The sequence below is a fragment of the Thermobia domestica genome, chromosome 8, assembly GCF_964235325.1.
Source record: "Thermobia domestica chromosome 8, izTheDome1.hap1.1, whole genome shotgun sequence".
NCBI classification, from domain to species: Eukaryota; Metazoa; Arthropoda; class Insecta; order Zygentoma; family Lepismatidae; genus Thermobia; species Thermobia domestica.
Window position 1 is genome coordinate 40,392,416 of NC_137461.1, and position 72,089 is coordinate 40,464,504.

The following is a 72,089-nucleotide window of genomic DNA, read 5'->3' on the forward strand; positions in this document are numbered from 1 at the left end:
TGGCAGAATTCTGGCCTTTCAGTACATCCATGGGGCGATCGGGGTGATTGCTCTCCCTCAGGAAAGGAAACTTTCTTATTTTATATATTTAAATGAAGCCGATCCCAGAGTTTGGAGCTCTTAAAAGTAGATCTAAGTAGCAGTATTAAAACCCACCGCTCCCCCCAGAAGTCCGTCCTGGATCCGCCCCTGCCTTACAGAAACTACCATCTAGGCATTCACTTTGTTGGACTGAGTAAAACTTTAATAAGGAATGCCGGCCAGAGCCGGGTTCATGCCCACCTCGATCTACCTATTTTAGTGCCTTTTTTTGTGTGTTGGACAGTGTCTGGTAAGGGCACCCAAACAGGGCAAATGTGTACAGCTTTAAAATGTTTACATGTTAAAATTCGCTTTATACTGTACTTTGAACACGTAATTCAATGTGTATTATCTTCTTCTTACAGCAGCATGCTTTATTTCCTAATACATTAAGTCCATGGTTGTTAGTTGAGTTGAGTTGATTTTAGTTTAGCGTCCCGTTCAGCAGCGAGGCTATATGAGACGTGGACCTACTGATTAACGTGGAATCCGAACCACATGGGCTCCCGCCGGGAATCGAACCCGGGATGGTTGTTAGTATTTATAATTATTGCATCATACTAATCCTTCTCAATGCTCGTTTAATTAGTATGAAATTCTAGACTTGGCAGTTTGCAACATTGCAAACCTTCACCAACAGGCAATAATGTAGCGAGAATATTTCCACCTATACTCGCATCGAAATTCCCAGCCCCTGTTTACAATCAGTACAATATGTTTCTGTCTCCTTAACATGAAGACAATGCTGTCCAGCGAACCTAACGGTCTTCGCTCTCTCTGTTTATTGTTTACAATACAAACTGCAACCTTCCAATATTGCCAGGCGTACAAGGTTTTCGCACACTTTCGAACAAGAACACTTGTAAAAAATTGAGTGTGCATTATATGTAAGATTGTATTACATAATAACTAACTCGATTTGTCATAACGTTAATATCTCAGTCATCTCAAAAGCAGCAATTTATGTAGTAATAGTAATTGGTCCATGACTGTGCAGAAGTAGGTACATTCGGTTCGGCGATTCATGTCCCTTTCAAACATAAATTAACCATGTAGGGGTGAGAAGCAAGGTTTTGACGCTCGCACTACAATTGTTGTTTGTACACAATTTTCCATCCTAGAGTGAACGGGCAATAATTGTTTTGAGACGTGGTATATATAAGTTTGAAAGGTAGCTGAATACGAATCTGACATCAAATGTTTACAAATCAAAATGGCGGATCCAACATGGCGGACACAAATTACAAAGAAACATGCTATGAATCTGAAATCAGGTGTATGGAGATATTCGACGTCGCTGTGTATGAATCGGATGCTAAAATTGTAAAATTCAATATGGGGGACAAAACGTAAAACACTGCTTCAACTGAGAGCATGTAGGTAGAGGTTTTCGTGGTCGCGGTATACGAATTCAATGTTAAAAGTGGAAAATGCAATATGGCGCATCTAATATGGTGGACAAAAGGTGCAAAAGTACAGAATGGAAGTATGAGTATCGAGACGAGCCTGGGCTCCGTATCGATCTCCTCTCGATTTGGAAAAGCACACAAGATCGAAATTACTCTCGGTATCAGTACCATCCCTACTACGGAGTGTGGACATTTGTCATACATATTGCTCACAAGTGTACACGACATAATGTGAAACCGGAAAGACAGCTATGGAAGCATAACGATATTTTAAACGCTTACTTTTCACTGTCATTGTTCGAATCTTCAGATGGTAGAATATATGAAATTAATTGCAACATACCCTACAGAGCCCATTCAATCGAGATATTACAGATGTGAAGAGTATGCCGATCCCTGTGTATCTCTCCGGCGGCGGGGGAGGAAGTTGTTAGTAAAATAATTATTGTCTATGATTGCAATCCTTCATATCATAAAACTTTGATGTGCACTACAAAACCTGCCCTGCATTCTGTGCCTCAATTTTGGCATGATTATATAGCAAAACACGTTCCCTGTTTATTGTAAAACATCATCTACTTGCCCCCTTATGCACTATATGTATTTTCTACTACATGTGTAAGAATAGCATATGCCCGTTCTGTATATATCTTTTTTGCACTTTTCGTCCGCCACATTCGATCTGTTATATTGCATTTTGTACGTTTAACATTGAATTCGTATTCAGCGACCACGAAAACCTCTACCTACCTGCTTTCGGTTCCATAGTAGTATTTTACATTTTGTCCGTCATCTTGGATCCGCCATTTTGAATTTTACACTTTTAGCATCTGATTCATGCACAGAGATGTCATACACAGCTATTCATTGAATCAAAACGGGGGTACTTACAGAATCTGCCGTAGAACTGACATTTCAGTTCGTGATGAATACCAATGTTGCCGGGTGCATGTGAGTAAATGTTTTATCATGATAATTTCAAAGTTTCTTTTTCATTGTTTTCAAGAATTGCATAATGTAGACAGATCCTTAACACGCCTTTTGATGCACTGAAACATCAGCACTGTTGCCATTTCAGAATGTTAATTTATGAAAACCACTTTCTCCCTAGTAACCACTTACAGATTCCTCATCCTATTAGTTATCGGTGGAAATGAAAAATTATTTTTTTCCATTCCATAGTTTCCAAGCTATTCCAACTACACAAACTGATAATTAACGACAGAACATCTATACGTATGCGTTATGAGTCAATTTACGTGTGTTTGTAAAAACATTGATTTACACCTTTGATTACATCTGGCAACAGTGCGTGGTTCCTAGTGCACTTCGGTCGTTGCTTCCTAGTTTAAAAATATATGCATGAACAAGGCTTCAGTAGTAGGGGTCGACGTATGGCTCGCCGAGTCAGCAAAAATTTCTCGATTCTGATTGGCTGAGAGAGGTCACGTGACGTTAGGCCCCGCCCACGCGGGAAATTCAAATTTTCAGGTCACGTGGTATGATGACCCGCGGGGAAATCCCTCATTCTCTTTTATGACCGGGATTTTTGAAATTTGTTCCCTTTTACGGGTAAGATGTGTGATTCTGATTGGTTGATAGCTGTCACGTGATTTTAGACCCTGCGATATTTGAAATTCGTTCCCTTTTACGGGTAAGATGAGTGTTTATGATTGGCTGATAGAAGTCACGTGATCTTAGGCCCTGGGATTTTTAAAATTCGTTCCCTTTTATGGGTAAGATGAGTGGTTTGGTACCTTGAATTTGATTGGTTGATAGCGGTCACATGATCTTGGACCCTGGGTTTTGAAATTTGGGTATCCTCTTTGATGAGTGCTTTGGTACCTCGATTCTGATTGGCCGACAGAGGTTACATGATCTTAGACCCGCCACACGGTGAACAGGTCACATGGTATGACGTCATGTTTTACCCTTGCGGGGAAATCCATCACTAATTCGTTTCCTTTTACGGGTAAGATAAGTGCTTTGGTACCTTGATTCTGATTGGATGATAGAGATCACGTGATTTTAGGTCCTAGGATTTTTGAAATTAGGGTGTCCTTTCTGATGTATACTTTGGTACCTCGATTCTGATTGGCCGACAGAGGTCACATGATTTTAGACCCGCCACACCGTGAACAGGTTACATGGGAAAACCCCTTACTTATTTGTTTTATTTTATGTGTAAGATGCGTGTTTTGGTACCTCAATTTTGATTGGTGGATAGAAGTCACATGATCTTACCCCCCCCCCACCCAGTTCATGCGGGAAATACAGAGCGATATGACAGCGATCCATCCTAGACCGGGATTTTTTTTTTTAATGGTTATGCGTAAAGTTCCCATGAAGGGTTCAACCTCCTCCTTAAATAACCCTTTTTTGGTATCATGATATTGTACTGAAGTTTACATTAAATATTATCGTTCTCTTTGACAGATAAGATGATTCTTACCTTGATGGAGATTCTGTCCTTGAATTAGTAGTCTATGTCTCTGGAAGTAACAATGGTGAAAGAGAGGTGTCGCTTGTAGATTTCTTATAACACATTGTTGTGAGTTTAAGCGATTTTTTAAACGCTCAGTAAGCGCTTCATTAATGGAAACAGTGTTGCCAGATTTGTCTTACCTAAACTGCTCCGATTCTTTTCGAAACGGTTCCGCAGAGTACAAGAAATTTTAAACTAAAAAATTTTTCGAACTAAAAAAATTTCAAAACTAAAAAAATTTTAAACAAAAATTTTCAAACAAAAAAAATTTTCGAACTAAAAAATTTGAAACAAAAATTTCAAAAAAAATTCGAACTAAAAAATTTAAACTAAAAACTTTCGAACTAAATTTTCAAATCAAAAAATTTTCGAACAAAAAATTTTCGAACCCCAAAAAAAAAATTAAATTTTTTTCGAAAAATATTTTAAACTAAAAACTTTCGAACTAAATTTTCAAATCAAAATTTTTCGAACTAAAAATTTTAAAAAAATTTCGAACCAATTTTAAAAACAAGTTTCGAACTAAAGATGTAAATCACATCTAAAAATTTTCAAATCAAACTTTTTATCGAACTAAACTTTTAAAATTTTCGAACTAGAAATTTAAACCAAGTTTTAGAAAAATCCTAAGAAATGTTTCTCCAGGAATCGAACTCAGGTCTTTCAAACCAAAGATGTGTATGCTAACCGCTTAAATGAATTCGGTTTTAATCGATCTTGGTGGGTTTCGAACCATGGTCCTTGAAAAGGATACACATATACTTTAAGAAAATAAATCTGACAGTGTAACGCTTCTCAAATCAAACTTTTTATCGAACTAAACTTTTAAAATTTTCGAACTAGAAATTTAAACCAAGTTTTAGAAAAATCCTAAGAAATGTTTCTCCAGGAATCGAACTCAGGTCTTTCAAACCAAAGATGTGTATCCTAACCGCTTAGCTATGAATGAATTCGGATTTAATCATGCTTGGTGGGTTTCGAACCATGGTCCTTGAAAAGGATACACATATACTTTAAGAAAATAAATCTGACAGTGTAACGCTTCTCAAATCAAACTTTTTATCGAACTAAACTTTTAAAATTTTCGAACTAGAAATTGAAACCAAGTTTAGAAAAATCCTAAGAAATGTTTCTCCAGGAATCGAACTCAGGTCTTTCAAACCAAAGATGTGTATCCTAACCGCTTAGCTATGAATGAATTCGGATTTAATTATGCTTGGTGGGTTTCGAACCATGGTCCTTGAAAAGGATACACATGCACTTTAAGAAAATAAATCTGACAGTGTAACGCTTTCGTTCGTGGATTAAAATAAAATGCTGATAGACTTCTTTGTGTGACGACATAGAAGCACATATGATTGAAAAAATGCAAACGTCAGCGGATCGCATTACTTTTTGTTTTACTACGAACGTGTCAGCATGATTCATGGAAAAAAAGCAAACATTGACATTCTCGTATGGAATATGAGGAAAATGAAATGTCGTCACAGTTACGACAAGTAGTGACATGATCCTGGCAGAAGGAATTGGCATCGGAATTGCGATACTAGATGTTGTAACTATTGAGAAACGTGAATGACGTCACGATCGATTGTTACACATCGTTTTGGTTCGTGATTCATGACAAAAGCAGCGAGCGTTTTGATTGGTTCGTTGTGATGTCATTTTATAAATTTCCTCGTTTCTGATTGGCTGACGGTGACATCGTTTTCGCAGCGACCTAAATAAAAATCTAAATTTCATTTTTCAAATCCTACATCGCTCTCAACTATCGTGTGAGAAGGTTTGTTCTTGAAAAGTGTCTTTATTTAAGAAGCTTTACTGCACCGACTTTGTGTTCATTGAATTTGAGGTAAGTTCAGTGAGATTTTATTTTTCACACAAGATTCGAAAATCATTTTTATTTTATATTTGTGGGCGAATCACGAATACACTGTTTTACTTTTAGTACGAAATATTTAGACTATGAAGAAATTAGTGGAATGGGAAAGTGGGAGTACGAATCAGGAACCTCCACACATTAAAAGTAAGCATGATAAACGATATGGTTTAGCGTCCCTTCAGCGAGCACCCGTCGGGAATTGAACCATGGCCAGAAAAATGTGTGCGCTTAGTTTTGAAAAGAATGCATTACAAAATTTCAGAAACTATGTCTGAGAATAATATGGTTCGATTCCCTTTAAAAGCATTAGCGGCCCCTTCAGCTTAACGTGATATTCGAGCAATCACCTGGGATTGAACCAAGGCCAGAGGCGTGTACGTCAACCATTTAGCTTAGTTTTGAAAAGAATGTATGATAACGCATGAGAATATTAAATTTCAGAAAAGACTTGACAGCGATCCGATGTGGAAAGCAAACCCACCGAGGATTGAACCAGGACCTTCCACGTTAGAAGCATGTACGCTAACCGCTTAAATAAAAAAGAGTGCATGAATATTTGGTTAAAAGATTTACGCTATACAGATTTTGTTTTGACAATTACGTATGTATAACGTTAATGGTTGGTGAATCTCTTCAACTTGCAAACGCATCATTTAAAGGTCGTTGTGAGTGGAAAAAAAATGCTTACGAGTGCTTTATCACATCTCAGTACTGTTGAAACATTCATTCATGCATTCTTTTTTTATCACTATAGAATGGTAGGTCAGTTACATGCTGATGTAATGGTTTCGAGTTTGACAGCAATAAAACACACATTTCAGTAACATAATTATTTTTTAAAAAACTTTGATTTTTAGTACACGTGCTTTCATAATGAGATTCTGAACGTCACCGCCAGGAATCAAACTCAGGACCTTTACATGAATTGCTTAGTTAAGAATTTATCATGAATGTTATGATTTCCCGAACTAAGCGGTTAGCATACGTACCTTTGGCGTGGGAGACCAGGGTTCGATTCCCGGCGGGGAGCTCATGTGGTTCGGATTCCACGTTAATCAGTAGGTCCACGTCTCATATAGCCTCGCTACTGAAAGGGACGCTAAACTAAAAATCAAAAAATCAACTCAAATTCACGCTGCTCAATTCCTTTTTTCCCATTACATATTTGTTTTACCGTACCTGTTTGTTTGTTTTCATTTTTAATCATGGTCCAATCGGGTTTTACTGTTCGCAATGAAATCACTCGTCATTATAGACGATTTATGTACGTTTATGTATTATGAGGTGTGCACGTCAACCATTTAGCTTAGTTTTGAAAAGAATATATGATAACGCGTGAGAATATTAAATTACAGAAAAGGCTTGACATGCCCCGACGTGGAAAGCAAACCCACCGAGGCTTGAACCAGGACCTTCCACGTCCGAACCATGTACGCTAACCGCTTAGTCACAATAATAATAAAAAAAATACGCTATACAGATTTTGTTTCGACAATTACGTATGTGTATCGTTAATGTTCGATGAGTCTCTTCAACTTGCAAACGCATCATTTAAAGGTCGTTGTGAGTAGAAAAAATGCTTACGCGTACTTTATCACATCTCAGCACTGATGAAACATTCATTCATGCATTCTTTTTATCACTATAGAATGGTAGGTCAGTTACATGCTGATGTAATGCTCTCGAGTTTGACAGCAATAAAACACTCATTTCAGTAACATAATTATTTTTAAAAAAAACTTTGATTTCTAGTACATATGCTTTCATAATGAGATTCTGAACGTCACCGCCAGGAATCAAACTCAGGACCTTTACATGAATTGCTTAGTTAAGAATTTATCATGAATGTTATGATTTCCTGTTTATCAGGTGATTAAGATTTTTCTTTCTTCTTTCTTTTGTAGTAAATTCACGCTGCTCAATTCCTTTTTTCCCATTACATATTTGTTTTACCGTACCTGTTTGTTTGTTTTCTCCTTTTATTAACCATGGCCGAATCGGGTTTTACTGTTCGCAATGAAATCACTCGTCATTATAGACGATTTAACATTGAGGGCAGAATGCTCGAAATTCAATTCAACGCACCGCCCGTAGGAACCGATATCATACAGTATGTACATAACAGTTTCCAAGCAATGCTGGACCATTTGTTAGCCAATGTCGACGATGAGGCGATGGTTGGTTTATCCGTAATATCACCACGCAACACAAATAAACCGTTTTGGGTGAGTTTTCGCCAAGCACGAAACCTAACACTGGAAACGATGTGGGCCTCCTTTGAAAGAGTGTTACAAAGTAACAATGCATTTCTCCTGCACGAACCATTCACCGTGCATTTTCATCGTGTGGATATTCCACGTGGCTATGGCGGTTTGCGGCAAGGAGTACTTCAAAACGAAGAATTATTACGTTGCAAGCGAGGGATTGTACGTGTAAGAAATCAAGATTCAAGGTGCCTGGCGTACGCCCTTGTTATTGCTATTGGCCTGAAAAAATACAAGAATGTAGATGTGAAACGACATAAGCAGTATAAAAATCAGAGAAAATGTGTTGTGGACGATGAAGTGGATGCGTTATGTGCAAATGCAGGAGTGAATTTGGATCATGGTGCCAGTGTAAATGAAATTCGACAATTCCAGGCATACCTCAAAGAATATAAAATTACAGTGTATACCAGTTTCACAGGTCATGACATCATGTACGAGGGGCCCAACGACGAAAATCGCACTCCCATAAATTTGATTTGTTTGGCTGGACATTTTGATATCATCCAATCTTTAACTGCTTGTTTTGCAACCAATTTCTACTGTGAAGCGTGCCATAAAAAATACAGTGAACGTAACAGACATGTGAAAAATTGTCCTGTAACATGCTCCAAATGTCTACAGAGACCTCTATGCGACAAGAATCAAACGCTAGTGCTGTGCAACGACTGCAATCGTCAATTTTACGGCGAAGAATGTTTTAACAATCATCGTAATATTGTATATCATCAAGGGGAACCTGTATGCAAAATGGTGCAGCAATGTACTAGATGTTACAGAGTATATTCCTTTGTACGAAGTGGAGAACGCATTCATGATTGCAATGAGAGCTTTTGCAATGTTTGTAAGAAGATTGTTCCAGGATCCCATCAATGTTTTATGCTTCCTGATCGCCAATGCTTGAAACCTGGTGTTCCTTCACTCATGCACGCAAAGAAAGCCTTGTTGATATTCTACGATATAGAATCTATGCAGGACACGAATATTGGCGATAATACGTATGTACACATTCCAAATTTATTGGTTGCACAACAAGTATGTTATGCATGTGTTGAAAACAATAATATCCAGCAGTCTTGCAGTACGTGTGGTCAGCGCCAGCATATTTTCCAAGGAGAGGATCCAGTTTATAATTTTCTCCAGTACTTGCGGGAACGTCGTCCCAATATAAATAGGATTTTCTGTGTCGCACACAACGTTAAGGGATACGATGGACATTTTATTTTAAAGGCTATGGTAGAACAATGCCAATGGAGACCTGACGTCATATTAAATGGGACCAAGATACTGAGTTTAACGTTGAATAATCTGACGTTCATTGACTCGTTGAACTTCCTACCTATGGCATTAAGTAAATTGTCAAAAGCGTTCAATTTACCCGCAACCAAAGGCTACTTCCCGCATTTCTTCAACACCAAGGAGAATCAATCGTATATTGGACCACTTCCAGAAACAAAGTATTATGGTGCAGATGAAATGGCCGTCGAAGACAGAAACAAGTTCATGCAGTGGTACAACGATCATCGTAATGACACGTTTGATTTCCAGAAAGAAATTCTCAAGTATTGTATTCAAGATGTCAATGTACTGCGACAAGCATGCGTTTCGTTTATGACGTCATTTGAAACAGAAACCAAAGTGAATCCCTTCTTGGAGACGATCACGATTGCCAGTGCTTCCAATTTAGTATTTCGCCGGAATTTCCTTAAACCCAACACCATTGGAATTCTACCCGCACATGGCTATCGATGGAGAAGTACCCAATCGATCGCTGCAATGCAATGGCTGGCCTACATTGAAAAAACCGAAGAAAAACAAATCTTACATGCGGCCCGACAAAAAGAAGTGTTTATTGCGGGATTCCATGTTGATGGTTACTACCAAGATCCTGAGACGTTAGAGGAGCACGTCTACGAGCATGCTGGCTGCTTTTACCACGGGTGTAAAGTATGTTTTACTACAGGCCGTAATCAGCCCATCTACAGCAATCCAGAAGACACCATGGAATTCCGTTATGAACGAACGCAAAGAAAAAATGCAAGACTGCGTGAATTGGGGTATATTGTACATGAAATGTGGGAGTGCGAATTTAATCAGTTCTTAAAACAAAATCCTGCAATGGCGACGTATCTGAAGAATCACCCGTACATGAACCGCAGACCATTAAATCCAAGAGATAGCTTTTTTGGAGGAAGGACCAATTGCGTGAAATTGTACCACCAAGTCGATGAAAAAGCGGGGGAAGTAATAAAATATTTCGATATTGTCTCGCTTTATCCTTATGTAAATAAGTGTGCTAAATACCCTGTAGGCCATCCACGAATTTATCTACAGGGTGATGAAAACATACCATCAATAAATAAAGTCAATGGTCTAATCAAAATGTCGATATTACCAAGTCGCCATCTTTATCATGGTCTCCTGCCTTACCGATGTAACAAGAAACTACTCTTTCCACTGTGTGCTGCGTGTGCCGAAGAAATGAACCCAGACCCTACAGCAACGTGTACACACAATGACCAGGAGCGATGCCTCACTGGAACATGGGTATCATATGAAATCCAGAAAGCAGTAGAATTAGGATATCAACCAGTGGAAATTTTTGAAATTTGGGATTATGACATTGAACAATATGATCCCATCACGAAAACAGGTGGCTTGTTCACGGAATATATCAATACATTTTTGAAATCAAAAATGGAAGCGTCTGGCTGGCCCAGTTCCTGTGTCAGCGAAGAAGACAAATCAAAATTCATACAAACCGTCCTGGAGCGTGAAGGTATTGCATTGGATCCGTCCAAAATTGAAAATAATCCTGCACGAAGAAGTTTATCTAAGCTTTGTGTGAACTCATTATGGGGAAAGCTTTGCCAAAGATCAAACTTTAGCCAGACCACAATTATTGATCGGCCGGAAGAATTTTATGAAAAACTCACTTCCCCCGACATTAAACTCCATCAAATTGTACCCATCAATGATACGATGTTGTATGCGTTCTGGGAGTACAATGAACATGTGCCTGTTCAAAACCGAAACACCAATGTCGTGTTAGGTGCATTTACAACATGTCAGGCACGTCTGGAACTGTACAAGTACCTGGAAATGTTGCAGGAACGTGTTTTATATTTCGACACGGATTCTGTAATATTTACAGAGAAGCCCGGGGAGCCAACCATTGAACCTTCTACGTACTTGGGATGCTTATCGAATGAGATGGAATCTTACGGACCACGAGCATACATCAAGACATTTGTCAGTGGAGGACCAAAAAATTACAGCCTAGAAATATACAATCCAGATACCAACGTCACCAGTTACATATGCAAAATTAGAGGATTTACATTAAATTACAATGCAGGACAACAATTAAATTTCAACACGCTAAAAGAAATGATTACAAATCAATGCCGTGGACAAGTCACCATCACTATCCCCCATAAGATATGCAGGACCAAAGACCATACCATCGTCACACGCAAAGAAGAAAAAATGTACAGTATCCAGTACACAAAACGTCGATTTAAAGAATTCAATTCCTACGATACGGTTCCGTACGGGTACGTTAAAAAACAGAAGATGGAACTGGAAAAAGAAGATGAAGAAGAAAAAACTGTAAATACCCAATAAGGCCGCCATTTCTTTTTTCCTTTTCCTTTTCTTCTTTCCCTTCCTTAACCACAAAGCAGCAACACCAAGAAGAAAATGAAGTACCCACAAGAGTTTATAAACCACCACCAACACCATCAGTGGAAGAAATGCAGTCATCTCGTACCGAAGGGGGGAACCTTGACCATAAAGGAGCAACACCAAGAAAAATGCAGTACCCAGAAGAGTTCATAAACATCCATCGGTGAAAAAAATGCAGTGATCCTGTACCCGAGGAGGAAGATGAACCTAAACAGATCCATCATTTACGAGTAAGTTTTATTTCTCTCTTATCAATATTGACTCATTTTTATTGTTTCAGAAAAAAAAGAAATTCTTAAAGTAATCCGTCGTTTCTTCTTTTTCTTTACAGGATACGTCTACAACATTCGAAGATGATGACACGTCCAACATATTCATTAAACTAGATCCTGTATTTATTATGTTAATAAAATTGTATGAGAAGAGCACATACCTTTCGTTAAAATACAACAAGTTGAAAAAAATATGTTTTATTATTTCTTGAAACCCTGAACACTTGTTTTCAAATCATGGTAATCTTGAAAATTTAAGGTGAAAAATATATTCAAGATTTGGTTTACACGATTTTGTTCGAAAAATAATTAAAGAATTTTTTAGTGTCCAAAATTTGATTTTTAATTTAGTTCGAAAAATTTTTAATTTGAAAATTTTCAAATGTGGTTTACATCTTTAGTTCGAAACTTGTTTTTAAAATTGGTTCGAAATTTTTTTAAAATTTTTAGTTCGAAAAATTTTGATTTGAAAATTTAGTTCGAAAGTTTTTAGTTTAAAATATTTTTCGAAAAAAATTTAATTTTTTTTTGGGGTTCGAAAATTTTTTGTTCGAAAATTTTTTGATTTGAAAATTTAGTTCGAAAGTTTTTAGTTTAAATTTTTTAGTTCGAATTTTTTTGAAATTTTTGTTTCAAATTTTTTAGTTCGAAAATTTTTTTGTTTGAAAATTTTTGTTTAAAATTTTTTTAGTTTTGAAATTTTTTTAGTTCGAAAAATTTTTTAGTTTAAAATTTCTTGTACTCTGCGGAACCGTTTCGAAAAGAATCGGAGCAGTTTAGGTAAGACAAATCTGGCAACACTGTTTCCATTAATGAAGCGCTTACTGAGCGTTTAAAAAATCGCTTAAACTCACAACAATGTGTTATAAGAAATCTACAAGAGACACCTCTCTTTCACCATTGTTACTTCCAGAGACATAGACTACTAATTCAAGGACAGAATCTCCATCAAGGTAAGAATCATCTTATCTGTCAAAGAGAACGATAATATTTAATGTAAACTTCAGTACAATATCATGATACCAAAAAAGGGTTATTTAAGGAGAAGGTTGAACCCTTCATGGGAACTTTACGCATAACCATTAAAAAAAAATCCCGGTCTAGGATGGATCGCTGTCATATCGCTCTGTATTTCCCTCATGAACTGGGTGGGGGTGGGGGGTAAGATCATGTGACTTCTATCCACCAATCAAAATTGAGGTACCAAAACACGCATCTTACACATAAAATAAAACAAATAAGTAAGGGGTTTTCCCATGTAACCTGTTCACTGTGTGGCGGGTCTAAAATCATGTGACCTCTGTCGGCCAATCAGAATCGAGGTACCAAAGTATACATCAGAAAGGACACCCTAATTTCAAAAATCCTAGGACCTAAAATCACGTGATCTCTATCATCCAATCAGAATCAAGGTACCAAAGCACTTATCTTACCCGTAAAAGGAAACGAATTAGTGATGGATTTCCCCGCAAGGGTAAAACATGACGTCATACCATGTGACCTGTTCACCGTGTGGCGGGTCTAAGATCATGTAACCTCTGTCGGCCAATCAGAATCGAGGTACCAAAGCACTCATCAAAGAGGATACCCAAATTTCAAAACCCAGGGTCCAAGATCATGTGACCGCTATCAACCAATCAAATTCAAGGTACCAAACCACTCATCTTACCCATAAAAGGGAACGAATTTTAAAAATCCCAGGGCCTAAGATCACGTGACTTCTATCAGCCAATCATAAACACTCATCTTACCCGTAAAAGGGAACGAATTTCAAATATCGCAGGGTCTAAAATCACGTGACAGCTATCAACCAATCAGAATCACACATCTTACCCGTAAAAGGGAACAAATTTCAAAAATCCCGGTCATAAAAGAGAATGAGGGATTTCCCCGCGGGTCATCATACCACGTGACCTGAAAATTTGAATTTCCCGCGTGGGCGGGGCCTAACGTCACGTGACCTCTCTCAGCCAATCAGAATCGAGAAATTTTTGCTGACTCGGCGAGCCATACGTCGACCCCTACTACTGCTTCATTTTGGTATAATCATTATTTGTGTACCGCTTAGTAGGAGAGCCTGAACTTCTACACAGCAAAGGACTTGCCGCCGCTGTGTATATTTTTATTATGTGGTTCTGTGATCTTTTGCGCTGGCGCCATTACTGTCTGGCCGTAGTGTGAGTTCCCTTTATACTTTTACCGCATGCTTTATATATTTTATTACGTATGTGTGATTTTTCCGCTGGCGCCATTATTGTTGGAATTAATTATGACTTCCTTTTATACTTTTACAGCTTGTTTGTATAGCTTATTACGTATGTGTGATTTTTCCGCTGGCGCCCTTACTGTCTGACCGTAGTGCGAGTTTCCTTTATATTTTTACCGCTTGTTTTGTATATTTTATTACATATGTGTAACTTTTACGCCGGCGCCATTACTGTTTGGTTATGTTGTGATATTTTTTTTTATACTTTTACTACCCGCTTTCTATATTGTTGCTTGGTAGCCGTGGATGCTAATGGTGTTTTTATTTATAGATACTGGCACAGTTTGTATATTTATTTATTATTGTGACTTAAGTAAGAAGAGAAAGTTTACGTACCTTTGATGACACGGCCGCTATTTTGTTGGCTATTTCCTGGTTGTTTGTTGTTGCAGTTGTATATAATTTATGTCCATATTCTAGTGTTATCTGTAACGAGAATAATTACACTGATTTTTCCATAAATAGGTAAATTTTACTTTTAGGGATGTTTGTAGTGTTGCAGCGAAAACTAATTAGATTGTTGTTGACTTTAGTCTAGCGTTCCTTTTAGCAGCGAGGTTATATGAGACGTGGACATACTGATTAACGTGGAATTCGAACTACATGAGCTTTCACCGGGAATAGAACCCGGGTTGACCACGCCAAAAGTTGCGTACGCTAACCGATTAGCCAGGGAGGAGCTCTATAGTGATTAGACTACGTATAGTTAACTATAATATAATTTTACGTAATGAGACCAAGCCCTAATTATGAATTATACTTTAATTTTTACTAGATTAATTATGAATTTACCTTGCACATTCTTTTATTTATATAATTGGAAATGATCAATATTAATTAACCTATAATACTTATTATATGTATATACTTACGTATGAAGAATTGAGCGTTGCCGATTGTGGTTTTGATGGACGGATTTGTTTTTCCAATATGGCGGCGTTGCGTGATTGTTGAACAGAGGTTCCTCCATAGTAGGACTCTGAAATGCGAATGCGCGCGTTTTGCTTGCATTGTCGTATAGATTGATGGTAATTAAAATTGTGAAGAATTTGGCTGGGCGAAGTTGCATAGTTTAACATATTATTGCATTATGTGATTAATTTATATTATTTTTTGTTTTAGCATGTACTTAATTATTATAAAATTGAAATAATAATAATAGATAACGAGACATTTTGATAAAGAAAGCGGAACCCCACAGTACTACGATATGTACAACTGTGCTGCCATCTATTGGCAATAATTACAACTTTATTTAACAGCCACGTTATATGGGAGACTGATACAGAATGAAGGGGGAGACTTAAGATGAATTACATGAGATTTAGATGTACAAGAAAGAGAAGAGAATAAAATAAATAGAGAAAGCTATTATTGTTTATTGAATTGAAGCACCATTTAAGCGTAATATATTAGTTTGTAATGAGGTTATTAAATTAGGTTTAACTGGATACGTATGCACTCTGTAGGGTTGTTTATTATTTATTTAGGATTTTTATTTAATAATATGGTTTGTAGAAGTATATTGAATTGCTATAAAATAGAACAAACTTATATTTTATTTGTATAGATGTATTTAAGATTATATTCGGGTGCAGTTTTAGTATTGGTCTGCGTTAACGTAGTGAATGTGCGGAACGGCACATGATGGATTTGGAATGGGTGGAGTATTACAATTTACACGTTGCTTGGGAATTGTTTAGTATTGGTTTGCATTGATGAATGTTGCACATATTGAGGAAATGCTGAAGATTGTTTTTTATGCTAATTGGCACTACGATTTCCATTTGAAAGAATTAGATAAATAATAGCTTGAAAATATTTTAAATTGGATTACGGTATGGAGCATAATATTTAAGTATATTGTATTTACTGCGAACTAGAGTATTTATGTAGCTGCTATTATAGAAATAACAAGTACCAGAGATAATTATATTGTTTTTATTTACCATGTATTGAATTATAAGAATATATATTCCTTATAATATTTGATAACAGTTGGGAAGCTTTATATGGTGATTGATTTTTACGTGTGGAACTGATTTAATTTGAAGCAACAGCAAATACATTTGATAGATAATTGACGTATTTGCAACTATTGAAATGGGTATAAAATGCTTTATGTATGTAAAAATATTTAATATTTTTTTGGTTGTAAAGTATGAGGTAATTTTAACTGCTAATGTATAACATTACAGATAGGGTTTTAAGCTATTTTAGAATGAGCTTAGGAGATAACAAAATTATTATGGAATGAGACTAGCATGATGCATAGGGAAGATGACATGTGGAATGTTTGGGAAAGTTTTATTATTTTAGGAAATAATATATTAATGAATACAACGGGTAATATTTTTAAGAGAAACCCATATTTTAGTACTGGTGTACTATTGAAAGCATGAATCAACAATTTTGAAGGCATAAGACATAGGCAAAGACTTGTATTTACTGGTGTTATTGTTTTACGTTTACCGGAGAGGACGTTGCTGCCATTATGTTAAAACAGTTTTGAATAGATTTGAATTATTGGAATATAGTATTTTTTATACTTAGGGACTTATTTATAAATACAACTTACGAAATTAGAATATTATCGATTGAATTATTTACAATGTATATAATTATTTATATTTTAATGTTATTGACTAGTTATTTAAAATTTAGACGAATTGTACTTTTAGTGCTGGAATGGTATATTTATATTGGTATAGATTATGTACTAATACGGAACACATTGATTAGCATACAACTCTGCAGATTATATATTTGCGTAGACGAAATTATGAAAACTGTTGATTTTTAGTATTCAACGCACTTACACGAAAATAATTGTACAATTAGAAATTGTTGAAAGTTTTGAATGGGCAATTATGTATATGCGTGATGTAGTACAAGTATTTGGAATATATGTATTGTATTGTGTTATCAACTATTGATACAAATAGGCTGAAGGATTTACGTAGTATCTGCGTTTGCGACAATATAAAATGTTATGAGAATGACATGATACCACGTGATTGTCAGACTTGCATTATATAGTAATTAGATTTATGTTTTATTAAGATATAGAGGTACATATTACGCATTAATATAGACACAGATTGATTTATTTTATTTTAGGCATGAAAGAGAAACTCCATATATTGGCGTTGACTGTGAAAAAACAGAGACGTGTGTACATTACAATTTGCCATTAGTATCTGAAAAGTTACACAGAATATAAACCTTCATCCAGCCTATGAGGTGGGTGCTCTTTGACTTGGCTATGGAGGCGATGCAATTTATGCTTAGAGCAGTTAAAATATGGGATTATATATGGGAACTTATATGCGAAAACTTGGTAGACAGAACATTTTTTTTTGTCACTTATTAAAAAAAACTATTGTATAGTTACAAGAGAATTTTTTGAATCGATTTTAATTTGTTTAGGAACTACCATATACAATATTATAATTATTTACGGTGAATGCGGTAGCAACACATGATTGCATGAAAATATGTGGAGCCATCTATTGTATAAATTGGAAACACAATTATGACTGTACTCGATAGAGGCAGACGATGATGAATTACACACTTGTAACATTTTGATAACTACATAAAATGTTATGAGAACGAGATGATACCACACGAATGTCAGACCTGCATTATATACTAACTAGATTTGTTTTATTAAGATATAGGTGTACATATTATGCGTTAAAACAGACACACAATGAATTATTTTATTTGTACATGAAAGAGAGATACCACATATATGCGTTGACTGTGGAAATGCAGAAGCATGTGAACATTGCAACCTAGCATTGTTATGTGAACTAATACACAAAATATAAACTTTAATGTACTTTATTGTAATATTTATCAAGAGTTTTATTCCCATTCAATGGATGGTAGGACCGTAGAAGGCAATACCTTTTTTTTTTTGTGGCCAGAATTCTAGTTTATATTTATGACACTTAAAATATGAGAGTATATATGAGAACGTATATGCGAAAAAATTTTGTAGACACAACTTTTTTTACTTATTTAAGAATGCTGTGTAGTTACAATAGAGAATTTTGAACCCGATTTTTAATTTATTTAGGAACTACCATATAAAATATTATAATTATTTACGGTGAATGCGGTAGCAATAACAGACTGCGTGAAAATATGTGGAGCCATCTATTGCATAATATGGAAAACACGATTATGGGTGTATTTGATAGAACTACCCGGTGATGAATTACACACTTGTAACATGTGTGATAACTACATAAAATGTTATGAGAACGAGATGATACCACACGAATGTCAGATTTGCATTATATACTAACTAGATTTGTTTTATTAAGATATAGGTGTACATATTATGCGTTAATACAGACACACAATGAATTATTTTATTTTGGCATGAAAGAGAGATACTACATATATGCGGTGGTTGTGGAAATGCAGAAGCATGTGAACATTGTAACCTAGCATTGTCATGTGAACAAATACACAAAATATAAACTTTATTGGAACTTATACGTTTGTTGTTCGTTTGTTTGTTTATAGCTAGTCATATTGACTTGTACCATTTTAGAGGGTTACGCAGTTTTTAGGGAAGAGTGATGTATAATTGGAGGATTTAAGGATTGTGTGATGTTTCATAGAAGTTTTTATTACATTATAATAATTGCTAAGGTCTTAAGGATCTTTCCAATCCTTAACATTTGCTATGAAATTAACGAGGAAATTGCAGTTAGTGTAGTATTGTATAGAACTGGAAGAGTAGAAATATGGAAAGAATAATGAATATGTACTGATAAAATATATTATACCTGTATATTGTGAATGATGAGCATGAGGGATGAGGCGAACTGTGCTAGTATATCACAGCACAGAAGTGTTAGGCAGATGAAGTTTTTTTTTTTGCCTAGGGGCTGCTTAAGCTTTAATGTAGACAATGGGAACCCTGGTAGTGGTAGATGGATTTAGTGTACAAATAATGGAAATATGAGTGGCAGATGATCATGAACTTGATAATTTGCGAGGCACTACTGATTAAAGGGGGTCAGGAGGTAGGTTGTAGCAATAGAGAGTATAGACCAATGATAGCGTTGGAGGATAATATTAACATGGAGAAGGATGGAGAGCTAAAAGGTACGTAGTATTTTAAAGTAAGGGGTAATGGGTTATAACGAGAGCATATGCATGCGAGACGCAAAGTTTTAAGATGAAAATGGAGTCTAGGAAAATGAATTTGGTTGCACAACGTTGCTGTAGGACTAATCAGTTTGACTCGATATGCAATGCGGAAAGCACATTGTTCCAGCATTAATAAGTTTTTGTAAACTGTGTGGATGGTTTTAATTCATGCAGCATTTTCGTAAGTTAGCACAGGACGTAAAAGACGCCTTGTATGTATTTAGAATTGTGTTTGCTTTCAGTATCCAGGACGTTTGCTGACATTTTTTTTTAAATAAGTTAACTCTATTGTATGTTTTTTGCGATTGTTTGAAGATGTTTTTAACTGAGATGTTTAGTGAATGTGAACATTAACTAAGTTACACTTGAATGTGCTTGGATGAGAGCTTGATTTAGTTTTAGGGAAAGGTAGTTAGTATTTTTATGGATTTTTGATGTTTTACGGAGGAATGAAGATGATAATTTGTGTTTTTTGTGGCGTTGATTGCTAGTTTCCATTTGCTGCACCACTGAAGAAAACTGTTAATTATTATTTGTAGAGCAGTGTTGATGGATTGGATACTAGATTCTAACGCAAGAAAAGACAGTGTTGGTGGTATATTGAAAGACCTGAAGTTATCAGGAAGTGGATACATATTGGGAACATAGAGAAGATAGAGATCTGGTGACAGAGCAGATTTTTTGAGGTACTCAATAGTGAAGGAAAATAGGATGGGAGAAGCAGTTATATATTGAAATATATGACAGGCGGTTGATTTAAAATCTTGTATATCAGTTTTATATACGAGATAGGAAATTGAAGATGAATTAATGTGTATGCAATTGTGCGGTGTTTTACTCTGTTAAATATTTTTGAGTTAAATAATACAAGACATGTTGGTTTGATCTAATTATAATGTTGTGTAACCATGGTAGTTAAGACCGGTAGTTGATTGTTGATCGAATATCTTGGGCGAAATTTTGCTTGATGTATGGGAAGTATTTTGTGTTGTTATGTATGCATGCAGACGTCTTACTATAATACGTTATACGGTTTTACTAAAAGCAAACGTTAATTGAATTGTGCAGTAGGATGATAAGATGGTATGAGTTTTTTTTTTTTTTTTGGTTGGAAACATTATCGTCTTAGAGGTTTTCCAGCTAACAGGAAAATATACAGTGTGCAGAATGAAAGTAAAAATTGTGGGTAACAAAGTAAGTAATATAAGAGGTTATAGTTTCATATGCCGATAGTTTATTGAATTAAAGACAGGTGCACTATTCCTTTTGTTACGAACAACAGTACTGATATTTTGAACTATGATTGGTTTTGTTTGAGATTTATTTTTGCGGAAGAGTATGAAGGAGAAGATGAAATGACTGTGTTGGATGGATGTCTATATGAATATGTGGGACGGAGTGGTGTGAAGAAGTCTTGAAGGAAATCAGCAAAAAACAACAGCTTTGGAAGAGTCTGTCTATATAGATAAAGCATCATTTAATAATGGATATGGTGTTTTACTGCTTTTGCAAAGAGCATTGAAATGTTTTTAGTAATTGTTAGGATGAGTGACATCAGAGAGAGTATTATAGATTTTATCCCGACACCATAGCTTGTAAGTACAGATATAATTTTTGATCAACCTTTGAACTTTTTTTTGGTGATGGCGAAATGTTTTTTGGATTTTTTTATACGTTGATATTTACGATAAAACTGTTGAGAGCGAGTGATAAATGTGAGATATTTGGTGGCAATGTTGCTCGATAAGTGAATAATATAGTTACTGGTATGTAAAGTGAATTAGTTTCTGGGATTGAAGTTGTGATGATATGAATGTTATGATACAGTTTTTTTTTTATGTAGGAGCGTGCAAAGGGTTTATTGTTGCCGATAGATATGTTTGTATTGATTTCAGATGAATTTATTAAAATGTTGTTTAGTTTTTCGAAATTTGTAGACTGAGACATATGTTGCGTACTAAACTGTAATTTGATTGGAACATGATCACATCAATTCCTATTGGATTGAGAACTTCAATATAGATTTGTGAAATGTGACTAGCAGAAGTAATGAGAATATTTGATATGTTTTGATATATAAACCTATTGGGTTTTTGGAAGATTATGAATGATATCAGTTATGTAACTTGTGACAAAGGTTTGAAAGCTAGATTTACCCACCCCTATTAGTTTTAGATAATATTTTTTATCCAAATTAGTTTGAATATTTCATCTTTGCATTAGTTTTACAATCGACAAAGTTACCCACACCGTTTACTGCGCGTGCTTGAATTTCTATATATTGACATTGAAAGCAATAATTAGAAATCACGATACCTGAACCCCAATAGCTCCGTTGTATTTACTTGTTTTTAATTAGCCTGTTGGATTCCAACGTATCGATAAATAATGCTTTTAAATCCTTTTAAAATATACTTTTGGTTATTTTACATTTAAGACATGGTGGATTACTTCCTTTTGTGACACCTTTTAGCAACGATTGGTGCTATCTTATTTACAGAATACTCCACACTTGAAAAATTTATTACAGTTGTTATCATGAGACAATAGTTATTGAACTTTCGCTAAATATGTTTACAGATAAAGTATCGCGTACAATAGGGAGGAACAAATGCTATCGAAAACTCGCCAAATGTTAAGGATTCTTGTAGACAATCCATGTAGTAAGTTGTAAATATATGTTAAAACTGAAGCCTACATTATGTATTTGATCAGTGCTAGAAATTCCTGTGAATTTTCATTAGGCAGGCTATATGTTAAAAGCTTAGGAAAGAAAAAAACACTAACACCAACTTTGCAATGGAAAAGGAGAATAAACTGTTTCACAAACTTTTTCTTCTTATGTCTGAAGTTTCATGAAACTAAAATTTATTTGTACAAGTAATCATTGATTTATTTCCTATTTATCTGTATTTTTTTTTCATGTCTATATGACATATATTCAAAGATCATTTACTTATTTAAACAGGTTTTTTTATGTCGATGCGTTAGGTTATATATCTCTATTGTATTGAATTAGATTCAATCTCCCAACATGACCCTCCTCCTCTTTGCTAAGCGGATAGCGTACATGTTATCGGTGGTGACAGACCACAGTCATGTAGAAAATCATCATCATTTTATTTACACTTTTTTTTTCACGTACAATAACTTTGTAAAATTATATAAAATACCCATTACTGTTCAAAGGGGAGGTTAACTAAACTTAATCTACCACCTTTTCCTATCACTTCATTTAACCACTTGTTTTTAAAAAAGAAGACCAGTAGAAACAATTTTCAGTTCAAGTTCTTGAAAACAAACATCTTTTAGTATGTATTAATCTTACTTATTTGACACACAGTTGTTCATTAATTTTACTTATGTACTGTTCAAAACAGAAAAGATTTGTTCAAAGATTTGATAATAAATCTATAAGTACGTTAGCCATAGTTCACTATTGTTTTTTATCGAGACCAAACTTTTTATTCTTTCATAACAGGTCCCTCCCATGAATCACATTTAATTTTAACACTTTTGAAAATACAATTTCCTTGAGCATCCAATAAAATAAAATAAAATTATATGGATTACTATGCTGACAAAGTTTCAATGTTTAGTTTTTCAGTGCTAGTTGGTTTCTACAGTTAGACTTTTCTTTATTAGGTATTCATTTATCAATATAAGATCATAATGGCTCAATGGTAAAGCAGTCATTTTCACTGCTTAGGATTCAGGGGTCAATTACCGTTTACATCAATTATTTCATTTGTCATAACGGAGCCATAAGGGCTCAGTGGTAAAGCGTTCATTTCCACTGTTTAGGGTCCCTGGTTCGATTACCGCTTGTATCAATTATTTCATTTGTCATAGCGGAGCCATAAGGGCTCACTGGTAAAGCGTTCATTTCCACTGTTTAGGGTTTTTGGTTCGATTACCGCTTGCATCAATTATTTCAACATTTATGACAAACATTAAGTTTGGATTTATTTCTTATAAATTGTGCTGAACAAACAATGTGTTCTCCCACTTCTTCTTCTTCATTCCACCAATTTCATAACCTTTTCTAAAATGATCCGACATAATCGTGGGACTCACAGATTTCATTTATTATTCAAAATAATTTCATAATTAAGCGTACACAGATACCATAGTAAGTAAGTAAGTAATTTTTATTTCTAAGAAACAATTTGCTATTTAATCTTTACAATTATTCAGAGTTCGATTCCATGCTGCACAAAGTATCTAAACTGAACTGAACTAAAGTTCTTTTGTCTTTGGGGATTGCGACGGGTTAGTGGTAAGGTGCTCACCTTTAGTGCTTGGGGGTCGATCCTAGGATACTCCAATTATTTGAACATTTTATGACAAGTATTTGTGTTTCTCAGGGCCGCTTTTTTTTATAAAGTGTCTAAGAGTTTTTTATACAACAAATCTTCATGACCTAAGTGTAGGGGACTGCATTTCATTTTTTCTTTCATCCAAGTAGATAATGGTATGCCAATTAACATACATGTCATTCTACACTGAAACCCTTTATCTATATTTACCTTAGATAGCTGGACATTATCGTGTTTTTGGACAAATTTCATGCCATAGGATTTTATATGAAATTTGTGCAAAAACACGATAATGTCCAGCTATCTAAGGTAAATATAGATAAAGGGTTTCAGTGTAGAATGACATGTATGTTAATTGGCATACCATTATCTACTTGGATGAAAGAAAAAATGAAATGCAGTCCCCTACACTTAGGTCATGAAGATTTGTTGTATAAAAAACTCTTAGACACTTTATAAAAAAAAGCGGCCCTGAGAAACACAAATACTTGTCATAAAATGTTCAAATAATTGGAGTATCCTAGGATCGACCCCCAAGCACTAAAGGTGAGCACCTTACCACTAACCCGCCGCAATCCCCAAAGACAAAAGAACTTTAGTTCAGTTCAGTTTAGATACTTTGTGCAGCATGGAATCGAACTCTGAATAATTGTAAAGATTAAATAGCAAATTGTTTCTTAGAAATAAAAATTACTTACTTACTTACTATGGTATCTGTGTACGCTTAATTATGAAATTATTTTGAATAATAAATGAAATCTGTGAGTCCCACGATTATGTCGGATCATTTTAGAAAAGGTTATGAAATTGGTGGAATGAAGAAGAAGAAGTGGGAGAACACATTGTTTGTTCAGCACAATTTATAAGAAATAAATCCAAACTTAATGTTTGTCATAAATGTTGAAATAATTGATGCAAGCGGTAATCCAACCAAAAACCCTAAACAGTGGAAATGAACGCTTTACCAGTGAGCCCTTATGGCTCCGCTATGACAAATGAAATAATTGATACAAGCGGTAATCGAACCAGGGACCCTAAACAGTGGAAATGAACGCTTTACCACTGAGCCCTTATGGCTCCGCTATGACAAATGAAATAATTGATGTAAACGGTAATTGACCCCTGAATCCTAAGCAGTGAAAATGACTGCTTTACCATTGAGCCATTATGATCTTATATTGATAAATGAATACCTAATAAAGAAAAGTCTAACTGTAGAAACCAACTAGCACTGAAAAACTAAACATTGAAACTTTGTCAGCATAGTAATCCATATAATTTTATTTTATTTTATTGGATGCTCAAGGAAATTGTATTTTCAAAAGTGCTAAAATTAAATGTGATTCATGGGAGGGACCTGTTATGAAAGAATAAAAAGTTTGGTCTCGATAAAAAACAATAGTGAACTATGGCTAACGTACTTATAGATTTATTATCAAATCTTTGAACAAATCTTTTCTGTTTTGAACAGTACATAAGTAAAATTAATGAGCAACTGTATGTCAAATAAGTAAGATTAATACATACTAAAAGATGTTTGTTTTCAAGAACTTGAACTGAAAATTGTTTCTACTGGTCTTTTTTAAAAACAAGTGGTTAAATGAAGTGATAGGAAAAGGTGGTAGATTAAGTTTAGTTAACCTCCCCTTTGAACAGTAATGGGTATTTTATATAATTTTACAAAGTTATTGTACGTGAAAAAAAAAAGTGTAAATAAAATGATGATGATTTTCTACATGACTGTGGTCTGTCACCACCGATAACATGTACGCTATCCGCTTAGCAAAGAGGAGGAGGGTCATGTTGGGAGATTGAATCTAATTCAATACAATAGAGATATATAACCTAACGCATCGACATAAAAAAACCTGTTTAAATAAGTAAATGATCTTTGAATATATGTCATATAGACATGAAAAAAAATACAGATAAATAGGAAATAAATCAATGATTACTTGTACAAATAAATTTTAGTTTCATGAAACTTCAGACATAAGAAGAAAAAGTTTGTGAAACAGTTTATTCTCCTTTTCCATTGCAAAGTTGGTGTTAGTGTTTTTTTCTTTCCTAAGCTTTTAACATATAGCCTGCCTAATGAAAATTCACAGGAATTTCTAGCACTGATCAAATACATAATGTAGGCTTCAGTTTTAACATATATTTACAACTTACTACATGGATTGTCTACAAGAATCCTTAACATTTGGCGAGTTTTCGATAGCATTTGTTCCTCCCTATTGTACGCGATACTTTATCTGTAAACATATTTAGCGAAAGTTCAATAACTATTGTCTCATGATAACAACTGTAATAAATTTTTCAAGTGTGGAGTATTCTGTAAATAAGATAGCACCAATCGTTGCTAAAAGGTGTCACAAAAGGAAGTAATCCACCATGTCTTAAATGTAAAATAACCAAAAGTATATTTTAAAAGGATTTAAAAGCATTATTTATCGATACGTTGGAATCCAACAGGCTAATTAAAAACAAGTAAATACAACGGAGCTATTGGGGTTCAGGTATCGTGATTTCTAATTATTGCTTTCAATGTCAATATATAGAAATTCAAGCACGCGCAGTAAACGGTGTGGGTAACTTTGTCGATTGTAAAACTAATGCAAAGATGAAATATTCAAACTAATTTGGATAAAAAATATTATCTAAAACTAATAGGGGTGGGTAAATCTAGCTTTCAAACCTTTGTCACAAGTTACATAACTGATATCATTCATAATCTTCCAAAAACCCAATAGGTTTATATATCAAAACATATCAAATATTCTCATTACTTCTGCTAGTCACATTTCACAAATCTATATTGATGTTCTCAATCCAATAGGAATTGATGTGATCATGTTCCAATCAAATTACAGTTTAGTACGCAACATATGTCTCAGTCTACAAATTTCGAAAAACTAAACAACATTTTAATAAATTCATCTGAAATCAATACAAACATATCTATCGGCAACAATAAACCCTTTGCACGCTCCTACATCAAAAAAAAAAAAACTGTATCATAACATTCATATCATCACAACTTCAATCCCAGAAACTAATTCACTTTACATACCAGTAACTATATTATTCACTTATCGAGCAACATTGCCACCAAATATCTCACATTTATCACTCGCTCTCAACAGTTTTATCGTAAATATCAACGTATAAAAAAATCCAAAAAACATTTCGCCATCACCAAAAAAAAGTTCAAAGGTTGATCAAAAATTATATCTGTACTTACAAGCTATGGTGTCGGGATAAAATCTATAATACTCTCTCTGATGTCACTCATCCTAACAATTACTAAAAACATTTCAATGCTCTTTGCAAAAGCAGTAAAACACCATATCCATTATTAAATGATGCCTTATCTATATAGACAGACTCTTCCAAAGCTGTTGTTTTTTGCTGATTTCCTTCAAGACTTCTTCACACCACTCCGTCCCACATATTCATATAGACATCCATCCAACACAGTCATTTCATCTTCTCCTTCATACTCTTCCGCAAAAATAAATCTCAAACAAAACCAATCATAGTTCAAAATATCAGTACTGTTGTTCGTAACAAAAGGAATAGTGCACCTGTCTTTAATTCAATAAACTATCGGCATATGAAACTATAACCTCTTATATTACTTACTTTGTTACCCACAATTTTTACTTTCATTCTGCACACTGTATATTTTCCTGTTAGCTGGAAAACCTCTAAGACGATAATGTTTCCAACCAAAAAAAAAAAAAAAAAAACTCATACCATCTTATCATCCTACTGCACAATTCAATTAACGTTTGCTTTTAGTAAAACCGTATAACGTATTATAGTAAGACGTCTGCATGCATACATAACAACACAAAATACTTCCCATACATCAAGCAAAATTTCGCCCAAGATATTCGATCAACAATCAACTACCGGTCTTAACTACCATGGTTACACAACATTATAATTAGATCAAACCAACATGTCTTGTATTATTTAACTCAAAAATATTTAACAGAGTAAAACACCGCACAATTGCATACACATTAATTCATCTTCAATTTCCTATCTCGTATATAAAACTGATATACAAGATTTTAAATCAACCGCCTGTCATATATTTCAATATATAACTGCTTCTCCCATCCTATTTTCCTTCACTATTGAGTACCTCAAAAAATCTGCTCTGTCACCAGATCTCTATCTTCTCTATGTTCCCAATATGTATCCACTTCCTGATAACTTCAGGTCTTTCAATATACCACCAACACTGTCTTTTCTTGCGTTAGAATCTAGTATCCAATCCATCAACACTGCTCTACAAATAATAATTAACAGTTTTCTTCAGTGGTGCAGCAAATGGAAACTAGCAATCAACGCCACAAAAAACACAAATTATCATCTTCATTCCTCCGTAAAACATCAAAAATCCATAAAAATCCTAACTACCTTTCCCTAAAACTAAATCAAGCTCTCATCCAAGCACATTCAAGTGTAACTTAGTTAATGTTCACATTCACTAAACATCTCAGTTAAAAACATCTTCAAACAATCGCAAAAAACATACAATAGAGTTAACTTATTTAAAAAAAAATGTCAGCAAACGTCCTGGATACTGAAAGCAAACACAATTCTAAATACATACAAGGCGTCTTTTACGTCCTGTGCTAACTTACGAAAATGCTGCATGAATTAAAACCATCCACACAGTTTACAAAAACTTATTAATGCTGGAACAATGTGCTTTCCGCATTGCATATCGAGTCAAACTGATTAGTCCTACAGCAACGTTGTGCAACCAAATTCATTTTCCTAGACTCCATTTTCATCTTAAAACTTTGCGTCTCGCATGCATATGCTCTCGTTATAACCCATTACCCCTTACTTTAAAATACTACGTACCTTTTAGCTCTCCATCCTTCTCCATGTTAATATTATCCTCCAACGCTATCATTGGTCTATACTCTCTATTGCTACAACCTACCTCCTGACCCCCTTTAATCAGTAGTGCCTCGCAAATTATCAAGTTCATGATCATCTGCCACTCATATTTCCATTATTTGTACACTAAATCCATCTACCACTACCAGGGTTCCCATTGTCTACATTAAAGCTTAAGCAGCCCCTAGGCAAAAAAAAAAACTTCATCTGCCTAACACTTCTGTGCTGTGATATACTAGCACAGTTCGCCTCATCCCTCATGCTCATCATTCACAATATACAGGTATAATATATTTTATCAGTACATATTCATTATTCTTTCCATATTTCTACTCTTCCAGTTCTATACAATACTACACTAACTGCAATTTCCTCGTTAATTTCATAGCAAATGTTAAGGATTGGAAAGATCCTTAAGACCTTAGCAATTATTATAATGTAATAAAAACTTCTATGAAACATCACACAATCCTTAAATCCTCCAATTATACATCACTCTTCCCTAAAAACTGCGTAACCCTCTAAAATGGTACAAGTCAATATGACTAGCTATAAACAAACAAACGAACAACAAACGTATAAGTTCCAATAAAGTTTATATTTTGTGTATTTGTTCACATGACAATGCTAGGTTACAATGTTCACATGCTTCTGCATTTCCACAACCACCGCATATATGTAGTATCTCTCTTTCATGCCAAAATAAAATAATTCATTGTGTGTCTGTATTAACGCATAATATGTACACCTATATCTTAATAAAACAAATCTAGTTAGTATATAATGCAAATCTGACATTCGTGTGGTATCATCTCGTTCTCATAACATTTTATGTAGTTATCACACATGTTACAAGTGTGTAATTCATCACCGGGTAGTTCTATCAAATACACCCATAATCGTGTTTTCCATATTATGCAATAGATGGCTCCTCATATTTTCACGCAGTCTGTTATTGCTACCGCATTCACCGTAAATAATTATAATATTGTATATGGTAGTTCCTAAATAAATTAAAAATCGGGTTCAAAATTCTCTATTGTAACTACACAGCATTCTTAAATAAGTAAAAAAAGTTGTGTCTACAAAAATTTTTCGCATATACGTTCTCATATATACTCTCATATTTTAAGTGTCATAAATATAAACTAGAATTCTGGCCACAAAAAAAAAGGTATTGCCTTCTACGGTCCTACCATCCATTGAATGGGAATAAAACTCTTGATAAATATTACAATAAAGTACATTAAAGTTTATATTTTGTGTATTAGTTCACATAACAATGCTAGGTTGCAATGTTCACATGCTTCTGCATTTCCACAGTCAACGCATATATGTGGTATCTCTCTTTCATGTACAAATAAAATAATTCATTGTGTGTCTGTATTAACGCATAATATGTACACCTATATCTTAATAAAACAAATCTAGTTAGTATATAATGCAGGTCTGACATTCGTGTGGTATCATCTCGTTCTCATAACATTTTATGTAGTTATCAAAATGTTACAAGTGTGTAATTCATCATCGTCTGCCTCTATCGAGTACAGTCATAATTGTGTTTCCAATTTATACAATAGATGGCTCCACATATTTTCATGCAATCATGTGTTGCTACCGCATTCACCGTAAATAATTATAATATTGTATATGGTAGTTCCTAAACAAATTAAAATCGATTCAAAAAATTCTCTTGTAACTATACAATAGTTTTTTTTAATAAGTGACAAAAAAAAATGTTCTGTCTACCAAGTTTTCGCATATAAGTTCCCATATATAATCCCATATTTTAACTGCTCTAAGCATAAATTGCATCGCCTCCATAGCCAAGTCAAAGAGCACCCACCTCATAGGCTGGATGAAGGTTTATATTCTGTGTAACTTTTCAGATACTAATGGCAAATTGTAATGTACACACGTCTCTGTTTTTTCACAGTCAACGCCAATATATGGAGTTTCTCTTTCATGCCTAAAATAAAATAAATCAATCTGTGTCTATATTAATGCGTAATATGTACCTCTATATCTTAATAAAACATAAATCTAATTACTATATAATGCAAGTCTGACAATCACGTGGTATCATGTCATTCTCATAACATTTTATATTGTCGCAAACGCAGATACTACGTAAATCCTTCAGCCTATTTGTATCAATAGTTGATAACACAATACAATACATATATTCCAAATACTTGTACTACATCACGCATATACATAATTGCCCATTCAAAACTTTCAACAATTTCTAATTGTACAATTATTTTCGTGTAAGTGCGTTGAATACTAAAAATCAACAGTTTTCATAATTTCGTCTACGCAAATATATAATCTGCAGAGTTGTATGCTAATCAATGTGTTCCGTATTAGTACATAATCTATACCAATATAAATATACCATTCCAGCACTAAAAGTACAATTCGTCTAAATTTTAAATAACTAGTCAATAACATTAAAATATAAATAATTATATACATTGTAAATAATTCAATCGATAATATTCTAATTTCGTAAGTTGTATTTATAAATAAGTCCCTAAGTATAAAAAATACTATATTCCAATAATTCAAATCTATTCAAAACTGTTTTAACATAATGGCAGCAACGTCCTCTCCGGTAAACGTAAAACAATAACACCAGTAAATACAAGTCTTTGCCTATGTCTTATGCCTTCAAAATTGTTGATTCATGCTTTCAATAGTACACCAGTACTAAAATATGGGTTTCTCTTAAAAATATTACCCGTTGTATTCATTAATATATTATTTCCTAAAATAATAAAACTTTCCCAAACATTCCACATGTCATCTTCCCTATGCATCATGCTAGTCTCATTCCATAATAATTTTGTTATCTCCTAAGCTCATTCTAAAATAGCTTAAAACCCTATCTGTAATGTTATACATTAGCAGTTAAAATTACCTCATACTTTACAACCAAAAAAATATTAAATATTTTTACATACATAAAGCATTTTATACCCATTTCAATAGTTGCAAATACGTCAATTATCTATCAAATGTATTTGCTGTTGCTTCAAATTAAATCAGTTCCACACGTAAAAATCAATCACCATATAAAGCTTCCCAACTGTTATCAAATATTATAAGGAATATATATTCTTATAATTCAATACATGGTAAATAAAAACAATATAATTATCTCTGGTACTTGTTATTTCTATAATAGCAGCTACATAAATACTCTAGTTCGCAGTAAATACAATATACTTAAATATTATGCTCCATACCGTAATCCAATTTAAAATATTTTCAAGCTATTATTTATCTAATTCTTTCAAATGGAAATCGTAGTGCCAATTAGCATAAAAAACAATCTTCAGCATTTCCTCAATATGTGCAACATTCATCAATGCAAACCAATACTAAACAATTCCCAAGCAACGTGTAAATTGTAATACTCCACCCATTCCAAATCCATCATGTGCCGTTCCGCACATTCACTACGTTAACGCAGACCAATACTAAAACTGCACCCGAATATAATCTTAAATACATCTATACAAATAAAATATAAGTTTGTTCTATTTTATAGCAATTCAATATACTTCTACAAACCATATTATTAAATAAAAATCCTAAATAAATAATAAACAACCCTACAGAGTGCATACGTATCCAGTTAAACCTAATTTAATAACCTCATTACAAACTAATATATTACGCTTAAATGGTGCTTCAATTCAATAAACAATAATAGCTTTCTCTATTTATTTTATTCTCTTCTCTTTCTTGTAAATCTAAATCTCATGTAATTCATCTTAAGTCTCCCCCTTCATTCTGTATCAGTCTCCCATATAACGTGGCTGTTAAATAAAGTTGTAATTATTGCCAATAGATGGCAGCACAGTTGTACATATCGTAGTACTGTGGGGTTCCGCTTTCTTTATCAAAATGTCTCGTTATCTATTATTATTATTTCAATTTTATAATAATTAAGTACATGCTAAAACAAAAAATAATATAAATTAATCACATAATGCAATAATATGTTAAACTATGCAACTTCGCCCAGCCAAATTCTTCACAATTTTAATTACCATCAATCTATACGACAATGCAAGCAAAACGCGCGCATTCGCATTTCAGAGTCCTACTATGGAGGAACCTCTGTTCAACAATCACGCAACGCCGCCATATTGGAAAAACAAATCCGTCCATCAAAACCACAATCGGCAACGCTCAATTCTTCATACGTAAGTATATACATATAATAAGTATTATAGGTTAATTAATATTGATCATTTCCAATTATATAAATAAAAGAATGTGCAAGGTAAATTCATAATTAATCTAGTAAAAATTAAAGTATAATTCATAATTAGGGCTTGGTCTCATTACGTAAAATTATATTATAGTTAACTATACGTAGTCTAATCACTATAGAGCTCCTCCCTGGCTAATCGGTTAGCGTACGCAACTTTTGGCGTGGTCAACCCGGGTTCTATTCCCGGTGAAAGCTCATGTAGTTCGAATTCCACGTTAATCAGTATGTCCACGTCTCATATAACCTCGCTGCTAAAAGGAACGCTAGACTAAAGTCAACAACAATCTAATTAGTTTTCGCTGCAACACTACAAACATCCCTAAAAGTAAAATTTACCTATTTATGGAAAAATCAGTGTAATTATTCTCGTTACAGATAACACTAGAATATGGACATAAATTATATACAACTGCAACAACAAACAACCAGGAAATAGCCAACAAAATAGCGGCCGTGTCATCAAAGGTACGTAAACTTTCTCTTCTTACTTAAGTCACAATAATAAATAAATATACAAACTGTGCCAGTATCTATAAATAAAAACACCATTAGCATCCACGGCTACCAAGCAACAATATAGAAAGCGGGTAGTAAAAGTATAAAAAAAAAATATCACAACATAACCAAACAGTAATGGCGCCGGCGTAAAAGTTACACATATGTAATAAAATATACAAAACAAGCGGTAAAAATATAAAGGAAACTCGCACTACGGTCAGACAGTAAGGGCGCCAGCGGAAAAATCACACATACGTAATAAGCTATACAAACAAGCTGTAAAAGTATAAAAGGAAGTCATAATTAATTCCAACAATAATGGCGCCAGCGGAAAAATCACACATACGTAATAAAATATATAAAGCATGCGGTAAAAGTATAAAGGGAACTCACACTACTGCCAGACAGTAATGGCGCCAGCGAAAAAGATCACAGAACCACATAATAAAAATATACACAGCGGCGGCAAGTCCTTTGCTGTGTAGAAGTTCAGGCTCTCCTACTCCGCTTCCGGTTCAAAGTTCTACTATCCCAAACTCCGGGTTGAATTGTATATTGGACACCCTGTAGTATCTATGGACATGTATTGCGAAGAAACGAACCCCTTACGAAAATCCAAAGGAAGCAACTGCATTACCTCACACCCAATGCGCGTGAACCCATGAGCATGGGTTAAAAGATCGAACATTTTCATTCGAGGACAACTATTCGCGTATTACTCCTTTTAGAATATTACGCTTTTTCCTTAAGTACCCGGCTATTTGAGGCGATCGCAAAGCGTATTTATTGCTCATGCGTACTGTTGGAATACGCTGACCATGTATGTAAATGTAGATGGCTAATCATAAACGCGAAAGCAATAAAATCGCTGAGAAAACGTCAGCTCGAGCGTATTTGGTGCGGGTCGGAACAATAGACCGCCTGCTGTTTAAAAGATTTCAAAAGGAAGGAAAAAAAAGGAAAGACGTGTTGCCAGGCAAAGGGATTGTAGCAAGAAACAGCTGCTTGGAAGATGGTTTGTGCAGAATATTGGAACTCTGCTATTACACACTTGGACCTGGCAAAAAGACCTGGAAACCCTGACTGGCTCACAGTATGATTTACACATCTGGTGAAAGTAAAAATACTGAATAGCCACTTTGGCCGCGTTCGCTACAGGAGGTAACGCTTTCTCGATTAGCCTAGGACTAAAAGGGTCATATTCTATGAAATTTAGAACATTATTATTTGTAATAATTATATTTTAAGTGGTATGATTATGGTACTTTTACAATGACAAATGTAATTTATTTTAAAGTACTTTGAGCCAGACAACTTTGTAGTGAAAGTTGAACATATGTTACCAAAGCTTTCATTGTGTCCAATGTTTGTGAAAAGTTTCGTATTTACGGAACAAGAGCTTAATATTGAATTCTCATAAATTAACCAGTAGATGACAAATTAGAATTGCAGATCAAGTTCACAGCTGCTGCAGGGATTTGAGGTTTCCTTGTTACCTCTTGGGAAGTTGTATACATAATACAAAATCCTACCAACAACCCAGCGTGTTAAGAACTCATTTGTAATTCAACGATGACCACTAGTCTCTAATAGCATAAGCGCCTTATTTCGGATTTTGTAGAAACGTTTCACTAACACAAAACTAACTCCTCAAGTAAACATTCTTGTTATTTACGATATAATTTCTAGGTTCTATGAAGAGCAATAATTTTGAAAGTAGGAATATACCGTCTTATTCTTATTTTTTTTTTTTAATTTAATGTAGCTTGAAACAGGTGCGGCTAATGTCTTAAGTTGTTTAGTTGTAATTTGACCTGGAATGTTAGAACTAGCGTTTGAGTAAAAATTTAACTTTGCTCTCCAGCCCAAGTTAACATACATAGCTATCCTGAAAGTCCATAAAACAAACTGAAAGAGATATAGCAGTTTACATTTATTTGTTCATGATAACTGCGAAAACATCTAGTAAAACTGAGCGTACGTCAGGGACATTCTAAATTTTAACACAAAAAAATTCACATTCGTACCTGCATGCTACCTATCTTATCTTTTGTCCACAAATAGTTGCACTTACGTGAGAATCTTTAATCTCCACTTAGTTACGAATACCTCCACTTAGGAGCGCTTGATCAACTTTTTTTACAATCCCTTCAGGAGGAGTAGGAAAAAAAAAGAGAGTGAATGTCTAACGCAAACACGTCTCATAATCCAAACACAAAGTTCTTCAAAAGAATACCGACAACGTTTGGAAAGTGATTCCTGACACCAATAAGACAAAAAATAAGTGTAGACCAACCTGTTTGCACAAATGCTTCCTTTCGGAGTTATAGGCAACCGAAAACATGAAAAAATGAACTTTAAAGGTCCATAGCTCCAAGACTATGGGACCTACCGTAGTTGGATCAAGACTTCACTTAGGAATTAATATGTGCGCTATCCAAAAATACATGTTTCTGAATCCTAATGTACTCGCGCAGCAAATTGTTATGGAGGAAGTTTGGCTAAGAGCATATAATTTGAAGCACTCACCAACTACCTCTATAAAAATTGTTGCGGAAGTACTTTTGATTCTGTAGGATTTTGAAACATGGATATTTGGATAGGACATATACTAGTTCATAAGTGAAGTCTTGACCTGACTACAGTAGGTGCCATAGTTTTAGAGCTATGACTTTTTGAAGTACATTTTTTCATGTTTTCAGCAGCCAATAACTCCGAAAGGAAGCATTTGTGCACCCAGGTTGGTCCATACTTTTTGTGTTATCTTGGTGTCAGGAATCACCTTGCGAATGTCGTTTTGAAACACCTGTACTTGCGTGGTTTTAGGTGAATGAAATTAAAATGGAGTAATTTTCACGAGAACAGAGAAAGAATTTTGTTTAAGATGTTTGTTTTTATTAATCCTATACAAAAAGTTAAGTACATAGCATTATTAAGATTATGCAAGTGAAACATAACGTTGTAAGGTTAGTACAACCATTACTCCAATAGATAACTGTTAAAAAATAGAAGCGATCTTTGGATTGTTTTCCGCGAAATAGATAGCTATAGATCAATTCTCTATTTCGAGTTCTTTAATTAAGTCAATCCGTCAATATCTTAATGAGTAACGGCGACGTACGTATGTCCGTTACTTCACGCGATAACTCTTTGAAGGAGAGCTATTTCTGAATTGTGTACTTCGCAAATGAATTAGAAGTTACATATCTCGCCTTTGGGTGGCTCCAGAAACCCTGCAGCGTTCGACACCTACTGGACGAAATTGAGACTTCTAGTGCGTCTTCCTTATTACTCTCCCACAATTTATTATATAATAATTTATTGCAAATGTAGCGTACCTGTAGAATAAGGTAGTATTTTTTATTTTAAATTCTGCAAATTAAATGAAACATATGAAATTACGAAACTCTACTTTACGCCTAACAGATAGGCTACTTTTAATTTAAATACTGTTTAATAAGGTAAATCTAAAAGCTTTGTATACAAAATTACTTTTAAACTTACATCAAGCAGCAAATGTTCATTATATTTGAACGTGAATACGAACTGAATATTGCAGCATAAATAGCGAAATAAATTCAAATCAATAAAAAAAATTAAATTAGAGAAATTCACATTCTTTGGTCCGTATTTTCTAAATTTTGAAATAACACTGGAAAGCAGAAAGACACGCTGTATGAGCTCACATGCATTTGATATTCAAACCGCTACGTTCACAGATTCCTACCCATAACTAGATTAATATAGATCGATCATTATGTATCCCGTAATGTACTGTATATTCCGCCGTCGACAAAGTTTGCTTCCTGTTTATGTAACTAAATCTAATACGGTCCATAATTTCCCAATTTATTGCTCGGAAGTTTCATTTCAAGGTTTCCTTTAATTTCCATTTCTATCTATCTATCTATCTATCTATCTATCTATCTATCTATCTATATATATATAGCCTATATATATATATATATATATATATATATATATATATATATATCTCGGGCAGTTGAACACCGTGTTTGAAGGACGATGGACATTTTCTATGATTGCAGAATACTTTTTACTATAATAAAACGTTTGTTGGAAAATCGGAGAAACAAATTGCCGTGACAGTGAGGGTAGAAACACTGAGTACTTGTGTATTTATCAGTTCATTATAATCATTCTCGGATTCTAATTCTACTTATACTAGCTGTACTACTAGTAGAGAAAATCCATGTATCTCCAAAATATTAAACTGTAGTTGCGTAATTAAAGTAAACCTTCACGTTTTTCCTTTCTACTTTATCTAGTTACTAGCGTTCATTACCCGGTTGAATTTTTTTTTTAATAAAAAAAGAAGAAGAAAACTTTAAATGTACAATTTCTTACGTGATGTGTTTGGTAAAAATGACAGTAAAAATTAAATATTAATATTGTAGACTGAAGTTTTATTTAAATGACATCGGAAGTTTCACTGTTCATCTCAGCGGTCCCGAGATGGTCGCTATGAATTAGACACAAATCGGTCCTTTCCGATCATTTTTAAATCTCCTCCTCCCGTAAGTTGTACCGTCAAAATGAAATGATAGAAACCATCTCAGGCTCGAATCTCGTCTCTGTTGAAAATTTGATCCAGGTCGGTTGTGCTGTTCAAGCAAGAATTATTAAGTCACTAATGTAGTATATATATATATATATATATATATATATATATATATATATATATATATATATATATATATCCCCCTCCCGTAAATTGCACAATCAAAGTGAAATAATAAAAGAAAACCACCGCAGCCCGAAATTCATCACTATGTGAAAACTAGCGTATATTACCCGCTTCTCGGGGTTGAAATGAACATTTAAAAGCACAACTCCGTATCTCATGTGTTTAATACCCATGAAATATGCTGTTTTCATTTATAATGACATTGATATAAATAGCACCGGAAAAATCATTGATCATCAGTCGACCCCGAAAACCATGGAATATACACTAACATTGGTAATTTTCGATCATTATATATATATATATATATATATATATATATATATATATACCCTATGTTGCGGGCCATGGCATCGGAAGTGTCACCGTTCATCTCAGCAGCTCAAAAGATGTGAATTCAGCACTAATATCGGTCATTTTCGATCATTTATAAATAGCTCTTCCTCCCCTTCCCCCAAGTTGCGGGGTTGAATGTGAATTTGAACTTGAACGAAAGTATTACTGTTCATCCAACCGACCCAGAAATCTTTAAATTCGACATTGATAGTAGCCATTTTCGATCATTTATATATATTTGTTCTCCCACCTCCCCCAAGTCACGGGGCTGATTTTGGATTTAAACCGGATCGGAAATGTTATTGTTCATGAGGAATAATCCCGAAAATTATGGATTAGACACTAATATTGGTCATTTTAGATTATTATTATATATAGCTCCCCTCCCCCTCCTCCGTATTGCAGCACACGGCATCAGAATTGTCACTGTTAATCTTAGCTACTCTTAAAACTATGGATTCGATGGTAATATTAGTAATTTTCAATCATTTTTAAATGTTTATTCCCCTCCCCTTCGTTGTATCCTCCCCCTCACCAACAATCAGGGCTGAACTTGGATTGAAACAAAATCAGAAGTGTCACTATTTGTCTCATCGACCCCGAAAACTATGGATTCAACACTAATATCGGTCATTTTTGATCATTTTAAAATTTCTCTCCCCCTTCGCCTCCCCTACGTTGCATCGTCAAAGTGAATAGCCTAAAATAATCCCTGACCCAAAACTCATGAATGTTGAAAATTTGATTGAGATCGGTCGGATGGTTCAAGAGTGACGATGTCACAAAGGCAGCCATTTTTATTTATTTTTTATTTTTACATATATCTCCGCTCTCCCTCCCCTAGATTCGCTCGTCAAAGTGAAACGATAAAAAACACCCAAGGTCTGACCCTCATATGTGTTGAAAATTAGATCGTCATTGGTTTGGTGGTTCAAATGTTATTAGGTTTTATTAGATTTTTCATTTATACGTCCCCCTCTACTCCCTCACCCTAGGATCTACCTTAGAGTGAAATTACAAAAATGTTTCCAGATCCGAACCTCATGTATCTTGAAAAATTGACCGAGATCGGTCGGATAGTTCAAGATTTATTAAGTTACAAAAATAGTCACTTCAGTCTTATATAAATTGATTTATATGTATCCCCCTCTTTCTCTTCCCCTACGTTGCTCCGTCAAATTTAAATCATAAAACTGATCCCAGGCCTGAACTTCACATCTATATAGAAAATTTAATCAAGATCGGTCGAGTGGTTCATAAGTTATATTTTATTTATTTTGTTAATACTGCCTCCCTCTTACGCAGAACTCAGTTCTACCATCAAAGTGAATAGCCTAAAACCAGCCCGGTCTTGAACCTCATCCATGTTACAAATGTAATTGAGATCGGTCAGGTGGTTCAGGAGATTTAGAGTCACAAGCATAGTGATGTTCAATTTTTTATATAATGATTTAATCGAGATCGGTCGGATAGTTCAAGAAATATGATGTCAAAAACATAGTTACCTAGTGTCATATTCAGAAGCAGAGGTAAACAAAGGCGTTGCCTATGTTGTAATTGAGACACATCTGAATGCATCCAGGTCTCGTTTTCTGTATTTCTTATATTTCTTTCTGCCTTGTTTCGACTCTCTTGTCTCTAGGCAATATGAGGCCAACTTCTATCCTGGACTTCTTTTTCCAAACCTTGTGTAAATATAGTTTTATTAGATTGTTGCGCAACACCGGAAACATACTGGACGAGATATATATTTACATATAAATGGTATCTCCAGTAGCGTATTTACGGGGTGCTTCCGTGCTTATTCCCCCTTCCCCCCGAAATCTTATTTACTATATTGAAGTAAATGAAATATCTTACAGAATTTTCACATTTCCAGAACTAAAGTTAGCAAAGACGCCTCCCCCCCCCCCTCCGAAATAAAATCGTAAATACGCCACTGAGTTTACAATAATGATGAAAAGTCACCTGCAAAATTGCTTGCAAGACAATACATAATATAATATTATTTAGTAGAGAACATATCGTTCCCCAGCAAACCATTACAACTGCAAGAAGACTGGATGGGAGGGTTACTTTCATGTTAAGCTTAAATATAAATCAGCAATTTAAAATATATCACTTAGGTATTAGACGTTTCTAAGTACATAAAAAGTAAAGAAAAAACATTCGTAAGTAAAAACTCTTTGTAGGTGAATAAATAAATAAACAAATTACAAAACTACTTTCAAAGGTAAATGAAGACGATTTAGAGAAAATAACATTTTCTTATATTACGCGCTAAGAAGATTGCAATTTAAAACAAGAAAGATGTTTGTGAGAGGGAAAGAATTTAATTTATCTTTTTTGGTGTTTATTTCTGAGAAAAGAGGTTTTCTTCCAATCTGTTCCGAAGAAGATTTTTGTAAAAAGGACAGAAAATCTTATTACAGTTGCCATTAACAACACTGCTGTTAGCCTATCACCCTCTTTTCAAGTCTTGTTGTTTGTATCCTTAAAATGATTCTCAGAGTTACATCATCCTCTTACTAAAGAATTTTCTTTAGAGGATTACTTCAATTTATATTATTTTTCATATTTTTTTTTCAATGCTTTATTGTATTAAAAAGTTAAGAAGTTGTAGATTATTAATATGACAGTGGGATAAAAAGTGAGGTCTCCACGGAAACAAAACTACTTTATAGTATAGGCCACAGATAACACTGAAACTTATGTCATACAGGGTGCCACAAAAGGACCTCCCGTAGTAGGAGAGGATGCTGTGTGAATTGTGGTGGGGATACAGGGGCGGAGGGAGTATCCATCAATAGCGGTATACGTGCAATTTTCAATAGTCGCAATGGCAGGACGCTGTGAGAATCATGCGTTTGTTGTAGAGGAGTAATTTCGTAATGGTGGTTCTGTAATTACTACTCAGCGCGCATTTCGCATTCGGTTCGAACTTGGCCGACATGATTCTGTTTCGGACAGAAAAAAACATTCAAGTTTGGGTATCAAACTCCAGAGCAAAAGGTTCTGCAGTGAGAAAAAAAAATGCCTGGCTGACCTCGGACCGTAACGACGCCTGAAAATTTGACACGCGTGAGAGCGTCCATCCAGAAATCTCCAAAGCGTTCAACACTTAAACAGCTAAACCGACACCCTCTCCTCTGTCGTATCCTCACCGTCACTCACACAGCGCCCTCTCGAAATACGGGATATCTTTGTATCAGAACCTGTATTTAGGGAGGAAAACACGGGGCACGTTGGCTCACTGGTAGAGACCTTATCTCTGGCGCGTTGGGTCTCTGGTTCGATCCCGGGACCAGTAAATTTCTAATGGACAACATCATACTCGTGGGTTTTCTTCCACTTTCTCATTTCACCAACTCTTCCATCATCATTCATTTGCTTTGATCATCATTTCCTTTAACCTACCAGGCGTAATCGTATGGACGTTAAAAGATTTCAAAAAAGTATACTAATAGATATTTAACTATGAACCGTTAAATTTTTAACTTTTCTCTAAGGTATAATGAAGAGAAAACTTTTAGTTTAACAGGTTGACTGCCACGAGCATCATATGTTGTGCTCACCTTATTTTTATGTGGGGCAATGAGCAACGTATATGATGCTCGTGCTTGATATCACAAATTACTAACCTATTCAGATTTTTGAGCATCATATATGATGCTCATTGTCACAAATTACTGTGAGACCATGAGCATGACATATGTTGCTCAGCTCCCATTGGTACAGTTTCGGGAGAAGCAAAATATCACGACAAAAATGTGACATGAGTATCCATAATTGAGCCAAAGGTAAGAAGAAATGTGTGGCCTCCTGGGACCAGTACCCTAAAATCACCTTGGCAGTCAACCTGTTAACGTCTGATGTGATTATATCTGTTAGACTAAGGGAGAGGAATGATTAAAGCAAATAAATGATAATGAAAGAATATGTGGAATGAGTTTGTGGTAGGAAACGGGAAGTACCCCAAGGAAATCGATGGACACAACGTTGTCCATCACAAACTTACTTGACAGAGGGTCAAACCAGGGACCCCATGTACCAGAGGTAAGCGCTCTACCACTTAGCCACCTTGCCCCCCCTTCCCCAGTAAGGCATCATAAACAAACACGGCTGCACTACAACTACAGCTATTTAACAGCGTACATATTTGTGCCTTAAACTATAAACCGTGCAGAAAAACTTGACCATTTTCCAATTTTGAATTGTGACAGACTGATTATTTCACATAATGGTACATAATTAATTGTGAAACATGCTGTATCTAGCTTTAGAAAATTACATTATTACATTTTTCAGATATTTTCTGCATGCTGGGGGGACACGGTGCCTGCGTCGTAGAGCCGTTACCTCTGGTGCGTGGGGTCCCTGGTTCGATCCCCGCTCAAGTAAGTTTCTGCTGGACAACATCGTGACCGTGGGTTATTTCGGGGCATTTCAATTTCCTCCCACTTTCTCATTCCACCAATTTTTCTATCATCATTCACTTGCTTTAATCATTGACTTCCTCAGCCTAAAAAGCATAATCGTGTGACGTTAAACTGAAAGATTTCATTTCCCCCCATGTCTAAGAGGCGTATTCGAAATGCCTAACTGAAATCTTTGTTTCTCCTTTTCTTGATTTATTTTTCTTAATCCATTCTGCGCGGATATTATTGATCAGGTTGCCGAGACATTATCATTAGCTCGACATAGAGCCTTGGTCAGCTGAACATGATGTGTATTCAACTTGGAGATTTCCTTTAATATATATTTAAGCATAATGAATCAGTGGTTGTTAGTCACACTGTATTTTTGTCGGCAATTAAACATTCCTCAGAATTACAGTATTCCAAGCCGCATATTTCTATAACGTAGTGTTGTGGGTTAGGAAAATTCGGGAAACTGTTTTACCTGTGAACAAATTACATTCAGGAAAACCGCATACTTTTCGAACTGCATAGGAAAATGAACGTGTGCGTTTTCTGTGTTTCGCAAAGTCTACGACATATCTGACCAGTATGTACGCAGAATATTTCCTATGAGCTTTATTTTCACTAATACAAACGGGTGGGACAATAATTGAATCAACAGATAAAGAGAAATCGCATTATTCATTGTTATTGTATTTTGTATATTCTTAATGATAAAATTATTTGACAAATGCAATATTTAACAAGTAGGATTAGTTTCATACATAAATGATGAAGACAAAAAGTTCGTAAATAAAATATAATTTGTGAAACAGTCAGCCTTACTCACGCTTTCAGTTCCAAAACCGTTAAGACTTTCTGCCGCATCTTTCTGCCTTAAAGATATCAAGTTTTGCGTTAAAGATATCAAGTTTTGTAAAATATAATAAAAATAATAATAAAAAAACAGATGAAACCGCATTCAACGAAATCTTTAGAAGATTTAATGAGGCTGCACCAGGCATACGGCTTCTAACAATCCAGAATGCTTGTCTTCTAGGTGCTGCTCTCACGTCGGAAGCACTCACTAACGTGCTATTGAATAAAATATCTACTTTAAAGTTGTTCTTGTCTCGACTTCCCTCAATTTCAGCCCATTCAGCCTTTTTCCTTTTACGAGCATCTTTATCAATCCCTCGCCTAACCTATTTTTTACGATGCTTTCCATCTTGGCATGAGAGTTCTTTGCTGCAAAAATATGATACTGTCCTGAAAACTGGCCTTGAATCAATTCTGAACTGCTGCTTAAATGACGACTTTGGATGCAATCATGTTACCTGCTGACTTGGGCGGTCTTGGTATTCGACGAGCTATGGATATGGCGATTCCTACATTCTTAGCGTCACACCACGGATCTCTACGTTTAATCGAAGCTCTCCTTCCACAGGGTTATTGTTTGGACCCAGATGGTTCAGTTCAAGAAGGCTCTAATAAGTGGGCAAACTTAGCAGATACAAGCCTTCCGAAGATTAACAGAAAGTGTTATCAGTCATCTTGGTATACACCAATTGCATGTCATTTACATAATCATTTGTTACAATCTGTTGTTGTTCCGGAAGATAAAGCCAGGCTTCTTGCTGCCTCGTCTCCCGAAGCGGGTGCATGGTTGATGGCGATACCTTCTCCGCCTTTAGGCCTTCATTTGTCAAATGAAAGCTTTCGAATTGCTGCAGCCTTATGTTTAGGCTTAGCAGTTTGTGAGCCTCATCGCTGTCCAGCTTGTGGGGATGAGGTTAACCAACGTGGCCTGCATGGCCATTCATGCATGAAGAGCGCTGGTAGATTCGCCCGACATTCCTCTGTAAATGATATAATACTACGAGCCCTCAACACAGCTGGATTTCCTTCAATACGGGAACCTTCTGGTTGCTGTCGTTCGGATGGAAAGCGACCGGATGGGATGACACTGGTTCCATGGTTGAGAGGTAAATGTTTATTGTGGGACTTCACATGCGCTGATACATACGCTCATTCAAGTCTCCCTCTGTCAGTATTGAATGCTGGAGCTGTTGCTAATCGCAGAGAAGCTGAAAAGCAAAGAAAATACAACAAACTTCTCGAAAAGTTTGTTTTCACTCCAATCGCTATTGAAACAAGTGGTGCTTGGGGTGCAATAAGTCTTGAATTCATTAGGGAGGTAGGAAGACGCATTTCTTGTTTCCGACGAAATTCGCTCCACATCTTATCTAATACTGCGCATATCCATTTCTATCCAACGTGGTAACGTCTCGTCGGTCCTTGGCACTTTACCACCTGGCAAGGAACTGGATGAAGTGTTTATACTCTGAGGGACTATAGTTTTTCTTTTGACGTTATAATTACATAATTATTTCTGATTTAATATTTCTTGTTTCCGACCATGAATCGACATTAATATGTTCTTTAACTTTCAAATACTATCGTAACAGTGTAATAAAGTTACACCAAAAATTGGATAAATTTGCTAAATGGAAAATGTAAAATAATAATAATAATAATAATAATAAAAATAAACTCAGGTGCACAGTAAGAAGGATCTCGCGATAGAAGTTCCAAATTCGTTCCGTAGATGTCAACCTCTGGATAACATATGTCTCCATCTAACGGTGAGACGTGTAACTTCTACTACTTTTTGTTTCAATACAAGAAAAAGGAATATGGACCAGGTGTAAAAGTGAAAGATCGACGCTGTTATCTCACTTCAAAAAATAACATTGGCGTTCCCCCACTTCCTAGAAAAAATACAATGGGCAAAGGATAGAACAAAGATGGGGTGACGTGACGTAATGCGTTCACTTTTACTCCTAATATGGATACATAGTGTTAAGTAACCGTTATTCATAATGATGTTAACGGATGTACTTCATAACGGAACTCGTCCGTGAAAATTGTTGTTGTCACCCACTGAAGAAGAACAGATTTCATATTTCTCATTTGTTCAAAAGTTGCGTGTAGACCAACGGATGAACGTAGGTTGTCGCTACCCATTAAGATGTTAAAGGATTGACTCCTGTAACGAGTTCGGCCGAGATAATTGCTTTAGTTATTTTTTTTACAAAAACGAATTCAAAACATAGCTTTTATTTAAGAGTTATGTGAAGTAAGGGATGTTTATAAGTCACCGTTATCCTTAAGATGTTAACGGATTGACTTCATTGACGAATTCGGCCCGGATAGTTCACTTAGTCATTCATTAGAAATAGAATTCAAATAGTAGCTTTGATTCAAGAGTTATGTAGAATAACGGATAGTCGTAACTCTGATACCATTAACGAAATCGGCACAGATAACCGGTTTAGGTATGTATTATAAACAGAATTCAAAAACTATCTGTAAGTCACCGTTATTCGTTAAGATGTTAACCGATTTCTTCTATTGACGAACTCGTATGTGATAATTACTGTAACTATCTAGTGTAAAATACAGAAATTAAAAGAATCACTCTTTTCAAGAGTTATCGCGTGGAGTAAGAGACGGACGCAAATCACCCTTACTTATTAAGATACTAACAAATTGATTCAATTAATGAATTATAGGTATCTATTGCGGGAAAAAAGAATCTAAAAGTTCCATTCTATTCAAGAGTTATCGTGTAGACTAGAATACATGCCAGGCACGTACCCGGAATTTTTTTGGGAGGGGTCCAATCTTTCGGGGTGGTGGTCAAATACCTCAAACCACTACGTCTATGTAGAATTGAAAGATATTTTTCTGCATTCAAAAAGACGGCAGATACTAGTAAAAGAGCTTTGTTCACGGTATTGCTTTGAAACACCCTATATATATATATATATATATATATATATAGGCTATATATATATATATATATTTATATATATATGACAATCGTTAATCTAACATGAGATTAAACCTTCGTAGGAGCTTCCACGTTGCGAAATAGTTTGTGTACTCTCCTTGGATGTGGGAAACCGAGGTTCAATAACCGGTGTGATGTGATGTGATTTAAATTCCACGTTAAACTGTAGGTCCGCACCTCATCTAGTCTCGGTATTGTAAGGGGCACTAAACACTAAGCCAATCAACCAATTTATGATTACTCATAATGTTTCTGATAAAGGCAAAGATATATTGGTGAAACTAATACAAACTATTCAGTTCTTAGCAAACCATTTTCTTTTTTTTATCTTTGCGAGAACTAAAACATTAATATAGTTTTTCTCTGTTTGTCAACACTGCAACACAGCTCAAAAATCTATCTATTAAAATGCTATAATAGCGCCTGAGCTCCAACCTCTAACTTTTGATTTCAAACCTTTGATTTGCTGTTATTTGTGATTTCACGTTTAACGGAGACAAATATTTTAAAGTATGTGTACTTTAAATAAATTATTTAAATATATCTTTACGTTTATAAAGTTTACGCTTTTAAATTATTGTTCAAAGACTTTGTTTTTTAATAAGCCTTCTCCAAAATCAATGCAAATGAATTATGCTTCCATCTTTGGAGTTCTTTTAAATTATACGTTTGTGAACGTTTATATGTTTGTGGTTAATCCTTTCGACAGTGAGATCTCGGAAACTACAGGCTCTACAAAGATGGCGTTTTCCCTGATCGGTTGCAAATTTACAAAATGTAACATTGACGAATCAATACAAAAATTACCCTCACCAGGAATCGAGCCGGGATCCAATTCAAATAACAAAAGAATAAAGAACTTTAACAAATGAGTACGTTAGTGTTCAAAACTGCGTACATGACTGATGAGTCAATAAAAAAAAAAAGAACGTGTTCTCCCCAGGCCCGCAACTAGAGGGGGCTAGGGGGCCTACCCTCTATTTTTCGTGCCGCCACAGACTCCAATACAAAATGCCATCATTAATACGTAAAAATACAATTTAGATATTTGTAGAATTTTTAATGGCTTAGCCCCCTAACTTATTCATACCCCCCCCAAACCTCTGCGGCTGGTAGCGGGTAATGGTTCTCACCGGATATCAAGCCTAGGTCTACAGTCTAACAATTTGGTAAGAAAACAGAAGTACAAGGTACGAGTACGGAAAGATTTAGAAACAAAACATAAGATTCGCGCGACAATAAAGCGAAATGTATTCCCGAGGAGAATCAAACCTGGGTTCACGAGCTTGTAAGAAAAACAGTACTATAACAAATAAGTACTGTGAGAAGAGATTGAAAAACAAAGCGAAAGATTGAATTTTACGTCGGTAATAGGGCACGTCTTCAGAATGATGGAGCATCTAGAGAACCTTCTGCAGAAGTTTGTGATAAAAATAAACCAGAATGAAAAAAAAAAAAAAAAAGTTGATGTACCCTGTAACTGCTGAGAGTTGGTCGTTCTGGGAGAAGAGCTCTATTCTCCAAAGTTCTTCTGGTTGTTAACGTGAGATCTTTCAGAGCCATTAATCTTCTTGGACACTTTGACATTGGACATTTCAGCCATCCGTTTTCTTTGTCAGCTCATTGCATCGTCCGGCACAAGGTCTCCCATATTTCCTTCAATCTTCCCAGATACCTATCTCTAACTAAAGCTCGTTCTTTTTCCGTGTAATGTATTACATATATCTATTTTCTCTTTACATTACGGAACACAAATTCCTTAGAGGAAACGACACCTCCTATATGTGCCAGATAATGTAATGTCTTTGCGGAAAGGAAACATGCACCAAATGGCGTAACGTATAACCGTAAGCAAGGATTGAGGCATGTAAACCCATAGATAATGGTAATTTAAACAGTAAAACCTTATCTTGTAAGTCATCTTACTTAGATATAGAGTATCTACATATTAAAATACTAGAAATATTTCATATGTTTGTGGACTTTTATGTTTGTGGTCAATCCTTTCGACAGCGATTTCTCGCGAACTATATAGGCTCTAGGAAGAAACTGTTTTCACTGATCGATTGCAACTTTTGTATAGATTGTCCAGTTCTAATTGAATATTTAAAAAATACATGGCCATAATTTCTTTATTACATTTTTTAGGGATAAAAGTGTCGAAATTTTAAAAAAGAAAGCATCATATCCTAAGAGTTATAAATTCCAGCTCCACATATTTGAATACAGGCACATTATTTCTCTCAGACATTTGTTTCATGGACAAATGATAGCGAAACAAGAAGAATAACCATTTCTCCAGTTTAATATGAATGTTTATGGTTTGGTGTGTTTCGCCCAATGAACGCCATATGTTACTGACATAATTAATTGAGTATGTAATGTATTTGCTTATTACATATTGCATGCAAGAAGAAAGAAAACACTGATCATACATGATTTAGAAACTTTAACCGGACTCAAATCTTGCAAACAATGCGAGATATTGGAAAATTAATCCAAAAAAATCTACTCTTTATGGTTTCCCTTGCGGTTTTTTTAAAATCAAGATCTCGTTTACTTGTGTTCGTAAAAGGACATGTACAGATGTGAGTAATGACAAGGAGATTCATGCTCATATGTGAATGATGCACTGTGTAGTGAGCACAGGTTCAGCTAGTAATCATTAAAATACTTGTAGCTACCGCCTCAGTAGTAATGTTCATACCTCTTGTGCATGGGGTCCCTGATTCGACTCCCGGCCAAATAAGTTTGTGGTGGACAACATCGTGGAGTTCTCCCGTTTCCTTCCACTTTCTCATTCCGCCAACTCTTCCATAACCATTTACTTGCTTTAATCATCGTCTAAGTTAGATTAAATGGCGCGCTTGTCGGACATAAACTCAGCTATTTCATTTCATTTTGTAACAACCTATACGCATTTAATAAAAAAAAAACAAAAAAAAGTTTAGCATTTGCTCCTAAACCGGTAATCAAGTTTCAATTTCCATTTGTTTTCAGTTATGAATAACAATCTTAAACTAGTCTGAACAAAGTTCGGAGATGAATGGAGAGTCTTTAGTACGGAGCTCACCTCCAGTTCGAGAAATTCTTGGTCCATTTCCGAACCATCTGAGTGTGATGAATACATTATGTCTGTGGTTTTTCTAGAGGTTTTATCGCTTCGGGACACTTTCTAATTCCATCACATCTTTCATAATCACTTACTCCCATTAAGCATCCTCTTTCCTTAGCCCAAATACCAAATAAGTTTAGTAAACTCAACTAAAGATTTATTTTTATTGTTTTTCAGCGTAAAGCAGTATCCATTAGGAAAGTGCTATTTTTCGCCAACACCATTTGTAGCTTGGAACAAGTGTGTAAGCCAGGCCAGAGTATTCAGCTGCCGAGGAAATCTAAAAAATAAAAAGCAAGTATTGCCCACTAATTAGCGTGCGTTATGTCAAAAAGATAACAACAAATATTTTATACTTCTTTATGTGTTCCGAACGGGAAGTTTATGGGCAAGTCATTGTGCAGTAAGTTCTCAATTCGCAGATGCTGCAACGATGTATCTTATCAAGTTGTCTGAGATCCTAGCTAGCAAGTGCAAGGCGAAGTGACGAGAACGAGTTTCATTTATTACAAAATTCATCTATCACCTTGTATTGACTAATATTGTTGTGATGTTTCCTGGTTTCCCCACACAGCTAACCTACAGAGCTTTCTCCCAGCAGCTTGTTAGTGCTAGTCCAATTGTAAAGTTTATAATTACGTTTGTAGCATATTTTATGTTTACTCATTAGCGAAGCGAGAATTCATAATGTTTTCCAGGTCTTGCACTTATAATAAAAATTTTAAAAAATGGGAAAATGTAGATTTAATGTAGGATCACATGTGACACCTTTTCTTTAAGATTGGTTTAAAAGGGACAAATTTTACTGATAGATGAAACTACAGTCTTCACGTCTCTCCCTTGCATTTTTTACCTTTCACGAAAATTCACCATTTCTCTTACAAATTTCAACCTAGAGACTTCAAATTTTTAGAAAAGAAACTTCATAATCTATCGAAGGCTATAGTCCATGCCGATATTTTATTTAGAATTTTCTTTATTGTTGAAATGACTTGATTGTTGAAGTGGATATCCAAACCTTTAACAATGAAACTGTTTCAACAATGAAGAAAATTCTATATAAAAAATCGACACGGATTGTTCCCTTTAACAGGTTATGAAGTTCCTTCTCTAAACATTTGAAGTCTCTAGGTTGAATTTTGTAAGCGAAATTGTAAATTTTCGTGAAAAGTAAAAAAATACATAGCGGAGATTCGAAGACTGTAGTGTCATCTATCGGCAAGACTTGTCCCTTTACTCTAACCTTAATTATTTTAAGTTTTGAAATTACCATGTTACTGCTTTGTTTTTATCCATACAGATTGTATATGCTTTTGGATTAAATATTAAAATGAAATTATCGTATGAATACAGAAAGCATCCTGTGATTTCAAACTTCTGTTATCGTTTGCCATTTCAGCATTGTTTCGCAATCTCATAGTAGCAAATTAATAAGAAGTGTTGAATTGAACTTACAACTATACTAAAATATGATTGATTACTTTACAAATATCGTAGGTATTAATGTAAAAATGTTTAAAAATAAATATAGTAGGCCTACTTTTATGGAAGTTCTAAATTATTTAGACGTACGAGGGCAAGTCAAGAAAGACTTGGACTGATTTTTTTCCCGGCAGTTCTGTTAACGCTGGAGCTTCATAGTTTGGCATACAAGTAGGGTGGGTCTTGCTGTGCAAATATATAAAATGTTGTTAAGGAATCATTGCATGTTTGGTAACCACGACTTTTTATTGCAGGTGATGTTCTGCGCCGCCTCTAGAAATCGCCTGTAGAAGAAATGGAGTCATTACGAGATGAACAATTTGCAGCTATACGGTTCTGCTATCGCCTGGGGAAAAGTGCAACAGAAACTCTAGGAATGTTGAGAGCAGCCTAGAAAGATGATGCTCTGCCACGAAGTACCGTGTTCTGGTGGTTCAAAGAGTTTAAAGAGGGCCGAATGACAATCACGAAAGCTGGTGTACCAGGTGTATCAGCGTCAGCTGTTACTGAGGTGAACATTAACACGGCAGCAGTCATTGTTAGAGAAGATCGCCGCATCAGTATCGACGATCTGGCAGCCGCACTACACATATCTCATGGCAGTGCCTTCAAAATTTTGCATGACCACCTCCACATGAGCCGAGTGTGTGCGCGATGGATTCCGCGACTCCTGACACCAGAGCAGAAGGCCGTTCGAGTGGAGACTTGCAGGGAGCTGTTGCAAAGGTTTGAGGATGGTGGAGACGCCTACCGCACCGTGCGACTTTTTTCTATTCCCTGCCCTAAAATCCAGACTGCGTGGACGCCGCTTCTCCGATAATTCCGAGGTTCTGAAGGCATCGGAGGCGATTTTGAAGGACCTCTCAAAGAATGGCCTGCGACACGTGTTTGAGGACTGGAAGACTCGAATGAAAAAGTGCATTCAAATGGGCGGGGACTACTTTGAAAAGGATCATGTGCCTGTTGCTGAGTAATAATAAATTGCCTAGAAAAAAAAATCAGTCCAAGTCTTTCTTGACTAGCCCTCGTATTTAGATTATTGGTTTAACCACGGTGGAGTCAACCGGGCCCGGACCTTGCCCCAAATAAAGTTCCTTACTCGATATACATTTGAACACTTTCTCACTAAAACTATACTTGTTGAACAGGAAAACGATTCATGTAGCATGAAAATTTGATCTTGCAGTTCATCTGTACTCTTTCTCTCATAAAAGCAATAATGGTCTATCGACTATTCTGAAAATATAGGTGAAAGTATTTTACAATTACTTATCGCCTTTTCGAGTGAAGAATAAGACCCGTTCAATGCTACATAGACGTGTTGGCTTGTAGTATTGAAATCTGCTCCAAAGTTTGGATTCCACCCAATAAAGATTTCTGGGTGCGTACCTGTCTTAGATATATTCTATATATCCGTGTGTGGAGTTGACAAGGGCACCGATCCTGGAAGCCCGGGCCCCCCGAAAGCTCATGTGGGGCCTCCGCATTGTATTTATGAATATACAATATTTGGCATAATTTGAATGCAATTTGTCTTAAAATCCTTATATGTATGCCTTCTGTATCTGAAGTTCCCCCCCCCCCAAATGTACAGAGAAATCAGCGCCGTTGGGGCTTGATGGTGGAAAGAAGAACACAAGATTCACGTTTTTAGACCATGTGCATAATGGTAGTGGATAGATTTTATTATTATTTATCTCATGGAAACGAATAATTATAACTATTCCTCATGTAGGGCCTATTTTCAAGAAGAATACGAAAGCAAAGTGCATCACTACACCCTCTATCGTTTAATATCCCATTCCTTCCTGTCTCATTTATATACAAAATTACAGCTTAGATGTCAGAGGCGCTTAAAATGACTGAGCACTGTTTCTTTTCTTTCTTTTTTCTTTTTTTTTTAAATCAAATCCATTCAGCTGTTGTAGAGTTTTTCAGTCTGGACATTACATTACAGTCTGGACATTACCAGTCTGTTGCATCTCTTAGTTCCGGTTCCGACTGCGAAAAGCTTCTCTCAGTTAAAATTTAGCTCGCGTAGACGAAACCTGGTCTAAAGTTTATCTTGTCCAGCAAAAAAAAAAAAAAAAAAAAAAAAAAAAAAAAAAAGGAGGGGGCTTGGAATGGAAGAAAGGAGAAAATGTTTAAATTAAGTTAACTCTTAGCCTGAATATGGAAGCACGTTACCCTGATGGAACTCAAGAAATCCTATTAAAACCAGATTTGAATGTACACGTCCTGGTTGCTAGACAAGCTAATTGTTACTCTTTTCAACCAGCTTAAGGGAAGTTCTAGCTTTGATCTGCATGTAGTATATATGTATCTAAACCGTAATGCGTACATCATTGTTTTTTACAGACGTAGTTTCGTAAGCTACTCATTTTATAGGAAAGTAGTGTCATATCTTTGGTTTAGATATCTAGCTAAACTACTGCGGTAACGAAAATGTGGAAATTTAAGGAAACTTACAAGACAAATACTCGACTTCAAAAACGGACCAAAATTCAGGAACTAAATTTTTCTTTAATAAGTATTAACGACTTTAAAAAAAAAATACTACGAAGAACATCATATAAAGTTCTAAAGCCGGACAATATTACAGAAAAGCGCACAAAAACGGAATATAATTCATTACTATTATCCTCCATTTTTAATTAACAATACCAATGGATTATTTTCCGCTTTTAGGTGCTTTTTATTAATATTATCTGCCTTATTAGCGTTTTTTAAAAACTATTTTCTGCTTTTCGCATGCTTTTCTTTGAGGTCAGTTGATATTTATCTTAAGATTTACATTTGGTTTTCCGAATTAACTAGGGATGCGCACGAGTCGAGACACACTTTGTAAAATTCGAGACGAGTCGAGACAAACGTGTTTCTCGACTCGAACTTTCGAGTCGATACATGAGTCGAGTCGAGACTGCTCGTAAAAATCTCGACTCGACTCGAAAATCTTTCTATAATATTTATATTATTTTGAAGAAAGTATTCACTCAGAAACAGCCTTCAAAACAATTCCAGCTTTTATTACTTTAGAAAGATACAGAATGCATAGACATAATAGTTAATCTTTCGAGATCAAGATTTAATTTTCAGCTCAACTCAGTTAATTAAAAGGGGGGCGCGGTGGTTCAGTGGTAAGGCGTTCACCTCCGGTGGTTGGGGTCTGTGGTTTGATCCCACCTCGCGCCGTGTGGACTTTGTGGTGGACAACACCGTGCTCGTGGGTTTTCTCGGGGTTCTCCCGTTTCCTCCCACTTTCTTCATTCCACCATTTCATTCATTTCTCATCATCACCGTCCCCTTTAGTCTAACCGGCATAACCGTGGGACGTAAAACATAGAGATTTCATTTCATTTTTTTCACTTTTAGTTAATTAAAACTAATAATTAATGTCCTGATATTTGACTGTACTTTAAATATAATAATAATAATGTAGTTTGTATAAAACTATTATCCGTAGCCTATTTGTATAAAACTATTGAGATAAAGTAAACTTAATAAATTTTCTGAATAAGCAATTAGGAGTCTATATAGTAATTTAGCATAGTTATAATTAATGCGTTATCGTTCCTATGAACGCAATAGGGCTGCATAACTCCTCATTATTCACTTCCCCAACTATTTTGAGGCTTTAATGTGTTGCAGCATATCATACTGACAATTAGGTAGGTAGTCATAATGTTCTGACTAATGTGTGCGTATATTTTAACTCATATATTTTGTCTCGACTCGAATTTCGAGACGTCTCGTCTCGAATTCGAGTCGAGTCGAGACAGAAACTGTCGAGCCGAGACTCGTGTCGAGACGGAAATATATTTTCGGGTCTGTTGGGAATGAGGCTTTGGAGTATGGATAACAAAGGGTATAGAAGTTAGCACATGCCTAGATATGGAATGTTAGTTGCGAGGGATGACACTGTGAAAACAAATTACCATATCAAGATGGATTTCAATAAGAGTACAATGTATATGGGTATTTAGGAGTCTTTGGTGTTATTTCTCTAACGTAAGTGTAATCTGTGAGTATGAAATAGATGCATGGAGATTTAATGGAATCTGGATTTATATTAGATACATTCATGGGGATATGGAATTTAATGGAATAAATATATGAATAGTAATCAGTGCATTTATGTTTGTTGGTAGTAAAAACATTTAGGCATAACAAGTTAGATAAGATGTTCTATCGGATTTGAAGCAATGAAAGATAGTTAGCACAGATCAAGTTTTGACACTCCAGTATATTTAAGAAAGCATTTAATCATATCTTACAGAGTCGAGACAGGCTTAAATCTCGACTCGTGCGGATCCCTAGAATTAACTATCAACCGATCTCAAAGAGAGCATGCGAAAGCAGAAAATAATACTGTAAAGCGCTCAAAAGCTGAAAATAATGTATTACTATTATCTTATATATATATATGCACAATAGCAATGAATTATTTTTTGGTTTTGGGCGCTTTTTCATTAATGTTATCTGCCTTTTTAATTATTTTCTGCTTTTTGCATGATTTTTTAGGTCGGTTCTCTTAAGGTAGGCCTATTTAATTGATATTTCGAATAAAATTTGTCGTAATGTAATTAGTAATATTCTATTTGAAAAGTGTACTCTATTGTCGATTTCAGGCAATGATATAAAAGGGAAAATATCTATCGTAAAGCCTTCACTTTCAGAATAGTTATTATTGTTTAGTGGAAATATTAATGAGATACGTTTACGTAACTATTGTTACTTAAAATATTTCGTTTACTTCGATTAAGCATGCATTATTAGCTTAATATTGAACAGAAACTTTACCACACATCCTATTTGAGAGTGTATTAGTATCTGTACACTGCAGCGTAGGCAATTCTTACCAGAGCTCATAGCAGTTCTAGTGTGAGTGAACAGCAGTGGTAATTATAATTGCTTTCATTATTTCCTTTTCCAATTATTTTTTCTAACATTTTAAAAAATAAGCTCAGAAAACTTGAAATAAACGTTAACAGTTTTGCATGCAGAATGATCTATATTTACATTAAGTGAGCTTGTCCCAATGATTTTGGTCAGTAATGTCTTCTAAGTGCCATCTTCTCGCAATCTTGAGTAGAATATTCAACATTAGTCTACAACGATAACGTTGTAACGTTGTATATTATAAAAGGGTTAAATTCCAAAGTTGGGCGTCCGTTTCCAGCGAAATTTGTAAAATTTACAGGAAATATATGGATAATTTGATCGTTTGTGTGCTTGATAATATATAAGAGTCTCGAAAAATCTGTTTATTTGTTATATATAAGCGGTTATAAACATGGGACTATATGGCGAGCGGAGGGAACTACTTGGCGCAAGGTAACCGAACAGTTGCATTGTGGGAAAGAAACGAGCATTTATGTTACCAATATGGCGAATGTACAAGGGCAATGAACTAGCAGTTTTAACATTTGTGAAGGAATGCATTGATAACGAGCAAAATCTTTTAAAAGTTTGTGAAGAGCACGGATTAATGAACCTAATAACAAATTGCAGAAAGTGTGGAAAGGAGACAACAGTGAAAAAACTTGACGAAAGCAGACGCCCAACTTCGGAATATATGCCTTATAAAATTTACCTATGCCAATTTATAAGAAAAAGAATCAGAGGAGAATTATGTGAGTAATTTTATGTTTATGATATTTAAGATTTCGATTGTCAATTTTTCATATATAGTTGCTATGGTTACGAGGTAATATGTAATGAAGAATAAGTTAAGATATATTACGTGTGTTTAATCATTAAAAACTAGTATCAAAATAATAATTTGTCTTTATCTTTATACATAAAAGGAACCAGGTAATAATTAAATACTATATCAAAAGGTGTTATAGCTATTTAAGATGATTAACCTTACAAGTCTATAAAATAAATATATTTCATTCGTGTCAAGACGGTTTACATTTGTTTGACTTAATAATAGATAAGAAGATAAAAGCTTCTAAAAACCTAAATCTGTTAAATTCATCTCATGTGCAGTTTCAGGGAGCAAATTAAATAGTTTTATACCATTATATTTGTAATTTTGTTGTGTCTTACATAATCTAACATGTGGAGTATCAATGCTAAACTTAGACCTAGTATTATATTCATGTATATTTCCACGTACAGTAAACAAATTAGGATTCTCTTGTACGAACATTAAGCAATTGTAAACATACATAGATGGTACCGTCATGATTCGATATTTTTTAAACAGTTCCCTACAGGACACTGTGTCTGGTAAGCCTTCAATACACTTAACCGCTCTCTTTCGCCATTTGAAAACAAAATCAGCTCCAACAGAGTTACCCCACAATAAATTCCCGTACAGTAAGTGAGGATGAAAGAAAGTGTAGTATGATGTTATCATTAGTCCATGTCCCACACTTCGTCTGAGCTTCCTCAACAGATACAGAACCCTAGTGAGCTTTTTACATAGTTCTTGTGTGTGCGCTATCCAATTTAATTTGGTGTCCAATCGTATTCCTAATAGCTTAAGTGATTCTGAGCTATTTAAGCTGTATGTAAGATTGTTCAGATAAAAATAAAATATTTCTGTTTTGGAACTATTTAAAACTAGATCATTGGATTTAAACCATAAAGAAGACATCTTTACAGCTTCCGTATTTTTACGCTGCAGGACCTTAAACTTTTATCATTTGTGATTAGAGTAATGTCGTCAGCATAAAGGACGGATTTAACGGTAAGTAGTTTGGCATGACGTTCATATAAATAATAAAGAGAAAAGGCCCCAGAACCGAACCTTGAGGTACACCAGTTAAAATTTTAAGTCCATTATATCTCACATTTTTAATTTTGATAATTTGACGACGATTGCTGAGATACCGGTATGATTTTAGCAGTCTGAGTTCGATTCCTATTATTCCATAAAACTGTAATTTGGTTACTAAAATAGGATGTGGTACCGAATCGAAGGCTTTACTTAAATCAAGAAGAGCGGCACAAGTATAAGAGCAAGATTCAAATCCATTAATTATTTCTGAGACGACAGACTCTACAGTTTTGATAGTGGAATAAGTCCAGATCTAAATCCAAATTGTGCATTGTTTATTAGGAAATTTTGTTCAAAATATAAAGACAGTTGGGCTTTAATGCAATCTTCAATAATTTTAGAAAAAAAAATTGGTACTAGCGAGATCGGTCTATAATTATTAGGGTCTGTTCTGTCACCTTTTTAATACACAATTTATAATTTTGAGACAATCAGGAAATTCCAAGAGTATGAGACTGTAACAAAAGATGGTTTAGACTTCTGTGACTTGCTTATTCACACACACACACACACTGCCAGGGGAGGAGAGATTCGTTCCATGTCCAAATCGACAGACCTACACGAGTTAGTGCATAATGTAGTACATTGTATATTACATCAGATGATCAGGAGTAGTTAGAGCTGGAACTTTAGCCCTTCCATGTTGTTTTCAGCAATGGATTGGACTTTGTCGGATTGTAATCGTACTGTCGAATTCGGTATCTTGATGAAAACTTTAGGACCTATCTGGCTTCCAGGTGGATTTTAGCAATGGATTAGACTTTGCCGGGTTGTGATCGTACTGTGGAATTCGGTATCTTGCAGTAGTCTAAGTTGGACAACTCCTGACGCAAAACCGAAGAAAGGAGCTTGCCTTAACGCTCCTGGACGCCTTAACGCTCCACAGAAGACGATTGCTGTTGGACGCCGATAAAGATTCACGCGTTGACGGTGTACAGCGCCTTCCATATGTGTAGCAGAAAGTGATAAAGATGGAGAATGACTTCATTGAAGAAAGGTAACGCTTATTATTCTGTGTTTAAATTTAGCTATGACTTTTAGCAATGTTGCAATTCCGTTTGTAACCTGAAACCTGTTGTCAGTTTTTTAGTTTTCGGATAGCCCACTTCTCTGACGAATATCAAATGTAGAGTTTACAAATGGATCTTAAAAAGTAAATATTTTTACAACTTATGGAAACTTTTACATTGAACGACACAAGTGTGTGTTGTTTATTTACTCGCCTGAAGTGTTAATTGTATAAAAATAAAAAACACAAATGTGAACTACCTCTAAAGGTTTTCACACTTTTACCGTGTTGGTTTCTCCTCATATTTTTCATTAAGCTTAAGATCATTTATTCCATGCAATTTTGAAACAGTTTCATCCACTGGTAATAATAAGCAATTTTTGAATATTTCCTACTGTATAACTCTGTTGTAAAAATATTTTTATATAAATGAAAAAGAATTTATTTGAAGTAAATACGTATATAGCAATTCCACCCAACAATGTCAATACATTTTGTGTTAATCGTGAAGTCGAATGTTTATTAAATATGTGTTTGCCATGCATTTTTCATGTTTACCTTTTATTTTCCTACCTGATAAATATATTGAAATGCCAGAAAGATCGAATTTGCATAGTCATATAAACGACTATGCAAATTCTAGCTTATATTTATCAGGTAAATATAGAGTGAAAGTGTTAAATAAGGGTTGTTTGATCAGTGCATTGGATGAGATATAATGTTTGTCTTATAGATTGGTTTAAAGTGCCAGAATAATATTTATTTACGGGGAACTTCTTCGCCTGAGATTTTCACGAGAACATTCGTTTACTATGATCACGCTGCAGGGCCTTATAAGATTGTAATGCTACTACGTACGTATGTCTGTTACTCAGCTCGTTCTAGTTTTGACCGTGGGGTTGACAACTCCTAGATATAATGACACGATTCTCGGAGTCACAATCTGTTTTCTTGATGGTAACTCTTGAACAAAGGAGAATGTTTTGAATTCTGTTTTTTATAGTCATTTCAAACGGATTACATGTTTTCCCGACCCCGAAAACTATGAATTCGACGCATATCTCAGTCTTTCTTGACATTTTACTTTTCACCTATCCCCTCCCCCTCTTCTGCTGATGGAGATGAACTTAACCCTTAAACGCCATAGAGAGTGTCTTTATTAATTTCGGCGACCCTGAAAATTATGTATTGCACATTCATATCAATCACTGAACATTATTTTTACATGCCACTCTTTCCAACACCTACTCCTTGTGGTGCCATGGTCCCACAGTATCAGGGCAGTAGCCAGACCAAAAATGTAGGGGAGCCCGATAGAAGTTAGGGAGGGTCCGATCCAACAGCCTAACTCTATGGCTTATGGAACCCCTCAGCTTCAATGCCGAGTTCACAAAAGCTGTCCACTGACTTCTATCCTTAGCTAACTGGATCCATTTTTTACTTTATTATCCTATCTCTGTGAGATCCATCTTAATATTGCCCTTCCATCTGCGTCTACGTCTTCCTAATGGTCGTTTTTCGATGGGTCCTCCAGTCAAGACTTTGAAAGCATTTCTACTTTCTTCCATTCTAGCTACATAACCCTCCCACCTAAGCCTTCTAGACTTGATGGCCCTAACAATGTTTGATAAACCGTATAAATTATGAAGTTCCTCGTTATGAAGTTTCCGCCATTCCCCATTCCCGTTCCTCTTGGGTCCGAATATTCGTCTCAGGATCTTGTTGTTAAATACTTTCAGTTCATCACTATGTTACAATTCATTTGCAAGCCTACCGTGAAAATGTACGGAGAGGCGCTAAAAATGTGGGCGCTGGCGCCCCTAGACCCCCCCCCTTGGATAGGGACCATCACAGTATTTTTTTTTTTTCAGATTGAATGTCATATGTCTACTAAATATGGCTAAAATTGCTTCAGACGTTCCGGAGTTACTGGAATATAGATTTATATAAGCATATCCAAATGTGGTCCCAAAGTGTAGAAACACCCGAAGAAAATGTAGAATTTTAAAAGAACTGAACAAGTAACACTGTATGTTAGTAGTACAGAAAGGGGAAGAACCACTTGGACATGCGATGTTGATGGACACCATTTTGAAATTCACCATTTTGAATTCACTTTTATTTTCTTAAATAAAACTCATGTGATATGATACCTTGATTTCTTTTTCGGAGTTCAATGCTGTGTTTGTTTTTGCTTTAACACATACAATAACGAACTTATGACTATCTCTTGGTTTTCACAACGCCTATCACATACTACGATTAAAGGATGCATGATGTGATGTCCATTCCGTTCAATTATCAGTCATTTTTTTTATTCATCCAAAACCTTGCTCAAACTGCTTTTAGGTATGCTTGCACACACATTTGTTATGTTTTTCTTTAAGTAGTCAATATCTCGAATTTTCAATGAATACACAATGGACTTCAGCCCAGGTCACGCCAAGTGAGCTTTGTGGTGGACAAATACCGCGTGCGTGGGAAATTTCTGTTTCTCCCGTTTCCTCCCACTTTCTTCATTTAACCATTTCCTTCATTTGTCATCATCACCGTCGAATTTAGCCTAGCCATCATAAGCGTGGGACATAAAAATTTCATTTTTTAAAAATGGGCTTAAGATGTTTCCAAAGATAAAAATTAGGAGAGTAAGGTCAGGGGAACTTGGTCGCCACTCCACAGCACCATGTCTACCGATCCACGACATGAGAAATGATAGATCCAAATATTTACGAACATAATTTCCATAATGTGGAGGGACACCATGGTATTGGTAGAAGACAAAGAATGTCCCATTTTCAGATAAAAGAGATGGGAAGATATCTTATTCGACGATACTCCATTATTGTTAAAATACCATTGATAAAAAAGGACCTAGAACACGGATCCCACACACACTAGACTACACCACTTCTGTAGAAATGCTAGCAGATGCTTCACATCAATGGGGTTTGACCTCCGACCAGTAAGGCACATTTTGTTTGCTCTCCTCATCAGAAACGTATACGTTGGCCTCATCTGTGAATAAGACGTCGTAAGCGAAACGGAGATTTTGGTGTATGTGCTCTGTTGCCCATTCCGCGAATTCCAAACTCCGATCGGGGTCATCCTCTAACAGGTGCTGATGCACTTGTAGCTTATAAGAGTGTCACTAACGCAGAGACTAAACATGTATGACGTGTGTGTGACTAACATCACCTTCTAAGGACAAACAACGAGTGATTCGATTCGAACTCTTGCTACTGACGTTGTTTCGTCAGTCGCCGTGCATGATCTGCTTCGTTTTGGTTTGTTGGCCACGGACCCTGTTTCCGTGGATTTCTTGATCAACTTACTTACTAATCAACTTACTTGCCATCTATTGGTTATCCTATCTGGCTGCCGGTTGTTAAAATCATCAGCAATGACCTTTGTACTTTGCTTTTCTGACATTAAAATGATCTTAATGCATTTTGCCTTCGTCACAGTTATATTATTTTCGTCACCTGAAACGATACCACTCAAACAATAAACAGCTTTAACTCTGTAGTGGAAAACGATGAAGCAGAAACAAACACAGCATTCAATTCTTAAAAAACATGATGTTTCCATTTAAGAAAATGAAAGTAAATTCAAAATGACGGATTTAAGATCGCGGCCATCGGCATTACATATCCCAAAAATTGTCTCCCACCTGTACTACTAACATACAGAGCTACTTTTGCAATTCTTAAAGCATACTGTCTTTTATTTTGGTATTTCTACACTTGTGGACCATCCTATACATACAAACATATATGGATGTGCTAGCAACGACTTGTGTCTGTAAATTTCTGATCCAGCTGACATGTTCCTTCCTGTCTGAAATTGGGATTAAATGTTCTCGCGATTGTGTTCTCTCTAATAGCTAGACGAACCAAAACTTTGGATTCAATACTAATCTCAGTCATTTGAGTCAATTTGTTTTTCACTCCTTTTCACTCTCCATGTCAATGAATGCCGAACTTGGACTTTAATGCTATCAGGAGATCATTATCAATCACAACGGCAATGAGAATTATGGAATGGACACTTAATATCGGTCGTTTTCGATTGTTTTTAGATGTAGACTCATTCTTACCACCCTAAATGTGTTAATAAAGCTTAGACATAGATTTAAATGGTATAGGAAATGTCGGTAATCAACTTAAAGACCCTGAAAACTGTGGATCCGATACAAATATCGGTCGTTTTTTATAACCTCTTTCATGTCACCACACTCAGGCTTTATAATTGGCCTGAACTTGCATTTAAATGCACAGAGAAAAATCCATTTTCCGGACAGCGGTATATTGTACAAATATACGGTATCCTCTTGCTTTCTACAGAAATCAGTATGGAACATACGTTATCCATATGCTGCATACGCACTGGCCTTAGATGTAACGTCATGTCGTTCCAGGATTTCTGACATCTAACAGTTTTCCGTATATCACATGCATATAGGAGCCTACTTATGTTACCTTCGTCAGCTATATGTTATATACGTCCATTTGTATGTGAGATCCTGACTGCCTATATTATTTCATTCAGAAAGTACGTATAGATGGAACACTTATATAGAAAGTATTATAAAACATGCGTTTTCAGTTATATGTCTGCTGTACGTTAAGTCCAAAAACTACAGGAATTACGCATGTAACCTATCTTTTTAAGTACGCCACCTACAATTTTTGTTTCTCAGTGTGGCATCGAGAATATCGCTTTCCATCTCTGCGACCCCTAAAACTATGAACTCTATAATATTATCGATCGTTTACAATAATTTTATGTTACCTCTTTCCTTTCTCTCTTGGGTGCTAAGGGATCTTACCCTTACTGGAGGCTGGACTTAAAGGTCATCGGAACTGCCAACAAACAATTAAGGAACCCCGAACACTATGGATTGGACATTAATATCGGTCGTTTATTAAATCATTTTAATATCTATCCCTCCCACATAAATAAAAGTACTACGGGATCTTGCCACCACTGGTGACTGATCTTAGACTTAAAAGGCATCAGGACTGCCACCAATTACTATAGCGACGTTGAAAACCAATGATTGGACAATAATATCTCTCGTTTCGATATTTTTACATATCTTCATTTCGCTCGTCCCACCCAGGTACTAATGGGTGTGTAAATAGGTATTAAACGGCATTGGGAATATCACCACTTATCTACTTAGTAGTATGCCCTACTACCAGGTGCAGAATTTAGATTAAAACGATATCAAAAGTGTCACTGTTTATCTCAGCAACCGTAAAAACTGAGGATTTGACGCTAATATCGACCGTTATTAATCATTTTTATATATCACTCGCTGTCGCTTTCTATCTATGTGTCTTAGAGAGGGGGGGGGGGGCTTTATGCCAACAGTACTCTTTTCCAGACTTTAAGTTCTATGTGTACGAACTTTAATTTAAATGGCTTCTGACGTTCTAGAGTTATGCTGGAACATTCACACACACACGCACACAACTATTTTTTACACGTATATAAAGTTTATTGGCAAGTCTGAAACAAGATTGGAATCGAGGAAACAGCAAGCTTGCTATAACCTTCGTTAGGTCTGCATCCGTATAAATGCAAGCTTGTGTAAGCTTACAGTCTTAACCTTGAAGGGCAGAGTAAAGCTATTAAAGGCATCGATTTCATCCAAAGACTATTAAGTCAACTGTCTTAAATTGAAATTTCAAAGAGTATTTAGAAATGGAGTAAACTTTAATATTTCTACATTGTAGATACTTTCTTCTCTTCAGAATTAGTTTATAGGACCGTATAATGTTTTGAATATTCTACCAAATCTCGTACTTCGTGTGTCACAATATTTCTGGCGTTTCCACTTTCCTCGTCAAATCACTACAATTACTTGTATAATTGCATGCAATAACAGAACAAAACACGAGATGAAATGAGTTTTACTGGTCTTATATTCTGACAACCATGTAAAGAAATGCAGAGAAAATCCCTCATGACTCCCCAACCAACACCCTTTTCACCTAATAACACAACGTAAACTCAAGAACAGCGACTCCACATATTAAATACAGTAATTCATCATATAGGTATTAGTTGTAGTTTTTACTTTTTCTTCTATTCTTTGTGTTTCGATTGTACAATACTTTAACTAGTTCAGTTTGATCTCACCTTTGTTGTGAGGGGACCCTGGTTCGATCCTAGCAATGTAAGCTTCTGGAGAGCATCAACTCCTAGGGTTTTCTCACATTTCTTCCCTTTCCTCCCACATTTCCATTCAACCAACAACTTTTATAGAAATTTTATATCCTACTAGCAGAATACTCATTCTTCGCACTGGGATAATACGTTTCATTTTGGACATAAAGAGCATCAATACTGTCACCAATCAACTCAGTGGCGCCAAAAACTATAAATTGGACACTAATATCGGTCATTTCCGATCATTTTTGTATATCAACCCCTCCCCTACAATCCTCCAAGTTGTGGGACTGAATTTGGATTTAAATGTCATCGGAAGTGTCACTATTCATTACAGAGACTCGAAAACTATTAATTAGACACTAATATCGATCATTTTCGATCATTTATATGTATATATATATATATATCTTCCCCTCCCCTCCCCGAAGTTGCACCTTGAAAGTCATATGATAAAACCATCCCAGGCCCGAACCTAATCTAGTTAAAAACTTGATCGAGATCGTTCAGGTGGTTCAAGAGTTATTAAGTCACAAACGTAGTCATTTTTAACATATTTATGTAATAGAGATAACTTACACGACCTAACTCTTAAGATGCAATAATAATAATAATAATAATAATAATAATAATATTTGAGCTTGAAAGATGGTATCTTATTTTTCTATAGTTTTCTATCTATATATTTATTTTTCATATAAATACTTAGCGTTTGCTCCTTCACTGTGAGATAGCCCAGTTATTCTCCAATTGAAGCTCATGTTGTGACGTACTCTTTTTAAGATGGAAGTTCACGTTTTATATAGTTCCAATGCTGAAAACATACGTTCAGCTACAAATCAACCAAGCAACTCATGACTGGTTAATGCAATAATTTTCACATTCTTTTAACCAAATAAACATTATGCTATTTCTCATAATATGACTATGCTTTTTTTCCTCCCTATGACATAGTTTATAATAAATCACAATTATATCTGCTGTTTTAGTGTCACCTGATAAAAAAGTAAAATTAAATGCAATAACAAGTGTTTGCTAAGAATCGTACATGCTAATCAATGTATACGACACAAAACTAACTCTTTTTTTTTTTCCTGCCACGTTAACCGCGCTGTAACGTTGGCCTATAACAGGATTAAAACCACGCTTCAGGAAAGCGGATTTTCATGTTCAGTCAATTGTATGATATAAAACACGTTTTAAAAGGTACCGTGACCACAACAGCTGCTAATGGAACAAAATCTCGTAAAACTTTTACCAAGTGTCCCTACCTGCATTAGGAAGTACTCCACATACGACTGTATCTTGTAACACAAAAAAGTGTCGAGTATAGCGTACCATTAAGCCCCATTGTTTCCTCATGAAATTAGTTTTAATGGAAAATACTGGCTAGTGCACGGAACTTTATCGTTACTGTTTCTTAAATGAAATAATTATGATGGATGTAGCCACTGGGGAGGGGGGAAAACGGGGCCTACCCCCCGACAGGTGATTGTATTTTAGGCCAGTAATTTCTATACTTATAGCAAATCAAGAAAATCTATTCTGAAATGCATCGTCCACTTTCTATTCTCATTTCCCTAACTGGAAACACGTAATTGCGAATTTATCATATTACTATAAAGGAGAAGGTGGTAATAAAGGAAGTGGGTTGTAATACAGAAATTGCTATAGCTTGAAACCATTGCACCCTACCCATAATACTAGTAGTATAGTATTATTCTGCACTTAAGGTAAAAATGAGGGAGAACGTACGGAGACGACGTTCCCGCGTTTCCAAAAAAAAATCTTTGGCATCCCACCACTTCCTAAAATATTACAATGGGCAAAGATAGGCACGGAAGACAGCGTGAAGTTAAGTGTCCCTCTAACTCTTAACATCCACTTTTACCCCCTTGTTCTGCACCCGAAAAGACAGCAAGTAATTGTAAAATATTGCCACCTATATTTTGGAGGAAAAATGGAACTAGACTGCTTTTATAAGAGAAAGAGCACAGATGAAATGTAGGATCAAATTTTCGTGCTAAACCAATCATTATCCATTTAAACAGGTATAATTAATTTTATTGACAAAGTGTACAAACGTATGTTGAATTAGGTAGTTTTGGGGAGTCCAGACCCGGTAGATCCCACCCCGTGGGTACGTCATGTTTTCCACCACCAAGTTCTAACAAAACATTGCCGGTTTGAAAAGCAATACCAATCAATCCCGTATTCTATGCTAGAGGCGAAACTGCAGTCTACTGTAAAATGTGGGCGTAAGAGGATGTGTATACCTAGGTAATTTCCGGCGTTAGCATAACTTTTTCAAGGTAAGACATTGATTACTTTTTCTTATGTAAATTAAGTAAGATAGATTACAGTACCTCATGTTATAAAGTACCGACTGGTGTAGAAAATTATTGTTGTTTCTAGTACGAAATAGCAATTCGAGGGTCAGTTTGGGAAGTTACATATGGAAACGTTCATATAAGAGAAAACGTTCATATGGACCTATGGCGAAAAGTGCATAGTTTCAGAGCTAGGGCTGTCTAAAATCTTGAAAAAGGTAAATTTTAATAGTCCCTACTTCGAATTCCAGAAACTGCGGATGGTTGTTCTTATAAGCGTAAAGGAAGCTAGACATACACGATCCAAAATTACATATTTCATCAATTGTCAATAGATGTAGAGGGTATTCCCTACAGGATGTATTTCTCAGATATACTCTCAAAAGAGTTTTCAGATATACCCTGATTTCAAGATGGGTCCAAAGTAGGCAGGAGGTAAGAATTGACAAAAATGGACATCAAATGCTTCAAAGGGAAGGCGGAAGTGTTAGGGTCCCGGCAGCTTCAAGTTTTGTGTGTATGTGTATGTATGTGTGTGTGTGTGTGTGTGTGTTCGGAATAACGTGTGATGATATGTATTTCGTCACAGTATATTTCACGTTTTCTTCACTTATAAGTGTGCAAGGAAACATCACAGTATGCGTTTTCCCGAGTACAAGAGACCGTTCTTTTGTCGATCCTTAGCACTTCCGACACCGTTCCAAAGGATTCCGTGTTCATTGCTGTCAACAGGCACGTATGCAGGAATTTATTTCGGGAGCGGTCCAAAGCTATTTGGGGGGTCGTACTTCAATATTAGGATAAATTATAATATTTAAAAAAAATAACCCCCAAACTTAGGTTAAATTTACAGAAAAGTTGAGATTTCAGACGGGGCCCGGACCCGCTGAACCCACCCCTAAATGCGTCCTTGGCTGTCAAACCTTATTGTTTGCCTACTTTGGACCGATCATAGAGTCAGAGCATATCTCAAAATTCGGTTGATGGCATATCTGGGAATATCACCCTGCACGCAATGCTCTGTACACTCATTGAACATTAATAAAATATGCATTTTTGGATTGCACATCGTAACTTCCTTTACGCTGATAAGGACCACCATCCGCAATATCTCGAATTCAAAATAGGTCCTCTTGAAATTTGGGTTTTTCGCGATTTTGGACAGCCCTAGCTCTGAAACTATGCACTTTTCGCCATAGGTCAATATGAACTTTTTATCTTAATTTGATGTGAGAGATCACCTCTTACAGTTTGTCGGTATAGTTCATTAACACCTTGTATGTTAGCATAACTTTAAGAGCGGAATTAATCCCTCGTACTAAATTTACTAATCATCATAAATTTAATATGAGGGATTAATTTAGTAATCACCACAGCAAATCTAGGTGGCATCCTGTAAATTACAAAGTTGCTCACTAAGTGGAAAGACATACGCTTGGATGTTTACCTACGTATAAAGGAATAGTCTTTTCCGTTATATGGACACTTTGCACATTTCGTTGTTTAAATTAATTGTTTTATTGTATTAAATGGATCAGTATTTTAAAGTAGAATTAGTGTGTATTTTATTCACCCTAATAATGTTTTTTGTGGTCAAAGGAAGTGCTTTTTAAACCATGCTAGGAGGACAGTTCGTGGCATAAAACAAAACAATTCCATGTCTAAATAACCAAATTTTCCGGATAATCATGTTCACATCGAAGATGGAACTTTCTTTCTGCAGTATGATACATTGGAACAAGATAAACGGATTTTTTGTTTTGGACATGATGGTCTGAAGCCAGCGCTGACAAGGGAAGTTCGGGAGAAAGCACTCGTCTGCAGAGAAAGTAAGCATGCCATTTGAAGGACAAATTCATTACAACAGGTAATAAAATTCCTGTACGGTTGAGCACTGTTCGAGATATTCATCTTGGAAGTTTATATGAGAAAATAACTGGATGCACATTTAAACGCCTTAGGTATTCTCTCTCATGGCGAAGCCTGATGCTTTGAAATTGGTATTGCTTGATCACTGGGGTCCATTCACAGACAAATTGTCCATTACAAGTTGCATGACGGATGGCAAAGATGTAATGGTTAAGAAGATACCAAAGAACTGCACACGATTTGTACAACCATTTGATGTGTTAGGATTCCGACCAATCAAAGATTATGGCAGGAGATTTGTACATAGTATGAAACCTCTTAATCCGGATGTTATGATTTACCAACGAAACAATCAAATAAAGTTCGTGTCCATACGAATCAGTTCCGATCACCGTGATACATTGGATTGTTTCAGTTTGCGTTCCACAAGGCAAGTTTACGGACAAATTATAGGCCTATATACCTTTTGAATCACTTGTCGAGTTTGCTTTTTGTTTTGGTTCTGCGAACTGTTTCCTAGACGGATGCAACGCAATTGCACTTATAAAATGTTAGTGGTGCAAAGAAGTCTTTTGCTTGCGTCATTTTTCCATAGAATAGAAGAATACCAGTGATCAATTTTCATCTCTAACCTATCATCTATATTGGATATTGGCAATCAGCTATGTCGTGGCAATCAGCACTAATAATTAACTGCGACAGTCAGCACCCGTGGCAATCAGCACCCCGCCTAAATTATTTCAATTTCCGTATTTTTAGAGGTGCACACTCCAGCCACTAGACCAGCTGGAGGAGCATATTGCTTATTAAGCTAAAATAGTTGTTCGGTATAGAAAACTTACTAAGAGCATAATTTTTATTTTAGACTCATCACACCAGTCAGATTTAGTACCAAGAAATTTTGTTTCCAACACATAGTGGCAATTTATACAAACACAATGACCGTAGATTGAATCAGAGAACACAGCAATGCTTATTTTTTTTTTTTTTTTTTTTAAAAATAGTAACTATGGATCAGTTTCACCGACTACATGAGCATATTAACTTCACTAGACACTGTTAAAAGAAAGGGTAGCTGCATGTAAATATAACAGGATCCTAGAAACTTGTACTGAACACTGATTGGCTGGTCAAAACGGACTCAACCAATCATAACAAGAGTTGACAAAAATGAAACTAAACAACAAAAAAAAAACTTTTCCTGCCTGGTCCGGTAGAAAACTAAATAGGTACATTTCGCCAGCAACCCCCACCCCTACCACACACACACAGCTTGGAAACGGTAGCCCCCACCTTGGAATTTCGAAACATAACCTATATCAATCGTTTGTGCTACGTTTTTACCGGTATATTCCGCAAAAAAATTCGTTTGTACCACTTCTGGTATGAAGTAATAAGAATTTCAAAGTGGGGGCTGTGGAAAGGCAGCCCCCACCTTGGAATTTCAAAACGAAACTATCTATGCCAATCGTTTGTACTACGTTTGTACGGAAATGTACCGCAAAAATTTTCGTTTGTACCACTTCCGATACAGAGATATAAGAGCTCCAAAATTGGGGGCAGGCTTCCCACCTTGGAATTTCGAAACGAAACCTTCGCCTATCGTGTGTACTACGTTTGTATGGGAATGTACCGCAAAACTTTTCGTTTGCACCACTTACGGTACAAAGTTATAAGTGTTTTAAAGCTGGGGCTGTGGAAACAGCAGTCTCCCGACCTTGGAATTTCGAAACAAAAACCTATACCAATCGGTTGTGCTACGATTTTACCGGTATGTGCCTCTAAACTTTTCGTTTGTACAACTTCCGGTATAACGTTATAAGAATATCAAAGTGGGGACTGTGGAAAGGGCATCCCTCACCTTGGAATTTCAAAACAAAACCTATGCCCATCGTTTGTACTTCATTTGTATGGAAAGGTACCGCAAAATGTTTGTTTGTACCATTTCCGGTACAAAGAAATTAGAGCTTTAAGGTGGGGAGGTTGTGGAAAGGGAGCCCTCACATGTGTGAACTTAGCAGGATCACATATGAATATTATAATTATATGCATCCCGTACGTTTGTACTGCGTTTGTACCGGATTGTGCAGTAAATCGTTTTGTTTGTATTGGCTTCAAATTCGAGAAAATCGAAAACTAATGTGGTCCTGCTACTAATGTAATGAACGGAATTGAAAAAAAATTTTTTTGAATCACAAACTAAATAGTTTTTCTTTTCATTTAGAAGTAGGAGAGGTAAGGATTTGTATTTTAGAGATGATTAGACCTTTGATAAACGACAAATATACCGTATGTCATAAATGCTTACATTAAAATCCGTGTGTAACGAATAAGTAATGTTTCTATTGTAAAAAAGATTATACACTATGTTTGTATGTATATGTTTTATGTACACTCATGTCCCAAATTATTGTCGCATGTCTATAAATATGTTGTCTAGGAATATAATTTGATAACGAATTCGC